The sequence below is a fragment of the Artemia sp. Qi Xiang Cuo genome, chromosome 16, assembly GCF_049724085.1.
Source record: "Artemia sp. Qi Xiang Cuo chromosome 16, ASM4972408v1, whole genome shotgun sequence".
Classification (NCBI taxonomy): Eukaryota; Metazoa; Arthropoda; class Branchiopoda; order Anostraca; family Artemiidae; genus Artemia; species Artemia sp. Qi Xiang Cuo.
In genome coordinates, this window is record NC_142809.1 from 44744579 (window position 1) to 44802364 (window position 57786).

Here is a 57786-nt window from a genome sequence, read left to right on the forward strand (position 1 = left end):
TCTTAATAAATATTCAAATTCAGCTTTTACTCTCTGAAATCTATCTACCTCTGGTATTTCTAATAGTAGATAGTCTGTTTCATCCCTCGGATCAGCCAGCAAAAGCTCTATCTCTATCTATATGGCGAGTCTCTCGACCCTAATTGTAATTAAATGAAAAAAACAAGTTTTTTTTTAACTGAAAGTGAGGAACGACGTTGAAACTTAAAACGAACAGAAATTATTCCGTATATGTTTTTTTCAAATATGGTATACGTTAATCCAATCGGATAAGTTATAAATATCCTTTCGAAAAAACAAAATTGATTCGTTGTTTAAAGAAAAAAGAGTTGTGAGAAAGTAAAACTTTAGCGTGAAGAGTGAGGTGTTGACGAGGGGACAGCCCCTTTCATATATGGAATAATTTCTGGTCGTGTTAATTTTAAAAGTCGTTCCGTAATTTAAGTTAAAAAAACTTGTTTTTTTACTTGATTTTTAAAATTTTTTTTATATATGTTTTAATTTTTGCTCACCGTACATGAATAATTAAAACACAATCTGAATATTAATTTTACTTTTATTTGGCTAAATTGCTTGCTCGAAACATATTCAATTTTATTTACGAACTTTTTTATTTGTAATAAATATACGTAACTTACGAATTGACTTACGTGGCGAACTTCTATATTCTTATATTTTTTAATACGTATATTAGAGGGTTCGCCCCCTAGTCAATGCCTTGCTCTTTAAGCTAAAGTTCAAATTTTGTTCCAATTCTTTAAAAATGACCCCTTAATCACAAATGCCGTTAATTAGTATATATAGCTCTTATGAAAGTACTAAAAAGTCTTCGACTCAAAGAGTGAGGTATTGACGAGGGGTTGAACCTAATCATATACGTGATGTTTTCTGTCTTTTTAAGTATTGATTTTTCTCCTTAATTTCAGTTGAAAAACATTTTTTTATACATAATTTGTGATCTTTTTTTAAATAATATTTGGAAATCCGGCACCCCCTTCACAGCACGTTCCCGTTCCCCCTTACCAAGGTGGTAATGGCCAGAGCCTCTAGCCTCACCTCTGACCCCCCCCCACTACCAGAAAAAATCCCCCCTGAAAACGTCTGTATACTTCCCAATAACCAATACTATATGTTAACATCGAGTAAAGTTTATAACTTTCAGCCCTCCCCCAAGGGACTTCGGGGGATTAAGGGACCCTAAAAGACCTAATTATCATATTGTCGACCATGCTGAACAAAATGGCCATCTCAAGATTTTGATCGAGTGACTTTTGGAAAAAATTACCGTGGGAAGGGGCCTAGTTGCCCTCCATTTTTTGGTCACTTAAAAAGGACACTAGAACTTTTAATTTCCATTCCAATGAGCGCTCCCACGCTTTTCTAGGACCACTAGGTCGATATTAACACCCCTATTAACGAAAAAAGAAACAACAAATAAACCCGCATCCGTGATATTTCTTCTGGCAAAAAAAAATGCAAAAGTCCACATTGTTGTAGATAGGGCCTTGAAACCTCTGAAGGAGTTTTATATAATACGCTGATTTTTTGTTTGTGATTTTCATTAAGGTTTTATAGATTTTTGGGGGTCTTTCCCCCTTTTTTTCAAAAATCAGCCAAAATTTATCAGGCGCTTAACATTTGATGGGTCCCACTTGACTTGATAAAACTTACATATTCGAAATAAGCATTAAAATATTATTCTTTTGATACATCTATTGGTATTGAAATTCTGTTTGTTCGTGGTAACGAACTGAAAGTAAGGAGTGACCCGGCTCAATGGTAACCGAAACTCGAGAAAACAGAATTTCAATACCAATAGATGTATCAAAAGAATAATATTTTAATGCTGATTTCAAATATGTAAGTTTTATCAAGTCTAGTGCTACCCATCAAAGGTTAAGCGCCTTATAAAGTTTGGCTGATTTTTGAAAAAAAGGGGGAAAGACCCCCTAAAAGCTATAAAACTTTAATGAAAATCACACCAACATACTCAGCGTATTAGATAACACTACTTCAGAGGTTTCAAGGCCCTATCTACAAAAATGTGGAGTTTTGCATTAAGAAAGATCACGGATGCGTGTTTTGGGTGTTTCGTTTTTCTTTCCTAGGGGTGATCATATCGACCTAGTGGTCCTAGAATAGCGTGCGAGGGCTCATTGGAATGAAAATTAAAAGTTCAAGTGTCATTTTTAAGTGACGAAAAAATGGAGGGCAACTAGACCCCTTCCCACGGTCATTTTTTCCAAAAGTCCCTCGATCAAAATCTTGAGATGGCCATTTTGTTCAGCATGGTCGACAATATGATAATTAGGTCTCTTAGGGTGACTTAATTCCCCGAAGTCCGTGGGGGAGGGCTGAAAGTTATAAACTGTACCCAATGTTAACATATAGTATTGGTTATTGGGAAGTATACAGACGTTTTCAGGGGGGATTTTTTCTGATAGTGGGGGGGGGGGGGTCAGGGGTTATGTTGGAGGATCTTTCCATGAAGAAAGTTTTCATGGGGGAAGGGAAATCGCTATGAAGGGGGTGCCGGATTTCCCAATATTATTTAAAAAAAGATCAGAAATTATATATAAAAAAAGTTTTTCAACTGAAAGTAAGGAGCAAAACGATCAGAAATTAAATAAAAAAAACAAGTTTTTTCAACTGAAAGTATAGAGCAACATTAAAACTTAAAACGAACAGAAATTATTACGTATATAAGGGGGTTCGCTTCTTAGTCAAAATAAAAAAAACAAGTTTTTTAAACTGAAAGTAAGGAGCGACATTAAAACTTAAAACGAACAGAAATTATTCCGTATATGAAAGGGACTGTCCCCTCCTCAACGCCTCGCTCTTTACGCTAAATTTTTTTATTGCTTTATTGATTATTAAATGCTTAACATTATATTTTATTACGTTCGCTGCAAGCGTAAATACTTTTTTTTTACCACTTTGCTGAACAATTAGTCAATTCTTCACTTTCACTTTCTAATCTGGGTGTCATTTGATTTTAAATTGGATGTTATAGTGCCCTTTTTAAGATTCAAAGTGATTTGAGAGAAACCTCCGCCCCCACGCCCATCATTTCCTATAACAAATATCCAAATAAAGTTTTATGACATCAGTTGTTTCGGCATTGTTGAAAGGTTCAGTAATTATGCGTATGAGTAGAAGCATTAGTATTATGATGCTTTTTATCTTTTTTATCTTATTTTATATATTAGTATCATCTTTTGATTAGTTCAACATACTCAACATCAAGCGTTGTAAGTTTTTAATTTCACACACGAAACTGTTCCTAAGATATTGCTGATATGCTCTTTTGACAACCTGCATACGGATGGCCGGCTGTCATCCGTCCAACAGAAGCATTCTCTGAAATTTTTACCTTCATAACTTCATAGGTTATGGATTTCGAGCTAGCCAGAAGACATAGTGTTTATTCATTTCAAATAAGAAATCCATTATTTCATTTATTCTTTATTTCAAAATTCTTCATTTCTTTCATTTCACACAAAAAAAAATCACACAAAAATTCTTTTAAATGTTTTCACTTTTATAACTTTAAGAAATCTACAATTGATTAAGATTTTAAGGAATAAATATCAGCATAATTATATTAAACTGACAATGCACATTTATTTGACTTTTTTTAGTAAAGTGAAAATTATATTCTTACTTTTAGAACAAATAGGGGTTTTGAACCCTACTCATATTAATTTCTGCTCGTTTTGAGTTTGACTCTGTTATTTATTAAATAAAAAAAAAACAAGTTTTTTTAAACTGACGTTAAAACTTAAAACGAACAGAAATTATTCTTTATATGAAAGGGGCTGTCCCCTCCTCAACCCCTCGCTCTTTACACTAAAGTTTTTTATTGTTTAAAAAAAAATAGAGTTGTGAGAAAGAGTCAAACTTTACCATAAAGAGCGAGACGTTGAGGAGGGGACAGTCCCTTTCATACACGGAATAATTTCTGTTCGTTTAAGTTTTAATGTCGCTCCTTACTTTCAGTTAAAAAACTTGTTTTTTATTTAATTTTTGAACGTTTTTGAATTAATGCAGCTTTGAATTTGGTTCACCGTAAATGAATAACAAAAACGAAATTTGCATATTAATTTTACTTTTATTTGGTTAAATGGCTTTCTCGAAAGTTGTTTAATTTTATTTACGAACGTTTTTATTAGTAATAAACATACGTAACGAACTTCTATATTCATATATTTTTAGTACGTATATTAGGGGGTTTGCCCCCTAGTCAATACCTTTCTCTTTACGCTAAAGTTCGGATTTTGTTCCAATTCTTTAAAAATGACCCTTAATCACAAAGGCCATTAATTAGAATAAATAACTCTTTTGAAAGTACTAAAAAATCTTTGGCTTAAAGAGCGAAGTAGTGACTAGGGGGCGAACCTAATCATATACGTAATAATTTCTGTTCGTTTTAAGTTTTGATGTTGCTCCTTACTTTCAGTGGAAAAACTTTTTTTTTAATTTAATTTCTGACCGTTTTTTTAAATAATGCTGGGAAATCCAGCAACCCATTCATAGCAATGTCCCTTCCCCCGTGAAAACTTCCTTCGTGGAAAGATCCTCCCACATAACCCCCTATCCACCCATCCCCCCCCCCCCCTACCAGAAAAAAATCCCTCCTGAAAACATATGCATACTTCCCAATAGCCAATACTATACGTAAACATTGGGTAAAGTTCATAAGTTTCAGCCCTCCCCCCGGGGACTTTGGGGGATTAAGTTATCCCAAACGACATAGTTATTATATTTTCGACCATGCTAAACAAAATAGCTATCTCAAAATTTTGATCAAGTGACTTTGGGAAAAATGAGCGTGGGAGGGGGTCTAGTTGCCCTCCCTTTTTTGGTCACTTAAAAAGGGCACTAGAACTTTTAATTTACGTTCGAATGAGCCCTCCCACGATATTCTAGGACCACTGGGTCGATACGATCACCCCTGGGGGGAAAAAAACAAACAAATAAACACACATCCGTGATGTTTCTTCTGGCAAAAAATACAAAATTCCTCATTTTGCAGATAGTAGCTTCAAACCTCTATAGTAGGGTTCTCTGATATGCTGAATCTGATGGTGTAATTTTCATTAAGGTTCTATCACTTTTGGTGGGTGTGTCCCCCTTATATATTTGAAATCATAATTAAAATCTGATTCTTTTGATGTATCTATTGGTTTTTAGAGTTTCGGTTACTATTAAGCCGGGTCGCTTCTTACTTACAGTTCGTTACTACGAACTGTTTTATTTTAATTACTGTTCGTTTTGGGTTTCATTTATTTATTGATACTGATTTGTGGTAGTTGTATGCTTGGTAGGTTATTTGATTCTATTTTAGTTCATTTTCTGTTTAATGGAGTTTTGTAGTTTTTTTTTAACTTATTTTCTGGATAGTTTTTTTTTAATTAATCTCCATTTAAAGGCAACATGATGTCTTGACATAGTGTTGGGAATCAGTAGGGATTGCTTGCAGTAATGCAACTTCCAAGCGTACTGTAAACTTTTAGGAATTACAGCCAATATTCAGAATTAATATAGTTGTCAAGGAAATGGGATTTGACTAGGAAATGGGTTTTTGACAGAATATTCAGAATTTATATAGTTATCGAGGAAGTTGGATTTGATTAGGAAGTGGACTTTTGATAAAGTAATATTCGGAATTTTATTTATGGGTTTCGACCCGGAAAGGTCCACTTCCAAAGTTTACAGATATGGGGTTTTTGATTTGTTGATTTGCAATTCAACGGACCTTGAAGTGATTATATATTGAATTTCTGAAGCGATCAGAGTTAGTTCCTCTCTTGTCTTGAGTTAGTTCCTGTCTTGTCTTGATGCAGTCAAGCTCTTGTATAGTATTTGCTTTGTATAATAAACACATAGTTTATAGTAAAAGAGACTCTTACATCCTCCACAAGAACCCATAACTGAATGATTCGGCTACGTTACCAAAACGCTTATCAAAGTAACCCTTTATCAGAAGAAAGAAAAGGTTTACAGTACCATTTAAGTCCCTTCTTGACCAGGGTCGCCACTTGCAGCATGAAAGTGCTATTTTTAGCACTATTTCATTATGTGTAGCACTGTAGCACGTGCTGAGGTTTGCTAAAAAAGTACTGTAAGTGTTTTTTTTAGCACTGCTAAAGTCCATTTTTTACTTTAGTACCGAAAATCGTTGTGTAGCGCGCAAATTTGGACAGTTTTAGCACTTTAGGTAATTAAACCTGTTAATGAAAACAAAAAGAGGGTGTAAACGAAGGAAATGGTATAAATAACAAGGAAAAAAGGAAACTAATGGGATTTTTTAGCTAATTTTGGGGACAAAATCTTCAAGGTATATATATATATATATATATATATATATATATATATATATATATATATATATATATATATATATATATATATATATATATATATATATATATATATATAAAATATATATATATATATATATACATTTATTTTTTATTTATTTATTTATTACCCGTCAAAAAAAAAAGGTACAAAAGACGGAGTATCACTAAAAAAGAAAAAACACACACAAAAACAAATTACAACACATTACACATAATCGAACAAATTACAAAGACGAGAAACAAAAACTCAATTATACACTGCATTGCAGGTACTCAACATATTTTACTTTTTAAACTCCCAAGTACCGAAGAAACATAAGCAATATGATTGATAACTTCAATTCAACTAACCTAACCTACAGCAACATCAAGGGTTTTGAGTTCCCCTTTGTGTTGAACACCTTGGGACTAACCTACAGCAAAATACTTGATAACTTCAATTCAAAATCAACGGACTCAATCAACTAGTCTAAATATGACAAGAGACAGTAAAAAGACTAAATATGACAAAGAGATGTGCAAATAAAATTAAATGGACAGCGATTTACTGCCTTATCAAACGGTACCAAGGGTGGGAAGAAACTTTCTCGTTGTACCGTTTAATTTGTTCAATTATAGCTGTCGTTGGGTCCGCAATTTTTAAAATTTTTAACAAGGTGCGAATTTCTTGTCCACGGCGGGAGCCGCAACAAGAACTTCGCATACTTAAAAAACGCGGATCTGAGCTTTCTTTTCTCTGGCTCGGGAAAAATTCTCCAAAACGGGCTTAGATACAGGAAATGGGGAAGGGATACTGCGCTATAAAGTCGAACCAGAATTAAACGGTTGAAACGGATTTTAGATGAGACCCATGGTAATTTTTTGAGGGGGGGGGGCTTTAGTTATTAGCACGATTGTGCACGGCCTCTTTTGAATCCATCACTGTAGCAACAAAAGAACATGCATAGCACCGATCTATTACACATGGTCACTAACGTGACTATTGCGTCCTCCCCCCTAGGAGCCAAGATATAGCCCTAAGTTCTATACAAAGCTACTGATATTCTTTCTCAAAATACATTTTTTTGCGCTATGAAGCCAAAGATGATGAGAAAGGCGCCAAAAAATCATGCCAGCCAACAAAGGAAGTAGCAGTTTTGTATAGAAATTAAATTTAAAAAAAAAATTTTCAACTGAAAGTAAGGAGCAGCATTAAAACTCAAAACGAAAGGAAATTATTGCGTGTATGATCGGGGTTGCTACTCTTTAAAACCTCGCTCTTCACGCTAGTTTTTTAGAACTTTAAAAAAAAACTTCTTATTGTTCTAATTAAACGAACAGTGTTTCGGGAGTCGTTGTTAAAGAATTGGGACATAATTAAAACTTTAGTGTAAAGAGTGAGGTGTTGAGGAGTAACCCTCCTCATATGCGTAATAATTTCTGTTCGTTTTAAGTTTTAACGTTGCTCCTTACATTCAGTTGAAAAAACTTGTTTTTTATTTAATTTCCTACCGTTTATAAGTAATGCCAGGAAATCTGGCAACATCTCCACGGATAAATCCCTCTTGCTCACAGATTTATTCTCTAGATACTTCAATCCTGGTGAAAATTTACCTCGGACAAGTACGCTTAACATCTCCACGCGTAAAATTGAGTCGGCAATAAGAAAGCAATAACTAAGAAGAATTTTTGTATAGGAATTCTGGCAAATTCCCTAGTTTAAAATTTCCCCTGAAAAATTTACCGCATGGAAACTACCCTCCCCATGGAGAATGCCACCAGCAGAACCCCCCCCCCCCTGAAAAATGTATGCAAACTTCCCAATAACAAATATTATACGTGAATAATGGGCAAATTTTGTAACGTAAAGACCTTTCCCCACGAGCTGTGGGGGGGCCAGATATCTCCAAAGGCATAGTTATTTGGCCTTTCAACAGTGGCTTCGTTTGGAATTTGCAAGGGGGGCAGTTGCCCCTCCAATAAATTGAAAAAAAGATATTATATAGCCCATGCCCCTTGACTCTCTGGATGTGGAACTTGTTTGCCCCCTCAATAATAATGCTGGAGCTACGCCCCTGCCTTTTAACTATGCTGAAGAAAATGGCCATTTTCAAAATTTTGTTTGGACCGTTTTGCGATAAAAGGGGCGTTTAAGGGGACCTAGTTCCCCTCCAATTTTTTTGGTTACCTAAAAAGGGCACTAGAACTTTTAATTTCCGTTTTAATGAGCCCTATCAAGATCTTCTAAGACTAATGAGTCGATACGATCACCCCCGGGTAAGACTAAACTTAATGAAACTTACATATTTAAAATAAGCATAAAAATTCAACTTCTGATATATCTGCTGGTATCAAAACTCTGTTTTTTAGAGTTTTGGTTACTATTGAGCCGGGTCGCTCCTTACTTAAAGTTCGTTACCACGAACTGTTTGACTAGGGCTATATCGAACCAGATTTGGGAGGGGATCTGGGATACGGTATTATCACGGTAGCAGTCATTACATATGGGAATAGTTTTGAATGCGAATCTATGGGTCCCATGTTTTTGCTAGTATAATGTCTAGTCCAGAAAGCAATAATTCCAGAAAGCAGATCAAAGCAATGGTAAATTGTAGGAGAGTCATTGAAAACCAGATAATAGCAACAGACTGCCAGTGAAAATATGGTCGTCATTCAGTTATCAAGTTTATAAACTAGTTAGGGTACGGAAACCTCTTGTTCACTTAATATTTGAAATTGAAGTTCCATTTAAGGGTTTCTGAATTATATTCAACTCAATTCTCTTGGCCCCATATAATTTTTATCCCGTTGGTTCAATATCATTAAGTCTTGTATGCAGAATCAATCAATAAGCAAACCATTCCTGTTTGGCTAATTTCTAAGTTATCTTATGCCCCCCCCATTATATGCAGATTTAGTCAAATCATGTTGGTGATTTAACTTTTTTAGTGAGAAGGATGTGTGCATGAATATTTCTCGGGGAAGGCTCTAAAATAAAATACAAAAAGTGCTAGACTGAAAATTATAATACTCAATCCGTATAATTATAAATCCTCATCCTCATCCACCCCGTACAAAAAATATTAGTGAACAGGTATTACACAAAGCGACGGATGATAGAAAATTTTGAAATAATGTTTGAACTTTGATAATTTTATAAATCTATATTGCATTCCATTAAACTTCGATTTAAAAAAAAAAACAAAAAACAACTGACAAATACAGCAGTGGAAAACTCTACCAAAACTTCGACAATTCACCCTCAATGAAACTCTTTCAATTATTGCGAATACTAGGCTAAGTAACAAAAAAAAAACCTGTTCCAATAGTTTTTTCAACGAAAATAAAACAGCCATAATATAACCTGAAACGACCCGAAATAAAATTATATAAAAAGTCAAAATTAATATTAACACTAATGGCTATTATACAATAAATGGAATAAACAATAAATATTAATTAAAATTAAATATTATAACAAAACTTGGAAAAAATACATTTTACGTAATGCTTTTCAGCGAAAAGTAAAGAAACATGATATATCATGAAATAACCCGAAATAAATTCGTATAAAAAGTCAAACTTAATATGAAAACAAATTCCTATGATCGAATAAATGAAATATAAAACAAATATCAATTAAATGAATAATTAAATCAAAAATAAATATAAGAGATGCTACTTTGGATGAATAGACAGAACCCATAAGGTCCAAGTGCCAGACTGAAAATATAATATTCAATCCGTATAATTAAAAGCCTCCCCATCCTCCCCGTGCAAAAAATATTAGTAAAAAGGTATTGCACAAAACTACGGATGATCGAAAATTTTGACAAAATGTTTAAATTTTTTAATTTTGAAAATGAATGTTGCATTTAAATATTTTTGGTAAAAAAAAAAATGACAATCCAGCAGTGGAAAACTCTACAAGCACTTTGACGATTAACCTTCAATGAAACTCTTTCAATAAATGCGACTAAAAAAACAGCACATTTTCCAATAAGCTATTCAACGAAAAGTAGAGAGTCTTAATATAACCTGAAATGACCCAAAATAAAGTCATATAAAAAGTCAAACTTAATATGAACATAAATTGATATGATCAAATAAATGAAATATAAAAGAAGGAACCCATAAGGTCCAAGTATTAAAGTGAAAAGTCAGGTCTTATCACACGTAAGACTTTGACCGCCTGTCTTCTTAACCCATCAAAAGCCAGAGCGTCCTTTGGGTATGTATTTACCATAACAAATCAACCAAGAATCATTAATCTGATAAGCCTTGAATTTTTATCAAAGATTTTTTTTTCTTTTCATCAAATTTGACTCAAAACCATATTAAATAAACTGATAAATGATTTATATGTTCGTCGCCCATTAAATTGTAATAAAAATAAATATTGAAATACAAGCAAAAACTACGGCTCAGGTTCAGAGTCAGACCAAATAATAGGAAAAACTCTTCAGCTGCTAATTCTTCTTGTCTCTTTTTTTTTGTGGTTTGTGTTATTTGGGTTCAAAATCTGCCTCTTACCGCTATTATAGCCCAACGTTTTCATAGCTGTTCCAATATATATTGGTTCTTTGGGCTCTAGATTCCTGAGAAGGCGCGAATCAACTATTTCTGGTAAAAGACTTTCCTTCCAGAAGCTTAAAAGGCTCGGGAATACTCGGGCCCAATGCTCTCTATTGCGTTCAACTGTAAAGATTTTCCTATCCTTCTCATTATTATAGACAAGCAGGCAACATTTTTCTTGATTTGAAATTTCAAGCTGTCCTTGGATTTGGCTATAAGACTTGTGAGTGGTTTTGAGCTTAATATCTAAGCCGATGCTCTGCAGAAAGAAGTCTTTGACAAGGCCTTTCGTACGAGCTGCATCAATTATAGTTTTGTTTTCTGGAATATTGTGGACAGTCTTAACCTCTATTGGTGTCCCATCTGGCAAAATTCCGTCTAATGAAGTACCAAGAAACTGGTGTGTCGAGTGAACCAAAATACCAATATCCTCACCTTTTGTAATTTCCGCGCCAATTTTTTCTTCATATGCTCTTAAAGCAACAGGTTCTAACCGACTACCTTTCAGCATAGCAGTTGAGCGGTAACCACAACCTCCACTTCTAATATCTTTCACAATCGGTGCAGTTTTAGTTGATTGTTTGCGTGTAGCTATTCTGTGAAAGTACGTGCTGGTTATTCTATTACTTCTTTCATATATCCAGTTTTCATTGGAAGATTGGCCTTTGGTTCTCTCGTAAAGTTCTTTCAAAGCGGTGTCACTACTCTTTAGATAGGACTCCTCAAATGTAACCATAGCTATTTTTAGCTCCTCTTCTTTCATATCAGGCCTATTGCAGCTCGGTCCATAGTCAGAGTTACCCAGAGAGAGTTGTTGATTGCATTTTCTTTTGGCCTGGAATCTACCTCCATTATTACTATAGTACCGTATCAGATTTCGCTTGGATTTAGCTCGGTGAAATGCGGTTTTACTACAGAATTTCTTCATTATATTTGATGGACTGTGATTAAATGTTTTTTCCATGTATAGGCATGCCACTTTGGACCAAGTGCGTAGGACAAGCTTGCACCACCCATTCAGGCATGATATAACCCTCGCTTTGACCTACTCAATTGCTTGCCTCCGCAAAAAGTGGCAGCTACAGACATGTAATTTTCGGCAAGGTTCGTTGTTATATCGGTAAGGAGGAAATCTGCTTTCTTGCGCACGTTCTCAACCCCATCTCTCACATCCTGGAGAACCTGTGCTGGCAAATTGTACCAACGATCCTATGTAAAGCTATTGGGTAGTTGACTTTTTGGGGGCAAGTATCATTGCACTTTTTATGATTTCCAAAGACATTATTGGGGCCCTTGTGGAGCAAACTTTTAAAATTATTGGCTTTACACTCCTCTTCTGCATTTCTTTTTATTACCCCATGAAGGTATTTTGTAAGTCTTTGTATAATCTCTCTTTTTAATTTTGCATGTGCACCTTTCTTCATTTTCGCTAGATTATATAGATACGAAGTGTAGTTTTTCGTAACATGGTTTGCACACTCTTCTTTTTCAATTAGAGGACCTTATGAGATGTTCTGTTTCAATTTGTATAAAACACTCGAGGCTCCATATCCAATAAAACGACGGTACTGCAGTCCATGCATTTCATCGCTCACTCTAAAACCTTCAATGAAAATATTCGTCTCCATACTCTTTGACGGGCCATCATAATTCATAAAACACAAATGTTGTAGAGTAGTTTTTACCTCTTTTTTTCGCCCAAAAAAAAACATAGCAATATTTATTTTTTATGCCCACGTACAGTAATTTTTTTGTGTAAGCGTCAATGGTTACAGCCACACAACCCTTAGCTGTATAATCATGTCCCTTACTCCGTTTGTTCCACCCACCATCACAAACCACTTTGGTCCAGTATGTATCATCGACATATCGATCTTCGTGAATTGCACGCTGTAGGGTTTGTATTCCATTCTCCAGTGAAACATCTGTCAAAGTATCCATCCATACTTTCCCTACAGAAAATTGATTTTTCAAAAATAAATTTCGTGACATGCCTTACACACCCAGTACACTAAGAAACTCACAAAATGTTGCGTGGCATCCCCTTGAGCCCAAGACACCCCATGAAGTCCTAAAATTGAGGTCTCCATGCACGTTTGTTTAATATTCAATTAATTCTTTTGGATTTATTTTGGAAAAAGATGTCGAATAGTCTTTGATCCTTATCACGGGTGGGTCCGGCTCATTTTTCACTAGTTTCTTCCACTTGCAAGCAGCGAATTCTGTCACTAGTGTGGTTTTCAAGCCAACATTTATATACACGAACGATGCAGATATCGGGGCTTTCTTCTCTACATTGAAGTTTGTGTATTAAAAATTCTGCGAGCTCTTGAACGAAAAATGGAAGGTTCACTATGCAGCTGAGATTCGGAATGTTCCCTAAATCAACACCCTCCAGAATTTTCTTCTGTTTCTCAATGAGAGCTGGTCCTGCATCTGATACTGAATCCCTCGTATCATCTGTAGACTCATTAGCAATAGAAGTTTCCCTTGGAAGGAAGGACCTGAAATACGAAAAGTAAGTTAGTAATCGAAGAAGGCAGTGAGAGAACAAGCAATTTTAAAAGAAATTAATTATGCTATGTTTTTCCGAAAACCATATTTAAAGGAGTACCACTCTAGCTAAACTTTTTGGCCCGCAAAATGTATTTAGAATAGTGTAATTATCAATAATCATTTATGTGTAAAAGAGAGAAAGGGGGCTGAAAACTTAACTGAGTTCTTGAGTGAATCTAGTTGGCTCCTCTTGTTTCAAATCAGGGTTGTCAAATGCGTTCTTGTCAAATTTTATTTGATTATATCAGGGATAACACCATGCGTTATTTGTTATTTTTCTGACTGGGATCAGGCACTCTGAAGATAAATTCCGATTAAAAAATTAAAAAAAAGTCTCTTACATAACACAGTAGTAAAGTAGAGCACATTTGCAACTACTTCCAAAACAAAACCTATCAGAGGCAAAAATAAGAAAAATAACTAGAAGATAACCATTTTCCTCTTGAAAAGAAATGAAGGTATTCATTTTGTTTATCTAGGCCAGCTGAATTGTAAATATAGTTTACTCTTGTCCAGAGGCAGACTGTACCGCTGGTCCTCCTGTCACCTGGTAGGTGAGTCCTCAATAAAAATGGCACTTGACCCTTAGGATAAAAACCAAAAAAAGACTGAGGAAAAAGTTGAAAAATAAATAATATTGAACTTAACGAGTATTATATATATAGAATAAGCATAAAAACTTACTTTTTTGTGGGTCTATTGGTATGAAAATTCTGCTTTTAAGAGCTTGGATTACTATTCGGTGGAATTGCGGTGTTTTTAAGGTCCCATTTCCCACCCCCCCACTCCACGGTTACTGTTTGCCCTCTTCAACCGTTTCAAGTATGATTATGTTTAGGAGAATGATTGTGTCGTTTTGTAATTTATATACATTGCTACCCATACATTACACGTTGCATTCCACCCATATAAGCCTAATTTAACCTTGGATCAGGTTTTGGTTAGTTCCTTCCATTACAGGCTGCTCATCGCAAAATGAGTACTCCTTACTCCTATCTTCTCCCCTAAGATTTTTTTTTTATTTAATTATTGGGTAGCCTCATTAGCTTAATCCAATACATTGGCGGTTATAGGTCGGGGCAGGGAGGGGGCAGCGCTTGTATTTTATATTTGTATACTCCTGTGGCATACCTTGCTCCCCTCCCAGATTATGAGGTCTAAGGCCGCTAATGATCAAATACTATACAAAATTCTTAATCTAACCAAAAAAGAATCCTCCCTTTCCAGTTGAAAAATGCTTCCATGGATAATTTCACCATGAAGAATTTTTTTCACGGATGTTCCCCCCTCCAATGGAAAAATATTCCAGACAGTTCCAACCCAGGTAAAAATTTCTCCGGAAAATGTCCCCAGAATCCCTCAACATGTAAAATTGAGTTGGCAAGGAAAAAGCAAGACAAATAACACCATTTTTAGTACTGGTCTATTATATAAAGCACACTCGAGAAGTGAAGTTTGGTGAATGCTAATGAAATGAAACCTAATTATGATGAAAATATAATAGTTTAGAAACAAATTTGGGCTATATATTTGGACACTAGGGGGATGGGGTGGGGTAAAGCATATCATATATTAAATGCATCACTTAAACTAACCTATTTTGACCTATCCAAACCTATTTAACCCAATGAAAAAAAAAATGATGAAAATAGAATGCTTTATTTGCAAAACCGTGAAAATTACAACTTGGAAATATGCTCCCAGAGCATATTTAATTTATAAAATAAATTACGTATTTTATACAACGTAATTTATACAATAAATTACGTATAATTTATGTACTTACCGCACATGTTTTAGATTAAGCCATCCTTTGTTGATCTTTTTTCTCCTAGTCATTCTCATGCGATTCTCTCAGCAGTCAAACTCGAATTAAAAATGTTTTTGACCCGTGTTAGCCTTGGGTATGTTTCCATCCAGGGGGTGTATAGTGGGGTTATGTAGAACAGGAGAAATAAAGTAAAATTTTAATTTGTTTCATAAATAGATATAAAATTAACGACTCGGAATAAAAAGCTGAAAAGCTTGGAATGTACCAAATAAAAAAAGAGCTACAACTTGAAGTCCATTTCGACTTCGTCGATTTTATACATGCCCTACAAGAGTCTAAAGTGTGAAAACGTAAAAACAATCCTGGAGGAATAAAATTAAAAAAATTGAAATTTCAAATTGGCTAATCAATTTCAAAAGATTTTTTTTAATTTATTGCAATTTCAATTTTTTCCAAATGTACCCTTTTTAAGCTCAAGACCTTTTTTCAAAAAAAGCTACAAAGTTTCACTTTAGATTTTTTTTCTATTTACTAGGAATTAAATCAGAAAAAACAAAACGGCCAAATTTTAGATCCTTCTTCAAAGATCCCTTGTGGAAAAATTTGTTTTGCTGACATGCCGGGTCAGAGAGCTAGATCTCTTTTCATAGCATAGGAAAATTAACATTACAATGGATTTAGGGAGTTTAACCTTAACTCATCTAGAGCAGTATCAGTCATCTTTGTGTTTGGTGTGATTACTCACTTTAATTCTGTTCGTTTTGGGTTTCATTGATTCACTGATAGAAATTTCTATTCGGTTCAAGTATGAGTAATTATGTGGCTTTATTTTTGCTTTTTTTAGGTTTTCATTTACTTTTCTTTGAAATTTCTTTTTTCGAACATGCCTTTTAAACTAATTTTGTCCATTTGTAATTGGCATAGTTTTACTATTAATTAAATCAGGAATGCTTGTAGTTGTTTTTAATTTTTCTTTAAGATCTAAAATTTCAGAGTGCAATATACATTTTGAGAAAAATTTAAATAAAACGACAGTACAATGTATCTATGGAATTTGCTTGAAGCTCTACACCTTTTCAAAGAAAGTTAGTACCCCCTCACATGGTATACAGTGTGGTTTGACGTGCACATTGCAAAAAGCGAGCAAAACTTTACCTATAAAGTGGTCAAACACGTTTTGAAACTATAGTCGAGATTGTATAAACACAATCAGACTGGCTTTTGCTATTGGTTGAAAGTACACATGGAATTACACAAGAATATACAGTGTGGTTTGACGTGCACATTGCAAAAAGTGAGCAAACCTAAAAAGTGGTCAAACACGTTTTGAGAGTATAGTCGAGATTGTATAACACAATCAGACTAGTTTTTGAGGCAACACCCATTTTTTAGGCCAATCAGAGAGAGCGGAGGTTACTCTATATACGATAACTTGATTGGTAATTGGATTCGAATAAAATGAGTGATTTTCATTGCAATTCATATTAGTAAGAGAATTGATATCAGAGAGAATAGTTTATTTGAGAGGATATTAGTAGAGAAAATGAGTGGAGCATGTACAATATTGGAGATTAATGGTAGAGCCGGCAGCAGCAAAGACATACGAGTAGCAAATGTGGCTGTGGAAATAACAGGAGGATGTAGACTATGCCTTGAATGGGACGATATGTATGCTAGATATGTGATATCATTAAGCAAATTTAAAATGGAGGAGCAATTATGTTTTGCTGCGAAACTGAATATTGTGCATATAAATAGACTTCAGGCAGCATTACATGCGCTAGTGAAATATATTGATGAGAAAAAAATGAATCAGTGATTATTATTGTTGTAATTATGCTCAATAAAATTGTTTCTAAATCAAAGGTATTTTTCTTTCTATAGTAGACTAGCATATATTTTTAGAGTAGAAAAAAAAAAAAATTCTGGTTAGTCTGAAGTTGGTTGTGAGAGTGTCAGGACTCTAGAAAATGGATAGATTTGAGAAAGAGCAAATCATGGGGAATCTAGTTCTTATGGGAAAACGATTGATTCTAGCGGCTGACTTTCTAGATCTGTCAATTCTAAGGAAGATATTTTCTCAGGGAATGCTTGCCGATATAATGAAAACTGATTCTCCATCATTAGACTATTGCATGAAGCTTTTACGTTGTGGTCCAAATGCATTTACAGAATTTATTGATATATTAATCACAACACGGCAAAATGATATTGTGGATATGCTTTTAAACACTAGTTTAGAAATTTAGGACTTTTTTTTTCTCATGAGAAAGATGGGGTTCCAGGATGATTTACTCCTATATCTCTCTATCCCACTCAATTTGTTGTTGCTAGCTCAGTTTCATTGTGGCAGTGAGAGTGTCAACACATAAAAAAATGTTCCATGCATATCAGCTATGCATGTACACACTGGGCAGCTGGTCATTATGTGAGAATTGCACAATGATTGATGAGTATGATAAAAAGTGTAGATTATGCAACCCGTATAAATTGCATAGAGGATATGCTGTACAAATTAAAGGTTATAATTCCTGTCTTGAAGAGGTGTGTGACTCTCATCCTAGAGGATACTTATGCTCCAATTGCCACTATGATAAATGTAATCAATGGGAGAATACATATCCTGGCATGATTGGAAAGAATCCTAAGCGTGATTTTAGTTTATTGCTAAGAGATTGGTATCGTCGTGGTTTTAGATTGTTCTGGGAGGAGGAGCCGGGTCAGCGATTCAACTGTTGGAACAACAAAAGAATTTGGTTTCTACGTCATCGTTGTGAAGACAATGACTACTACGATTATAAGCCCACTGATTTTTATTTGGCTTTGACGGAATGTGATTCGCCACTTGAGGACACTGTTTGTGACATTGCTTCAAATAAGCAAATTGAAACATGTGAATTCTACAGAATGAATAAGAATAGTATCATTGACTATACAAAGAGATATAATAAGAGTGAAGTTACACTAAACTGTAGAAAATGTGACCCTGACATTGCAGCACATCAGGATCAATATACTGTGGATTCAGATAATCTACCTGCATTAGTTGTTCTCGACAAATACCTGAACATAATAAAAGATGAAATCTAAAGAGTAGAAAAGTCGTTTTTATCATGTACATAGATTATTTTTATTAATAAACAATTTCACATACAATTTTAGAACATTTTATTCGTATGGCACTAAAATCAATATTAAACACGCTTGTAAGTATATTTTCCACTAGAAAGTCGTTCAATCGAGGAGTGGAGCATTTACACTATTGGACGCTGCTGGTAGAGACGGCAGCAGCAAAGATATACGAGTACCAAACGTGTTTGTGGAAATAACAGGAGGGTTTAAACTATGCCTTGAATGGGATGATATGTATGCTAGATATGTGATATCATTAAGCAAATTTAAAATGGAGGAGCAATTATGTTTTGCTGCGAAACTGAATATTGCGCATATAAAAAGACTTTGGGCAGCATTAGACACGCTAGTGAAATATATAGATGAGAAAAAATTGAATCAGTGATTGATAATGTTGTAAATATGGTCAAAAAAATTATTTCTAAATCTAAGGTATTTTTCTTTCTATAGTGGACTAGCATATATTTTTTTAGAGTAGAAAAAAAAAATCTGGTTAGTCTGAAGTTGGTTGTGTGAGTGTTAGCACTCTAAAAAATGGATATATTTGAGAAAGAGCGAATCATGGGGAATCTAGTGCTTATGGAAAAACGTTTGATTCTAGATGATGATTTTCTAGAGCTGTCTATTCCAAGGAAGATACTTTCTCAGGGAATGCTTGTCGATATAATAAAAACTTATTCTCCATCATTAGACTATTGCATGAAGCTTTTACGTTGTGGTCCAAATGTATTTACACAATTTATTGATATATTAATCACAACACAGAAAAATGATATTGGGGATATACTTTTAAACACTAGTTTAGAAATTTTGGATTTTTTTTTCTCATGAGAAAGATGGAGTTCAAGGATGATTTACTCCTCTCTCTTTCTCTCTCTATCCCACTCAATTTGTTGTTGCTGCTAGCTCAGTTTCATTGTGGCAGTGAGAGTGTCAACACATAAAAAAATGTTCCATACATATCAGCTATGTATGTACACACTGGGCAGCTGGTCATCATGTGAGAATTGTACAATGATTGATGAGTATGATGAAAAGTGTAGATTATGCAACCCGTGTAAATTCCATAGAGGATATACTGTACAAATTAAAGGTTGTCATTCCTGTCTTGAAGAGATGTGTGAATCTTACCTTAAAGGATACCTATGCTCTAATTGCCACTATGATAAATGTAATCAGTGGGAAAATACATGTCCTGGCATGATTGGAAAGAATCCCAAACGTGATTTTAGTTTATTGCTAGGAAATTGGTATTGCCGTGGTTTTAGTTTGTTTTGGGAGGAGGAGCTGGGTCAGCGATTCAACTGTTGGAACAACAAAAGAATTTGGTTTCTACGTCATCGTTGTGAAGACAATGGCTACTACGATTATAAGCCCACTGATTATGTGATTCGCAACTTGAGGACACGGTTTGTGACATTGCTTCAAATAAACAAATTGAAACATCTGACTTCTATAAAATGAATGAGAATAGTATCATTGACTATACAAAGAGATATGACAAGAGTGAAGATACACTCTACTGTAGAAAATGCGACCCTGATATTGCAGCACATCAGGGTCAGCATACTGTGAATTCAGATAATCTACCTGCATTAGTTGTTCTTGACAAATACCTATACCTAGTAGAAGATAAAATCTAAGGAGTAGAAAAGTCGTTTTTATCATGTATATACATTATTTTTATTAATAAGAAATTTCACATACATTTTTAGAACATTTTATTCGTAGGGCACAAAAATCAATATTAAACACGCTTGTTAGTATATTTACCACTAGAAAGTCGTTCAATTAAGGCAATTTAATATAGACGTTGAGAAACTGCCCGTAGGTGTTATCATGACATTTGAACATGAAAAGGCTTGTAGTTTAAACTCAAAAATCTTATTCGTTAAATCTTTTACTCTTCATTGAGTTTGGATGGAAGTAGCTCCACTGATCGAAAAGAACCTGTTAATGAACTCATCGTAGAATTTATACAATAAGCCAAGAGGATCAAAAAATTCAATATTCTTTGCTGTTTGAAAATTTGCATAGCCAGTAGCCTGTCTTCAAAGACGATGGACTGCTATTAACAATGATTAGGGCATTGTTAAAACATGGAATTTCTTCAATGAAGTCCGAGGGTATGCAATAGGACTTGTACTGGGACATGTATGGATCCATACTAAATACGTTGATTATTTGGTTTGTGTTCATGGTCCTAAGTCTAGTAGAACACTGCTGTCGGGTGTGATTTCCCAATAGGTTTCAAATTGACTCAATGATATTAGCGTGATACTCTCAGTCAAAGCATCGGCAAATGTGCACTCTAAACGTACATTCCCAGTTCGTACTATGCTCATATCCTGGGTCCCCGACAGGTCCAAAACAATTACACCATGATTTTTTGAAAACATTGAATCGGTTATTCCATTTCCAAATAGTTGGGGGTCATGATCTAGGGATTGCAGGGTCAACTCGTACAGAGTTCTATAGGATTTTTTTGTCAAATGATAGAGTGTAAAGTGGAATACCATTCACTTTGCACACAAGGCTAGATAGACCGAAAAAATTGAAATCATGGGGGGATTCAGTCCAGGTTCCAACAGCACTGCCACTCTTCACAAGGGCCAAAGCCAATTTTGATGGGATTTCTCCATTGATAAATGATGAATCGGTATAGCTACGAGAGGCGGTGGCAATGTGACGTTAATTGGTGATCGTATGGGGGACAAGAAGTTTAATGTTGTTGCCATTGGCTCTTAGCTTTTCAACTGCCAATGCACCATAGCTCATAACCTGTTGTTTTTGAACGTTGAAAATTACCAATGTCATATTGACATTTGTATCGGGTGCTGTAGTAAGCGTTTTTCTCAAAATGAAGTTTGATGGGGCTAGTTGCAACTTTATGTCAATCTTGACATTGGGGGGTAACCATTAGAATATATTGAATATCTCATTATTTAATTTTCCAACCAGATGATACTCCTGGGTCACTGCAGTAGTCAACTCACCGTCAGTATCAACAACTGATCGATATTCATAGCCCAATGACTGTCCTCTCAACTCCTTATATGCCTTTGGCGTCATCATCATAAATTGTATGTAGCTTGCATAGTTGGATAAGTTATTGCTAGTGCTCACCAATGTTCCATTAATGAATATATTTATTTGTATGAACAGATTGTATAGAATATAGTTTTCGTAGGAGAGACCATCAGCAGCAGTTGGAGTTGTATTATCTGACTTTTTCCTCACTGCAACATTTAAATCAATAAATGTTGATGAAAAATCAATGAAAAAGTCTTCATTGGAAAATATTTGAAAGTGTATATTTTCCGAGCGGGGTTGCTGGGGATGAAATTGTTCATAGTAGCCATGCTTGACACTGACATCAACATTTTCAGCATTGAACAGATTCAATGAGGAAGTGATTGATGGATGTGATTCCTTAGGAGGGAGATAAGTCACCTTAAGAGAAAAAATCCTTCTTTGATCTAACAATCTTTTTGTTTTTCTTCTCCTTATTGGTCTTCCTTGCTCTATTCCTCAAGATTCTTATTTATGTTTATCGCTTCACGCTTGGCTGAACTCGGATGAGTAAATTATGCAAAGGTATCCTTTTCAATCCCTTCCCATTTTGCCAGGAATATAACTGGTCAACAACGGTTCTTGCTGAAGATCTAATGTTTTCCTTAACACTTTCGTCGTAATTCTTACTCGACCCCAGTCCTGTAGTGTCGAGGCAGCAAAATTTGATGCAGCAGGTACAAGATATTTTCTGGCAAGGGGTAGTGCAGAACGAAATAGCATAGCAAACCAGCTACCAAGACCATAGCCAGACATTGTAGTACGCCCCTTGTAGTAGTCCAATCCATTACCCATTTGACGTGGACTCAGAGCACCAACATAGCAATCGATATCGGGGTAGACAGATGGAATTCTTCTATTATTCATTTTAGGTGGTGTTGGTGCCGTCGACAATGGGTTGGAAAAGACATTTAATCATTGCTAAGTCTTTTCTTATTGCTAGAGAATCAACTAATTCACTTCTTAGTGTTAACTGACAGAGTTCCAAATATAAAGTGTTTACAGGAACATACTGAAGATGCTTTATATTATAGTGATGAACAAGTTCATGGGTTGTTTTTCGTTCAAGAACACGTAGGAGAGGGACATTTGAATTACCAACTCTCGATGTTTCCACAAAAGATGCATAGAGAAATATGCATGAGTCCGAGGCGAAACCAGGTGGATAGTAAGCAAAAATAACTTGATCCATCCCGTAAACAGTGCCAGCGTTTTTCCCATTGATCAAATTCTGTTTAAAGCCAAGAACGTCTCTCAGATTATCACTGAGAATAATCATTTCAGTGTCAACAGGTGAGGTAATGTAAATACTATCGTGTTCCATTGAATAATTAAAATGTAATGTACAATTCCTTCAATATGAGATTTTTCTATTGATTGTACGACACAAATCTGTCATATTATCATATTCAATATATTTCAATTTGACATGTGGATATTCGCTAGATTTAAGTGCTTCAACCCATTCATACTCGACAAAGAGTGACCAATCGAATGGTATAAATTTTATGTCATACACACGATTCTTTCTCAGGATGTCATAGGTATTTGTGAGAATACAGGCAACAAGAGACTTCATACTTTCCGTCATCGAATTTGATGGCGGGGGAGAGTTTCGTCCAAAAATCTCTTGTTTTATTCAAGTCATTGTAGAGAGGATCGGAAAAGTTGGACAAAAATGTTACATAGAAATCACTGGGCATTGTCAATATCTTCAACACTGATCCAAGAATCAAAATCAGAGTTGTATCTTTGCCACCAAACAAGTAATTGTTTCTTACCCCTGTGAGTACGAGTCCTTAATATCTTTTCAATTTGATAGATTTCACTATTATTTTTAACTTTTTGTAGTTCATAGTCATAAAAGCCGCCGAGAATCTCTTCATCTTTGGTATCGCGCAAATGATAATTTAAGGGTTTAGTGTCTAGGATTTTTGCCACTTTAAAAAGTTCTGTGGACCACAAGTAATTCCCCTTTTCAAATATATTAGTTGTTCTATTAATTCGAACAGTATCACCAACATTAAATTTTTTCTTATTGACAGTCGTTTCATTGGAATATTGTTTAAGAAAGATATCAGTTTTATTATGATCAGTATGATAAACTTCCGTTGGGAATGAATTGGACAATGATTGTCGAGGTCGTTGGTTATAAATCAACATGGTTTTATCTAAATCAAGAATAAAAGCAGATGTATTTTTCAATGTACAATATATTGAAATTAAAAGTCGAATAGTTCTTATCAATCGTTCGGCCAATGCAGCCTTTATATGACTATGACAAAGCAGTGTATTATATTTCTCTAGTACTTTTGTAACATGGGGATTAAAAAATTCGCTACCGCAATCCGTTTGAATTTTTTTATATGAATCCTGTTCGAAAATACTTTCAATGGCCTGAGCAACTTCAACACCTCTCTTCGAGCGCAATGGAATTGCATATGCATAGCGACTAAAAACATTGATTGCAAGTAGAATGTACTTGTACGGTGTATTTTGACGTCTTTGAATCTCATCTAGAGTTAGGAGATCTGCTTGCATTATCTGCAATGGGTAAAAGGCAACTTGATTCATTTTGTAGATATTCTTGTACACTTTTAGCGTGAACACCAATGACTTTGGAAAGAATGGTGGGGGAACTTAAACTTCCCACTTCACCAATATTTTCATAAACACGTTTCAGAACTTCAACCATTTTGAATGTGAACGTGTAGTTCAACGTCCGCTACCCTTTTGTATACTGGTGGTTGGTGGTGCTGGTGATGGTGACTTTGACTTGATACGTCTTCGCTTTTGTCTAGCTATCAGTGGTGTGCTGCTCCCCACTATTGTCAAGTTTCCACTGTGCTAATATTTTCCAAAATTGATTTAAAATCTTCTTCTTCTTCATATTCATACTTTAATAGTGTTGGTGCATGTTCATTTGATTTTTTTAGAAGTTGTCTATTGGTAATAAAACTTTTGGGGAAGTTTAATTTATTTAGAAAGTTGTATAGATGAGCGTCAAATGAAAATATTCCTTAACGATTTGTAAACATATCATAGATTAAATCAAGTAGATTATAGCTGTTGCCCTGAATTGAAATCCCCTTCCCACTGCTATCAACTTGAATATGATCTTGACCACTTTCCATGAGATATGTTATGAGTCGTTTGATTTGTTCATGATATTAGTGGGGGATTATATTTCCAATTTTCGACACAAATGAATACAATTCCATCTTTAATTCAATTCCTTCTTTAATTGTGTTCCAGCAGCAGCAGAATCCTGAGGAGATGATTCTTTTTTGTGATCAATACCACTGGCTTTCGCACAATAGGGCTTATGTTTGTCCACTCGGCGAAGTGCATCTTGAAGTAAAAGCAGTTTTTATCATCCTCAATATTCTCGTTGTCAATGAATTTACTCAGATTGTCCTCAAAGTGTTCCACGGGTGAAAGAGTGAGTCCTATTGGTGTCTATTTACAGGGTTTGGCCATTCTCTAGAGAAAACTGTTTACAAGTCCTGCAATTATCGCTAGTAAAAGTGTGAAAAAGCTACTGCCCACCTGAAGAAGACGTTTCCTTTTAAAATTCTTTCCTATCTTTTTAGAGGCCAATATACGTAAAATGGAACGATGTTGTTTTGCCTGTTGCTTAGCTACCTCTGGCAGTTGAATATTGCCCTCGGTCAAATTTAAACAAAGTTCATATATTAGATTAATGAAATCATTGTCAACACCATGTTTGAGTATGGCTTTTCTAAGTTGGGGGTTTTGAAGTTTTTAGAAAGAGAAATAATTATCAATGTTCATTTGGGTTCTTTCGGGTCATGATGTCAATTAGTAGGTCTTTCTACTGTTCATGGGGAGACATACTGTAATTTCATTGTAAAAAATATCTGTGACTACGCGCAAATCCTCAGGTGTATTTTGATTAAGATCCAATAGGATGTAGCCGTAGGGTTTATTAGGTGCCTGATTGTACGCTGAAAGTAGAAATTTAGGGACGCCTGGATATATTTGTTTATTGAGGGTTATGAGCGAGCTAGAATCGCGAATAACTTTGTAGATGTTATAGTAGGTGCAGTTCAATGCAAGTGTTCACATACATTTGCTCTGATGAAAGAGATTGTGTAGAACCAGAGTAATGGAAATCTGTTCATGATGAGAGCTAACGGTGAATAAATGCAGCATATCCTGGGACCATTGTTCAATAGATTCCGACAGATCGTCAATAATCAGCCAAGAGTTTGGTTCAATAATGGTGAATACATCAAGTCCCTGTATGAATTGTATCTGCACCAATCCCGTTATGCCAATTGCTTTTATTTTATGGTACAAATACTGCCAAATACTATAACAATAGTAGATTGTTTCATCTTTTCCACAAACATTTTATCGCAATTTTTAATTATTTTAGTTAAGAGTGTCGTTTTGCCTGACATTGATGGTCCACACAGAAACGATCTGAATGTCGTTTTAAATTAATACATGTTCCCTTCAACAGTTCACCTAGACAACTAACTGTAGACTATAGTTGTCTAATGACTAAATAATTTCCCTAATAGTCCGTTCAAGAATAATCAGAACAAAATCAATAAAAAATCATATTTCTTGTTTTATTATTAACAGCACTTTACAAATAATACATTATAGAAAAATCCACTTAAGGTTTTTTTTTTAATTCATTTATAATAAAAAAACATTTATTTTAAAAATGCACTAGAAAAAGCACTTTAATAAATATACTTTATTTATAAAATTACAACATTTAATGAAAAAATACACTTAGAATAATATCACTTTTGTACACCATTTTTTATTTGAATGTAACATGTATATTTACAAAAAAAAATCTGCTCTAAGTAAAAAAAAAAGATAACTTTGCTAGTGGCAGTGCCCCCCCCTGTCCGCTGGCCGGCCGGCCGCCCCCCCGGCCACCAGCCCCCTCCCCCTGGCCACGAGGCCCCCAGGCCAAGAGGCTCCCCCCGAAGGTTTTGGGAAATTTATTGGACTTTATTCAAACCGAGACTTTCCCTATAGCTAACACATTCGGTTTGGTCGGAGGTTAAATAGTGCCCCAGGGGGAGGGTAGTCACACCGTCTTGACAAACATAGACCTTGTCGGAAATGGTACTCATGGCAATTTTTTCTACATTTACAGTAAAGTTCCTGAAGTTTAGCGAACGAGTTGCCAGCAATTTTGCTCGTGGAATTTCATTTTCAACAATAAAATTCCTATAGATTTCCATGTCGAAATTCTTATCCACATAGCGCGTGGGTACTCCTTTGCAACATTTTTGATTTCCTCGTCGTGTGTCTGTATAAATTACACCTTCGGACCTACAAACATACCACTGGAAATCAAGTCGCTTCCCGTTTCTGATTTAAAAAATAAAAGCTGATTTGGCGCCCCACGTTTCACAAGCTCTGGGTAAATCCCACTCCAATTTGTGTAGTCCATCCGCGAGCTTATGATTTCACCGTGCGGCAAATCATCAAGTAGGTTTGGGGTTTTTACTTTTAGCAGTAGAGAATCTGTGTCCCCGTAGCAGACCTCTACTTGCCCCTTCTCCGGCGACTGTATCCTAGCCACATTGTAGTAGAATTCCAACATGAGCTTTTTAGAGATCTCCAAGATCGCACTGCCTGCAGCAATATTTGTATTAAATACAATGCTTCTTTTTTTCTTATTCAATAGTACCATATCCGGGCCAATGATGGTAAAGGAAGTGTAATTTGGATGGGCAATAATTCGAGCACATTGTTTGGGATCGGTCACGACGTCACAATGACTCCTATTGCGAACACTCTCGCACATTTTACCAAAAGCCGAATTTAAAATGAGCTTATAAATTCCTTTTTCGGCTTTTTTCTGTGCTTCAAAACGTTTCTTGACAAAAGTGTCAACAAATGTTTTCAGATAGGGTTTTGGCTTAAATGGAGGGCTCTATGAACCTTTTTGACGTTAAAACCGTTGTTGCAATTTCATTTTAAAGCCACATGATGTACAACAATATTTTTCTTCGGCAGAAGGTCAGCAATAAGTTTTTGTTTTGAAGGTGACCAATGCAATCCGTCCACCTCGACCAAACGTCTAATGCGGGGGCTCAAAAAATTCCTAGTCACAGGTCTATTGATGCATGGAAAAACAAAATCCTTTACCGAATCGTGAAGCTCAACTGGTATCTCCCCGTCAATTTCAAAAAACCATCCAACCGGCCCATTCTCCTCAACACTGTCAATGTTTTGGAAATTGGAGGCTTGAGGGTCATTGAGCCATTTATAGTCATCTCAGGGTAGTGCATAATGGGACATGGCCGAGGGGAGAGAGAATTCATATCAAGGAAAACTGCATCTGATTTTGTCCCCGTCTTCTCTCCAGTTGGATCAGTTTCCAAGATAGGATCCCCATGAAAAAGGTATCCACCCCTCATTGACCTCTCGATGAGCAGGTGCTGATCGATGTCGGTGATCAGCCCGATATTTTCCCCACAAATTTTTAGGACAAAGTCTATCATCAAACGTAGAGATAATAAAAATATCCCTTAGCAAAGTTAAGGACCCTACATTTTGTTTTCTTGTTTTGACACATAATGTCTAAAATAGTTAAGATATCACTTAAAGAATATAGTTTAAAGTAGTCACGACAATTTTTACATCCTACCTCGATCCACACTGGTTTAGCAAAACTGTATTCATGAGGGGTGTACCTACGATCGTGTAGACTGTCGCAAAACGATTTGATCGAGGGAATAGTTTCCTCGGTGAATCTCGACATGGAGCAGTAATAATCATAAGGATATATACCCTTGACCGTCAACAAATAATATAAATCATTTGGAAATTGTTGCTTGAGAAGGGGGAAAGCGTTGCAGCCGTCATCGTTTTTCTGCACTTGAATTAATTCGCTCAATGATTTAGGGAAAAAACTGTAGAAATCTGAAAAGCGAATTTTATTCGTGTACTCAATGTCTTCTTCAACATATCTGCACATAAATTCCAAAACAAGCAACTTTTCCAACGATTTATGAATGATTTTGAAGGAAAAGCTGTCTATCACCCATGCATCATCCACAACTTCATTTATTTGAAGATGTGCCATTGCTGGTAGCACATACTTACGATCGTAGTTAGAATTATGTAGAAAAACCGGAAGAAAGAGTTGCTGTTTAATTTTTAAATTGAATGAATTTTGATCCCACCCATAAAAGCTACTTTTCCCCGTTGAATTTTGGTCAATAAGATGAACGTAACCTTTGTCCGCGCCTTTAAAGGCGAGAACATTCCTAAAATCCCAAAAAATTGTCCCCTTTTCTAGTGCCAGTTGCTCCTTATCTGATAATGACATTGGATGGTTGGTGTGACGCAATCATGAAATTGCACCGTTCGCTCTTTTTATTAAAGACACCAATAACTTCTCCATGCTACCCTCCTCATCTATAGTAGAAAAAACTCTTCTAATTGCATTTTATTATTGGAATCGCGACGGCCATGCACATAGGAACACGCAACTAGTTTGTGTTCTTTGACTATGTTTGGCCTTGATGGGTCCGATACCTCCAACAGTCTTGATTCACAATCTAAAGATACTTTATAAATCTGTAGCAGGGAATTTTGGAAGTTTTTAAATTGTAAAGTATCTTTGCCTTCTGCCGGCATTTCTGCTCTTTGATTGCCATGAATTTTACAATATCTCATGTGATCTGTGAATGTTCTTTCAGATATAAATGAGGAAAGGCACATGGGGCAATAGTGACATTCCACTTTATTCGTGCCTTGAAATAAGAGTCGACTTATTGCCGTAACGGGGAAAAAATGACCATAGGATTTTACATCTTTGGGAGGCTCATAGACCACCCAAACCCAATTCTTAACATTATCTACCAACGGTGTCCTAACTGAATATAAAAACCCTTTTTTATTTGGTTTCTTTCCCCCATTTACAAATTTTGTGTCATACTGGAGAACAACCACCCCCAACCCGAGATTTTCGTTTGCTTTGTCAAATATGGTTATTTCTTTTAAGGACACCGGACATTTTTCCTCTAAACAGTTAAAATTTACTTTAGGGAAATTGTCTCCACCGTTACGTGCAAGTCTGTCGAGATTTTTTATTGTTGAATCTTTTTTAATGTTTTATGGGCTGCTGCTAAAAATGCATATTTAAAGCATTGCAGCCCCGTGTCAAATCCGAAACCCTGAACCCCCCTGTAGCCGACACATCTGGGTGGCATTTTATTCGTCGACTACTACCCACCCCTCTTAAAATAAAGTTTTTTTTTAAAATCTATTGAGATTCATATCCACGTATTCAATGTAAAAAATGGTGGACCCGCGCCCCTCTCGTTAAATGTCCAAAGTCCAAAGTTGATATTAATTTATTAACCGAATTGAAAAAGTTACCCTCAAATTCATTTAGACCAGGGTAAAAAGCTTGATTGCCAATTGAAAAATGAAAATAAAAAATATCCCCAGATATCCCCTTTTGTAAATAAACTTTTTGATTTACTGATGCCTTAATCCCCCCCCCCCTGACACCCCCGATTCTGAGTCTGAATCTCAATAAGTGCTCGAATTCGATCGATTAGGTATGAAGAACATTTACAGGGTCTGTTAAAATGACACCCCCGTCAACCAGGTTTTCCTTGGGGGGATTAAAATCTACCCTATGTGTATGCAAGTGACCTAGAGCTGATTCCAGCAAATAAAATTCACGTAGTTCCGGGGACGCGACGCAATTTTCATGTCCTGCACCTACTTGCACAGGACACAATTCACTAATAGTAAAGTCATCGTCAAAAATGTCCCCGGAAACATTAGATCCAAGAATTTCCATAAGGCTATCCATTTCTTCTGTTGAAAATTGAAAGTCCGGCGGCATACTAAATGACGTACTTTCAATAACGTTATTCGATTGTTCCGATTGTTCCGGTGAAAGGAGGTAATTGCCCGTAATATTTTGAAGTCCTGTGCTAGGAAAGGCATTTGTTTTCGTAGCCTTCTCCTGAAACTAAAATGAATGGATTGAGTTTTTCTCTTTGAGGAAAGTTTTATCACAATTATAGCACACTATTTATTTTTTTCTTAGAACGATTTGTATTCATATTATTTATCAAACAAATGTTGTTTTTTTCTTAATTGGCATCGTATTTATCAAACAAATGCATAATAAATTACAAATTTTGCTTATAGCATTATTTATAAAACAAGTACATAATAAATGACAAATTTTGTTAATAGCACACACACACAAGCACAAACGCACACGCACACACGCATACAAATTTTTGCTTATAGTATTATTTATAAAACAAGTGCATAATAAATTACAAATTTTGTTAATAGCACAGACGACACGTTCACACACACCCACACGCACACGTTCACACACACAAACGCACACACACACACATGTACACGCTCACACACACGCACACATGCGCACACACACGTTCACGCACACACACGCACACATAACGTACACGCTCAAACATACACATGTGCACACACAAGCACACACACATACGCACACGCACACACACACACGCACACACACACACACGTTCACACACACACACGCACACACACACACAAACACACGTACACGCTCACACACACATGCAAACACACGCTCACACACATCGCAACGTTTGACTAATAGCAATAAAATACGGTAAAAAAAAATCAAATCAATAATTGTCTTAATTCCTCATTAAAAATAAACTTACTCTTTTTTCCTACAAATCTAGCCATCAATAAGAAATAGCGATCAGACTAGAAGCAGATTCCTTTTCCTACAAATCTACCCGTTTACAAATCTACTATTTGTAATAGCAATAAAGTAAAGTACATTAGGTAAAAATTCTTACAGTTTCAAATTCAGACTGCACTTGTGTGCCGGATGGTCCTGGCAAAGCATGAAGGGGGGCAACCTCACGATCTTGAGTAGACGGGGCTGAGGCCTTATGAGAAGCCATACACTCTATTTTCAATTTTCTGCCAGGCTGCATATAAGTTTGCGTAGAGCTGGCACTGGCGTGAGAGGCTCCGGGCATTAAAAGTTGAGTGGTCAATGGGTGGTCCAGAGCATGTGTAATGAAACCGGCATATCTTATGATGGAAGGCCTTGCAGCTTGAATCGATGTGGCATCGTTCCCTCTTGCTCTCTTTTCTGGGGGAGGGTAATTGTCGGAATCCTCCTTAAAAAAGAAGAAATAATTTAGTATGGAAAAACGATTCCCCTTTTTACAGAAGAAAAATTAGTACCCCCCGCCCCATAACGAGACTTCTGTCTATACAGTTTTTATCGAAAAAAAACCTCCCTCCTCTTTTCAGCACAGCACAAAGCGAAAATTTGCAAGAAATATACTAGGCTTAGAAATCAAACGTTTTATTGCACAACTTGTGAAAAAATAAATCTTGACAAACAGTAGTCCGTAGTCTTAGGATAGAAATCAGTGTTTCTATTTTTTACCATTTAGAGAAAATTTTAAATGTCCCAGTCTATAGGCTTTAAATAAGATACAAAAAAATTGTTAACACACAGCTTACAGGCCATAAAATTTGCAATCATAGGTAAAAATGCTATTCAATTTACGCATAATAAAGCTATGTATCTTTTTTCTTAAACCCCCTCCCCCCATACTTTTCATACGAAGAAGCAGTTTGTTTTCACCTTACAACGAAGGTATTAGAACTGATACATTGCCCCTTCCCCACCTCCCCCATATAAACACTGAGTACTCAAAATGGATAACAAATACTAACACCCCAAGCCCCCCTCTTTGCATTTCAAAGGATTTACTCTCGCTAATTTGACCAAAAATATCTCTTTTTCAAACTGTCTAGAATTACGCAAAAGAATCTCGAATTACTCAGTGCAGTGGAAATAAATTAAGAAAATTTAGTAAATTGAACTCACTTTATAAATCGATATAGCCATAGCTTCAAAGTCAATAATATCAAATGTGTTATATATGATGTGTTAGAACCCTATGAACCTTTAATGGTAACGCATGCCAGTTATATACAAAATATCAAGGACGAATGAAAATCACTCCTTTTATTGTAATCCAATCACTAATCAAGTTATCGTATATAGAATAACCTCCGCTGTCTCTGATTGGCCCTAAAAAATGGATGTTGCCTCAAAAACCAGTCTTGTTGTGTTATACAATCTCGACTATACTCTCAAAACGTGTTTGACCACTTTATAGGTTTGCTCGCTATTTAAAATGTACACGTGACACTGTACTGCATATTCTTGTGAAATTCCATGTATATTTCATTTCAATAGCAATAACCAGTCTGGTTGTGTTATACAATCTCGACTATAGTTTCAAAACGTGTTTGACTACCTAAAATGTTTGCTCGCTTTTTGCAATGTGCAAGTCAAACTGTAGTGTATATTCTTGTGTAATTCCATGTATCCGTGAAATATATAGCAATAACCAGTCTGCTTGTCTTATACAATCTCAACCATAGTTCCAAAACAGGTTTTTCACTTTATAGGTAAAGGTTTGCTCGCTTTTTCCAATGTGCACGTCACACTGTAGTGTATACCATATGAGGGGTTACTCACTCTCTTTGAAAAGGTGTAGAGCTTTAAGCAAATTCCATAGATTCATTCTACTAACGACGTCGTTCTTTTCGTCGTTCTAAGTAAAGAACGACGTTGGCACAATGTATTATTTTTTTATTTTTTTCTTGGTCTTAGACCAGGGCACTTCTTATCGAAGGAGTTGTCGTAGAAACTTCGAAAAGGGCTCATTCGATTGAAAATTGGAGTTGCTAGTGCCCTTTTTAATAGTCGAAATTGATTGGAGGGCAACTAGCCCCCTCCCACACCCATCATTCCCCAAAACATATCCAATGAAAATTTTGAGATAGCCATTTGGTTCAGTGTAGTTGATTTCCAGATAGAAAATATGTTTTTGAGGAGGTCACTCCCCCACAACCCTCAGGGCAAGGGTTTTAAGTTATGCCCTGGGGCATATAAGAACGATGTGGGCACAATGTATTATTTATTATTTTTTCCTGTAGACCAGGGCACTTCGTATCGAAGAAGTTGTCGAAGGAACTTCGAAAAGGGCTCATTCAATTGGAAATTGGAATGGCTTGTGCCCTTTTTAATAGTCCGACTTGTTTCAGAATTCCCATCACGTCGAACAAAAAAAACAACAAAAAAAACAACTACAAAAAAAAAAACAACTACAACCAAAAAAACAATTTTAAACAGATCTTGGGAACAATGTGAAAGTAAAGTGCTACTCTGTCCAAAAGTTACCATAAGTCTAAAAGCGGAGTTTTAATAATAATAGATACATAAACATATTGGCTTTGTATGCTAATTCCAAATACATAAATTTCCCCAGATTCAATGTTATCCGTTAAAAGCTAAAAGCCTGAGAATATTTCTATATTACGCCCTTTAGAAGAAGAAAAAATATTTAGTCACCTAGAAATTTCAACTACCAACTTGTTTCAGAATTCCTATCAAGTCAAAAAAAAAAAAACTACAAGAAAATAAAAACAAATTTTAAACAGTTCTTGGGAACAAAGTGAAAGTAAAGTGCAACTCGGCCCGAAAGTTACCATAACTCTCCAAGCGGAATTTTAATAAAAACAAATACATTAAAATTATTAGATTGTTATACCAATTCAAAATACGTAATTTTCTTCAGGTTCAATATTATCCATCAAAAACTAAGAGCCTGAGAATATTCTTATATTACTCCTTTTAGAAGAAAAAAAAATCTTTGGTCACCAAGATACTTCAACTGCAAACTGGTTTCAGAATTCCTATCAAGTCGAATTCTACATGTCTCAAACTGTTTCATCCCAAATAATCCCTTAAAATTTCAATTTTCTTATGCTTTAAGTATGTTTTATGTCACTCTAAGACATGTAGAAAAAGGTGAAATATAATTACGATGTTAAAAAATAAACCTCAAATAAGTATAAAAAATGGGGGGATGGGCCCAACAATTGGAGAAAAGGGACCCCTTGGAGGTTGGGGAGACGGGTCTCTTGGAGGTTGAGGTCTTTGGTGGCTATGGTCATTGATGATTGCGGTCCTTGATGCTTCAATGCTATAATCATCTCACTAGTTGATTTCTATGGATTGTTCTGAATTTTTTTATTAAAATTCCTTTCTTGGCATCTGCATCTCTATTAGTATCAACTTTTTAGTATACTATAATGTCAGAGCATACCTTATATAGACAACACTGTTCAAATGGTACTTGTGTATTTTACAGAACACAGTCGAGAACCACCAAAATAAAAAATAATATGTATCTCTCAATAAAGTTAACATTCCCTAAGATGCCTTACCTTTTTCGTTTCTAATTTCAAATCCCCTAAAATGTCGATTAATCTCTGACGATTCCTGTGTTCTGGCAACTGTGCACAGATACATTTTAAATTCCTATGAAGCCTTCCAAATTTAAAAACATGTCTCATGGAGAAATTGTGTCAAACAAATATCTTGTCCCGTCAGTATTTCTAACTCCCTGATAAGAATCTTCACGATGTGAAATTTCCTTATCTGATGCTGTCACAAGTCCCGGTCGTTGATTCTGTATAGTTAGTATTGTAGCCCTCTGATTGGTCTAGAAAGAGGCATGTGATCTTGTATAGTTAGTATTGTAGCCCTCTGATTGGCTGTCATCTGGTATAGTTAGAAATGGTTACCCCAAATCTTGTACAGTTCGAAATAGTTACCCTCTCTCTACTAACGATTTGCAGATATGAAGACCCCCAACCCAAAAATTAGAACAAGACCTAAAACTTCCCATACGAATTACTTCTAGCAACAAGTGCTCTGCATCAGACTGGACTTGCCCATGGGCACCGGCAAGGGGGGGGGACAAGCCCCCCCCCTTGGAAATTTGGGACTATATAGAAATTATAAGGAAACAAAGGAAAAAAATCAGAATAGGGAAAAACCATGGAAAAAACGTTTGTTATCCCATTGTTGGCTGCTTGCCAAAAGATTTTGACCCATAATAAGGAAAATATAAGTTCTAATTTGTGATTGAGTGACACCTAACAAGTTTTCCACAAAATTTTTTTCTATATGATTTGGTTGGAGCAAAAAAAAAAAGAAAAAAAAAGACAAACAAATTCTTCATATTAATGAATGGCAAGTAAATAACAATCCTTGTCAATAACGAAAGTTTAAGAGCCTAACTATTGATATCATTCAGTCAATGAATCAGCTTTTTATGGTGATCTTAAATATGTCTTTTTTTATTAGTAATTAGTGCAGTTATTAGAACACAAGAAAGTGCGTAAAATTATAGAAAACACAAGGAAAACAACTTAATAAGGGGCAAAAAGAATATGCCGTCAACTTTTGCTTGCATTGCAAGAGTACCCGTGAGTTGATATATGAAGCCACTATAATCAGAAATGTTTCAGCTGGACGGAATGCTGAGAATTTCTGTATTTTCCCCCTGAACGGATACGTTTTATGTGTTTTATTATGATTCTTTTTTTCTAGGATTGATTGTATTTATCTATTTTTCCACTTTGAAAATATTTAATTTTTTACAGTTATGAAGTATAAAGGTGTCAAATATACTGGCTTTTGGCATTCAAAATTAAATTAAAAATATTGAATAAAAAATTTTTGTTTGACTTTCTTAATCTTAGTTTTGATGTTTTACTTTGAACAAACTACTTTGATAATGCGTTACTTTTTATAAACACTGAGTCTAAAGGCATTAAATATTTTGGTGTTTGATAACCAAGTTCAAAACTGTCGATATTGTTAAAAAAATATCCGTCCAACGCTTCGGCATTGCTCAACAGAACTTAATGCTGGGAGTTTGCAGCTTGGTTTTTGTAAGTAGGTTATTTCTTTCTGTATTTTTTGTAACTACTTACTTTTTTTCATTTTTAAATACTTTTACTTAATTTGACATACTTCTTCCATTGCTTTTAGAAAATTGTGTCTATACTCTTCATTAAATAAAGAAAATAAAACACATTTTTTCAACTGAAAGTAAGGGGCAATATTAAAACTTAAAGCGAAAAGAAATTATTAACTATATGAGGGTGGTTGCCCCCCTCTTCGACACCTTGCTCTTCAAGCTACAGTTTTTTGGCAATTTAAAAAAATTGCTTATTGTTCTAATTTAACGACCCTTTCTAAAGGGTTTGGGCATCTTTTTTAAAGAATTGGGACAAAATTTAAACTTTAGCGCAAAGAGCGTAATTTATGTTTGTTTTAAGTTTTAATGTTGCTCCTTGCTTTCAGTTGAAAAAGCTTGTTTTATTTTTAATTTCTGATCGTTTTTTAAATAGCTCCAGGATACATGGCTCCACCTCCACGGAAAAATACCCCTCCACATAGAAATATCCTCTGGACAATTCAATCCTGGCGATGATTTACTCCGGATAATTACCCTTAACATCTCCACACGTAAAATTAAATCAGCAAAGAGAAAGCAAGACATATAAAGAATTTTCGTATATGAATTCTTGCAAATTCACCCAGTGTAAAATTTCTTCTTAAAATTTCACCCCCTGGAAACTATTGAAAATTCTCCCAGCAGAAAATTCGTCCTCCCCTCCCCACCCGAAAAATGTTTGCATACTTCCCAATAACAAATAAAACAAAGGGCGATTTTTTATAACTTAAAACCTTTCCCCAGGAGCTGTAGGGGGTCATTTTATCTCCAAAGACATAGTTATCAGCCCTTTCAACTATGCTGAAGAGAAAAGCTATCTCAAAATTTTGATCGGACGATTTTGGGAAAAAAGTGACGTGGGAGGTGGCTTAGTTGGCCTTCAATTTTTTTGGTCACTTAAAAAGGGGCATTAAGAACTTTTCATTTCCACGAAAATGAGCCATATCCCAACGTTCTAGGCCTATTGGGTCGATACGATCACCCCTGGGGGAAAAAACAGCAAATAAACACGCATCCGTGATTTATTTTCTGCTAAAAATTGAAAAATTCCACACTTTTGCAGATATGAGCTTCAAACATCTACAGTAGGGTTCTTTGATACGCTCAATCTGATGGCATTATTTTCATTAAATTATATGACTTCAAGGGGGGTTTTCCGCCTTTATCCCAAAATCCGACAAATTTTCTCAGGCTCGTAGCTTCTGATGGGTAAGACTAAACTTAATGAAACTAATATATTTGGAATCAGCATTACAAGCCAATTCTTTTGATATTTCTATTGGTATAACAATTCCGTTTTTTAGAGTTTTTGTTAATATTGAGCCAGGTCGCACAGTTTCATGAAATGTAATTTAAGAAATAGAAAAGGTTTTTCAACTAAAGTAAGGAGCAAGTTTAAAACTTAAACAAATATAAATCACTCTGTATATAAGGGAGGCCGCCCCCTTTTCCACACCCTGCTCATTAAAAAAAAAGTTTTTTAGTGCTTTGAAAAATATTTTTTTCGCAATTGTAAATTTTCTTAAAAAATTTGGAAAAAAGCCAAACTTCACAGTGAAGCGTAAGGAGCTAAAGAGGAGACAGCCCCCTTCATAGAAAGAGTAATCTGTTCAAATACGTTTCAAATCTGTTCCTTACTCTCATTTGAAAGCTCTTTTTTTATTTAGTTTTTGAGAGCTTTCTAAATCATTCTCAAACCTAACCTGGATCTTTTTTAAGGCAATTGCCTCTCAGATCAATATTTAGTTGCTTCCAAAATATGCGGTTCAATAATTGCACGTTGATTAGTACCTTCCTATGTTTAAATTTGCAATTTCAATTTTGGATAAAATTTGAATACACTTAAAAAATTGGCGATGAACAATAACTTCGGTGAAAAGTCCTTGTTAATATTATTACTAAAGAATTTTGGTTGGACGAAAAGGAGGATTATTATTTGGATGGATAGAAATTCTGTGAGACTTTTGACCTTCTACATAACTGAAGCCATCACATCCTCTACAATAGGATTTTCTTATTGATAAATACATTACATATATATTTTTTTTTAAATACATTGAAGTACTTCATATAAATGAAAAAAAAAATATTACCATTGAAAATTGCTGAAAACTAAGTTCCTAGCAGTATCTGCCACCCCAACGAAATTTCATGGCGGAGCTGAGGATGACCTGCCTTGCCTTTTTCACCTCTGTGCTGGTAGATATGGGGGTGCAACATATTAGCTGTATAGAGAAACATTTTAATTAATTTTTACTCCCCCTTCCTCTCTTAACATTTATCTGAAGCCTCATGAAATGTAAGCAGTTTGTCCATTAAAATGTACTTTCGCAGGAATCTACCCTACCCCTACCTAAACAATGACTCAAACCCCCCTCATTATAGCTGATAAGCAATAACAGATCACCAAACATAGCATAATTTCATTACAAATAAAGCAAATCAACTTGGTTGAATTCAGTACTGCCACCGTGTGGCATTACTTCTTTTGCAACTAGGAAGCCTAAAATATAGTTATTGATATTTTTAAATCAATTAGCTTCTCATTATTTTATATTGATTGAAAATTCGTCCTCTTCGGGGTAAAGGCGTATTTTGATGCCGTAAACCATCTAAACTGTTACCCAACCACCACTGCTGTTTTGGCGTCTGCCCTCCCTGGAAAATTTTCTGCCGGTGCCCTTGGACTTTCACCCCTCGTCTCTAGAGGTCCAACTAAATCCCTAAAATCCTAAATCCCTCTCTAGAGTTTTGATGGATACAGATGGCAATAATATAGTTCTTTTCTCAAAAAGGTCAGCTCAAATTTGGGCACCCAAAACCCTAGTTGGAGCTGTTGACACTGTTTGACTGAATTTTAAACACTTTTCCAAGATATGTGATTGGGCGGAGAGCTTAGAAAGGCACAAATATTAGCATAGCTTTCACTTCTCAGCAAATTTAGTCGTTGATCCGACACTCACTTCTGGTAGGTATGCTGATGACAAGAATTTCAGGATCCATTCTCTCCTCCCCCAGGGTTTGAGTCGATACTGGCTCCACAAAGTTACAACTAAGAGCTCAAACATTACTTCTGAATAAGTTTGTTAGAAATTCAAAGAACCCTTCTGGTAGACATCCTAAAACATTTAATTTTAGGAATCCCTCTCACGTTGGTCAGCTTCGTCCTGGACAGACAAAAGTCACAAGAAGAACACTACTTATTACCTCTAATCAAGGTTTGTTGAAGTTCAACAACCTCTTTTATTAGATGTCCTGAAGACAAGAATATGGGACCTCCACATAGATAAGTCAAATCAGTTCTTGACCAGCAAAAAACACAACATGGAAATCAGCTCTGAATTTGCACCGAGCTATGTCGAAATTCGACAGCAATTCCGAAGGCCAGTAACTCTTATTTTCCACAAAATTTGATTGATATCTTACATTCTAGTTGAAATCGTTATAAATAGAACTTAGGGACTGACTCCACCCCCATAGACAGTGAATCGGCCATAGACTCTCAAAGTTGTCTGCGCTCTTCGTGTAGATACCCTAACGAGAAGTTAGGAACCCATTACAGCCAAAGAGGTTTGATTGGATTCGAACCCCAAAAGACAAAATAAGAAAACCAATTTACATCTTTCACCGCCTTTTGTTCAAATTCAACAAGCTGCTATGTAAATTTACTACAGGATTTTGGGGTATGGTCCATACCCCAAAGATGTAGGATCAGGTTGAATCCCAAGAACGCGTAAATAGGACATCAGTGTTTAATTCCCAATAAGTTAGATTGAAATCTTATAGTCTTTCTAGGTACACATCTTGATAACAAAATTTAGGGAATACCTTCTCCCCACTTTGCTTGAATTGGGTACGAATTCGCAAACGCGCAACTAGAGTACTTACTCTTGCTTCCCGAACAAATCATGCAATATCATGAGCACTATCATGGAATATCTTCTGGAGCAATATCATGATGATGAGATTCTAGGTGCCCCTTCTCTTTACCCCCGAAAAAAAGATCAGATTCAGATCTCCAAAAATCATAGCTAAGACACTACCTCTAACTTCTTACAAAGTTGGTTGATGTCCAGCAGCCTTTTACTCTAAATATCCTGATGACATAAATTTATGGACCCCCCCCCCTATTCCTATAGAGGACAGACTGTATGCAGATATCTTATTTATTCCCACTAAAATGTACTCTAATTTCCAACTAAGTTTTACTGAGATCCGACAACCTTTTATTGACAAAAAAATAACTTAGGTACTGCCACCGCAACAGAGGTCTGAGGTGTACAGCCCTCAAATCCCTAGAAATAAAAGTAAACTTAGGAATTAAATCTAAATTCGCACCAAGCTTGGTTCAGATCCGATTTGCTTGATAAGCCTTTGGGCAGCTACCTTGATGAAAACTCCTTCCTTACAAAGATGGCTGATATAGACCACCACTCCCGGAGCTATAACCAAAATGTAATATATGAATGCCCACAAAGCTTGATCTTGATTTGACAAATTAGGAAATTAGAGTACATCTTAGTGGGAATAAATAAGATATCTGCATACAGTTCGTCCTCTATAGGAATAGGGGGGGGGGGTCCATAAATTTATGTCATCAGGATATTTAGAGTAAAAGGTTGCTGGACATCAACCAACTTTGTAAGAAGTTAGAGGTAGTGTCTTAGCTATGATTTCTGGGGATCTGAATCTGATCTTTTTTTCGCTGGTAAAGACAGGGGGCACCTAGAATCTCATCATCATCATCATGGCACAGTTGGGACGCTTAACCTTTCTTTCAATCCGGTTCGGTTCAGACCTGTTTTCCGTCTTCATCTAGGATCCCAGCCTCACCTGTGAACAGCTTGTGATTTACGATTGGTTTGCTAGCCTCGAAATGGTTAGACAAAGACTAGTCTGTCCTGAAGGGCCACGAAACGGAGATCAGCACTGACGGTAGGAACTGTGAAGTTCAGTGCCGTATTCTTTACTTTTTTTTACCTTACTCAAACTTGGACATGAGAATGAACCCTTCTAAATCCATGATAATACCAATTTGTTTCCTTAAATCCTCACCCTGTTTTTCTTAGTCCTACCCCTCCTGAAATTCCCTTGTCCCCCTTTAAATTACTTATCGTCTTAATTTCTTCTAATTTAAATTGGGATTTTCATGTTAAAAATATAATTCGTACAGCTAATGGATCTATGTCCCTCCTTAAGCTTCTAAATAAATTTGGTACCCCCCTTCCCAATTCTTTAAGGATTTATACTTCCTTTGTCCACCCTTATCTCGAATATGCATGTCCGATTTGACACCCTGATCTTTCGGAGGAAGAGTCAGATAAAATAGTCAGATAACTCGTTCCAAAAAGAGCAACACGAATAATTTTAAAAGAAGGTAAGGTTCCATGCTCTCATCTTCTTAAAAAAAAGAGGCTAGGTTCGAAATGCTTAAGGGCAGGAGGGGTATGCTGTGCCTCCGTTTTTCAAAAAAGGCAATAACAAACCCTCACACAGAAAAAAATTTCCCCAAAAGATACTCTCCATCCAGATTGCACCCACCACCGGTTGTTTCTAAACCGATTCCTATCTTGTCCCCCATTCGCTGCTTTGCCTCCAAATATGAAAAAAAATTTGTCACCTACATTACAGAAAAAGTCGACAAAACATCCCATTTTTTCTTTGTTCAGGTGTTGCCCCTGTATTGTATATGTTCGCTTGTTTCTTTTTCCTTTATACGCCTTTAATGTAATTTTAATATTTTTTGTATATGTTTTTTTTTATCGAGAGTTTTATTTATCTTTATGTTCTAACATGTTACAGCCTGTATGTATATATACATTTTTTTTTTTACAAATTTGATTAACTATTATTTTAGATACTGACTAATGTATTGATTCTTCATTCTGATCATTTAATCTTTGTATTCACTTGCCAGTTTTAAAGCTTATCGTTAATTTTCGGCTGATTGTGTCTTTGCGTATTGACCGCCAAAATCAAATTCAGCCCATTGGGGTTTGTGATAGTAATATCTTGAAATAACTATCTTATTTTATCTTATCAGACCTGAAGATCCCTTCTGATAGATATGCTGATTACAAGAACAAAGGGACAACGCTCAAATCCCCCCTCCCCAAAGGCCAATTCACATTCGAATCTCCAAGATACAAAGCTAAAGCTCTAGATCTTACATCCTACCATGTTTGGTTAAGACCAACAACCCCTTTTGCATATATAATGGTAACAAGATTGTAAAAAGAAAACCTCCCCCACCTAAGAGCGGACCACAGCAAGATTTGTTCCGTATGGTTCGAAGCTAAAGCTTTCTATGCACACAAAATGTCAAAAAGCAAAAACTCAGAATGCGGGATTTTGAGATCCAAATTTTCCAAATTGTTTTCTGAAGACCTAGAAGAGGTATAGAATTTCGATGTTAGGGATTCAAAATTATGCTTCCATTTTCTATAAAAGTCTTATGTTGTTTGATTCTTAAAGACGTTGCTTTCTGAGCTAGGACAGTTTTTTTTCGGTTCTTATTTGGTGGGCTTGAAAATAAGAAATTAATTTTCATTCCCGCAAAATTAAAAGAAGTTTTTCAAAAGCTTCTTTTCCTTTTTGGTTCACGGTTAACCATAACTAAGTCATTAAGGCTAGGAATAAGTGAAAACGAAAAGGTGACGTTGGGTAACGAAAAGATTGGTCAGGTAGGCAGCTTCATTTACCTTAGTTGTATTATTAGTAAAGATGGTGGGAGCAGTGAAGATGTTAATAGTAAAATAGCCAAGGCTCAGGGTGTATTTTCACAGTTAAAACAAAGTTTGAAAGAATAGGAAGATAAGTCTGCAAACCCAGATTAGAATATTAAAAGCTACATTGATGACAGTGATCAAATATGGCCCTGAAGCATGGGCGCTCCGAAAAGCGGATGAATATTTGCTAGATGTTTTCCAGAGAAATTGCTTACGGATTGTTCTGTGTACCCGACTGACTGACCGTATTTCAAACAATAGGCTGCACGAAAACTGTGGTTCGATACCGCTCCCTAGGGCTATAATGAAGGAAAGGTCGAGGTGGCTAGGGCACGTTATGCGGATGACAGATTGTCGAAGATTGTCCTTTTCGGCCAACCCTTTAGGGCTAAATGGAAAGCAGTCGTCCTCACCTGGGGTGGGAGGATGTCATAAAGAAATATTTAAGGGAAATGGGAACTTCCTGGGAGGGTGTAAAGAGGCTTTGAATAGATTGGGATGGATAAGGATCGTGCTTAGCTGTGTCGGCCTCAGGCGGCTTGGTCCTACGGTGAGTTGTTAGTAGTAGTAGTAGTAGTTCACAATAATGAACGGTTTTCAAATTCTCGTATCTTTTTGTTATCAAGTTACAGCTGATCCTTTATAGCCTGATTGTTATAGCAGAGCTAATCCTTTATTACAGATACTATCAATTTTTGGGTAACTAGAAGGCCCAACAATCTTGCTTTATGCCATATGATCTACTAAACAACACTTAGCATGTCCGCAAACATTTTTGGAAATGACACCCCCTGGATTTCTCAAGGTACAACATACACGGTAACATTCTTATAGATTACAGATTTTCTCTCGAAATTTAGTTTGGAATATTAATTTTTAAATAAAGGAATAGTCCTAATGTTTAATCTACAATGGGGTGGGGATTGCATTTCCCCATTTTGTAATTACTGCATTAAATTTGGCCAGTTCAAAGTTAGAATTTTACTGTCTAGAAACACATCGAACACATTCCTTTCGCAAATGAGAAGTTTACTTTGTGTAGTGATCGGGCTTATCAGATCGATTAAAAAAAGTTTCTATTGTCTCTTCAAATTTGAAAATAGTTTACTTTTCTTACTTTTTTTTTTTACAATGTATTAGCCAGTTTTTCGTCACAATTTCATTAAAAAAAATTGTAATTTAGGCGATAAACAAGAAAAAAGAAAGGTCAGTACAATAATTTACTCTTGGAAATTATAAGCTTAAAGATAGCAGCCAGACAAGTGCAGAAGGTCAGGATTGGAAAAAAAAATGTCAAAACTCAAGTGCCCTTGTCCCAAGCTTGTTTCCAAGGACGATTTTTTTATTCTACTCCGAAGAAAATATGTTTTTTCCAATTCGCAATGATTGGAGGCTATATTTTTGTACGCTATTAACTCTTAAAAAGAAAAAATGACTTTGATCACTGGTAATATTAACTGAAAACTAAAAGAAATAAAGACAAATATAAACAGGAAAAAAGAAACGTGTTATTTTATATTCGAATGAGATGTTAAAAAAAAACTAAATGAAATCTATAAAAGATGAAAATGAGGATATTCCAAATATAATAAATTAAAAGCAGTAAATTTGAATTTATTTGCTATTTTTCAGGTATCATTAGAAAGGCTGTATTATTTAGGCATAAAGGGTAGTGTTTTAAATTGGTTTGAATCGTATTTAAGTGAAAGGAAGCTACGAGTGACTTTGAGTAACAAATCTTCTCAGCCGTTTCCCATAAAGTGTGGTGTTCCACAGGGCTCAGTTCTTGGTCCTCTCCTGTACCTGGTATTTGTAGACACAATGAGATTCTACATTCCCGCAGCTTCAGTTACTTCTTTTGCTGACGACACGGCTTTAGTGATTGTCGGCAAAGTCGCTGCAAGAGCTCTTGTTCAAGGCTAATAAGGCGCTGGATGGCCTACATGAATTTGATTGTGCTAGCCTACTTAGCGTCAATGCATCAAAAACTAATTTTATGATGTTTACGAGGACTGGTTCTGCTCCCACTCTCCCTGGTGTCATTATTTACAATGGCCTACCGCTATCACAAGTTGAAGAGATCCGATATCTGGGATTCATCCTGGATCGAAACTTGAGTTGGAGAAAACACTGCGACATTATAGCATGCAAGCTGGCGCGAGGCCTTGGAGTTCTGAACCGTTTTCAAAATTTTTTACCTTTAAAAATTCTGCTTTTATTGTATTTTTCCATGATAGCGCCTTATATAAATTATGGTTGTTTGATTTGGGCGAGTAATTTTAGTTGCAATTTTAGAAGAGTTCAAGTTCTGCAGAATAAGGCTATAAGGTTGATTGGAAGGTATGATCGTGGTGTTGATAGCACTGAATCACTGTTTAGAAAGTTTAAAATTTTAAAGGTTGGTGAAATAAGGGATTATCAAATTGGAGTTTTTGTATTTCAGTGTCTGAATGGTTTTGCACCTGATTTTTTTATGAATATTTTTAAGCCTAATTCGTTTTATCACGATTATTCGACTAGGAGTGCGGATAGTCTTGCATCTGAGCCACGGAACACAACCAGAGCGAGTCAAGTGACCAGACACATGGGCCCGACAGTTTGGAATTCGTTCCCAGATTCTGTTCGTCAAGCTGAAAGTGTGCCGCAAATTAAAACCCGTATTAAAAATAATTTCTTTTCATGAATTTTGTTTTGTTAATGGTTCGAGAGAAGGCTTCTTTTTTTTTTTTTTTTTTTTTTTGTAGATATTTTATTTTTATTTTATATTTTGTGCCATTATATATTTATCATTATTTTCTGTTATTATTATTGTTTTCCCCTTTTTTCATTTTAATTGGTTTGATGATTTGGCATGCATGATATCCAACAGGTCGCTTTTTCAATAAAATTCTTTCTTTTGTTCGAAATGTTGTGAAAATTATTTTTTTTTTTGTTTATAAAAATTTATGAACCTGAAAAAAAAAAGCAAACAGACGGCTTTTAATCAAATAAGAAGTAAAACTAAAGAACGGAATTGTAAGTAAAAGTAGAGATGGGGGTACCAGCGCAATCCCTCACCCCTGCTGCCACCTACAACTTTTTTTAACATCATATATTGGCATAGAACCACGTGGTTTATGGTTTTTGTCAGTGAGAATTTGAAAAACAGGAACTATGTCACATTTATGGATGTCAACAGCAATTCATGTCAGTTTTATGGTTTTCTCAGTGAGAATTAAAAAACAGGAATTTTGTCACATTTATGGATGTCAACAGCAATTCATGTCTGTTTTATGGTTTTCTCAGTGAGAATGAAAAAACAGGAATTTTCTCACATGGAAAAACATGAACTTTGTCACATTTATGGTTGTTTTCATGGACGGTTTTGTATGTTGTTCGATTTATTTGATGTTTTTCTCGGATGTCAACATCAAATTATGGATGTTTTATGGTTTTTGTCAGTGAGAATTTGAAAAACTGGTTGACTGGACCCCGTTGTTTATGTTTTTCTCACTGATAATGTGAAAAACAGGAATATTCTCACTTGGAAAAAAAGGAACTTTATAACTTGGAAAAACAAAAACCAATTGGTCCTGTCATGAGTAGCACCTGTGAACTTGATTTACATAATCGCTAGGGGAAATTATTGATTCACGAAGGGGAGAATTAAGAAACATTAAGGCTTCTTTAATCTTAGGTCTGAGGGATAAACGTTCTTTAGGTCAGAGAGAAAAATTAATATTCTATTTTTAAATAGGGCTTCATTGATCTTTAGTGTCAGGAATTATAAATGACATCACTTGTTATCTTGGAATTATGCGGGAGTCTAAAGAGATAGAAATTTTATTTTTAAATACGGCTTCACGGAGCTTTAAGTCGGAGAGATAAATTGATATTCTAACCAAACCCTAATAGTTTAGCTAGGAAAATTTATGAGATGAAGAGATTAACGTAGGAAAGGGTTTCATAGAAATTTGAAATGCATTAGCGCAGAGATGCCAAACAAAAGGAACACGCTGAAATTAAGTTTAGGGATTATTTGGGCGAAACCGTTTTATCCATTTTATGGAATTATTTCGGCGAAACAGTTAGAGACATTTTGAAAGAAGATTTTAGGAAACGTTTTAGAAGAGAATTTGAGGGTGAAACTCTGTGGTCGTTATAATACACAAGTTCCATTTGAACAGTGTTGTGAGGTCCTCTACCCCAACCCCAAAGGGTTCCGATCCCCCACCCCAACCCCGAAGGAAGCCCCCGGTACTCAAAGGTCCCCCAAGCTCCCATAGAGCCCCAACCCCCCAAACGCTCTCCTCAGACCCTCAAAGGCCCTCCTCTGGTCCTCAAAGGGCCCCCCGGCCCACCAAAGGGCACCCCGGACCCCAAAGGCCCTCCCCCCGGTCCTCAAAGTCCCCCGGGCGCCCAAAGAGCCACCGGCGCCCCCAAAGGCCCACCCAGACCTCCAAAGGCCATCCCCGGGCCTCCCAAAGGCCCATCGAGCTCCCAAAGGACCAACGGGGTCCCAAAGGCCCTCCACCGGTCCCCAAATGTCCCCCAGGCCCCCAACAGGGCCCCCCGACCCCCCAAGGCCCAACCGGTGCTCCCAACGCCCTCACTGTGCCCCCAAGGCCCTCCCCCGGCCCCAACGGTCCCCCCGGGGCAGCGAAGTGCTGCAGGGATATGCCGCGGAACAGGAAAGCACCAAAGGATGCGCTACAGGGATGCACCATGGGCTAGGAGTGTACCGCAAGATGCGCCGCAGGGATGCACCACGCGTCGAGACAGCGCCACGGAATGTACCGCAGGGAGGCACCGCGGGTCAGGAAAGCGCCGCAGGATGCGCCGCAGGGATGCGCTGCAAAAAAAAGTAAACTAAAAACTAAAAATTTCGATAACAGAAGGATACCATCCCCCAAGGGTCCCCCAAACACCCTCCCGGGCCCCCCCAAAGAGTCCCCACTCCATTTTTTTTAATACTTTTTATTGCTTTATTATATCTTTTCAGAAAAAGTTCCAGAACCTATTTTCCAAATCCACTTTTCATAACAAATTAAGATCAAGTCAATTTCTTAATATCCCTCCTCATCCCATATTCTAGCTAGAAGAACATATCTTTTTCACACTACACTCTACTGTACACCTTTTTGGATACCTCAACACCAAGAAATAATTTTAAAAAGTCATTTCAGAGCAAGTTACTTTCTTAATGTCACTCCTAAGCCCATTTTGCCACTTGAAGCACTTATATTTTTCTATCTCAACAATACTTTACAGCCTTTTGGTTACCTCAACACAAATAAATAAATTTCAAAGACAAGTTCAGAGCCCGTGTCTGTCTTAATTTCCCTCCTAAACCCATTTTCCAACTTGAAGGACTTATTTCTTTCACTGACAACTATAATCTACTGCTTTTTGGATACCTCCACATCATGAAATACTTTTAAAAGACAATTTCAGAGAAAGTTACTTTCTTAATGTTCCAACTAAACTCATTTTCCAACTTGAAGCTCTTATCATTTTCACAACACACTATACTTTACATCTTTTTGTATGCCTGAACACCTAGAAAAACATTTCAAAGACCATGTCAGAGCAAGATACTTTCTTAATGTCACTCCTAAACTAATTTTCCAACTTGAAGTACTTATCTTTTTCACCGAAACTATACAATGCAGCTTTTGGGATTCCTCATAAACAAGAAAATCTTTTCAAGAATCATTTCAGAGAAAGTTGATTTCTTAATGTCACTCCTACGCCCAGCTTCCATCTTCAAGGACTTATCTTTTTCATCAAAACGATACCTTAATTCTATTTGGTTAACGAAAAACCAAGAAATACTTTTCAAAGACCATTTCAGAGCAAGTTACCTTCTTAATTTCCCTCAAAAACCAATTTTCCAACTTGAATTAATTATCTTTTTCCACAAAAACTATACATTACAGCTTTGTGGATGCCTCAACACCAAAAAATACTTTTCAAATACAATTTCAGAGCAAGATACTTTCTTAATATCACTCATAAACCCATTTTCCCACTTAAAGTACATATCTTTTTCACTCACAACAAAAATTCAAATCTTTTTGTATACCTCAAAACAAATAAACACTTTTCAAATACCATTTCAGATCCAGTTAATTTCTTAATATAACTCCTAAAAAAAAAATAAAGCTTGAAGTTGTAATTTTTTTCACCCGAAACTATACTTTACAGCATTTTGGATACCTCAAAACCAAGAAATACTTTTCAAAATTCATTTCAGAGCAAGTTACTTTCTTAATGTCAATCCTAAACCCATTTTCCAACTTTAAGTAATTATTTTTTTCACCTAAACTATACTATGCAGCTTTTTGGATACCTCATCAATAAGAAATTCTTTTCAAAGACCATTTCAGAGAAAGTTACTTTCTTAATGTCACTCCTAAACCCATTTTGCAACTTGAAGTACTTATCTTTTTCATCACAACTATACTTTACAGCTTTTTGGTTACCTCAACACCAAGAAATACTTTTCAAAAGTCATTTCAGAGCAAGTTACTTTATTAATGTCCATCCTAAGCCCATTTTCTAACTTGAAGTACTTATCTTTTTCACCCAAAACTAAACATTACAACTTTTTGGATGCCTCAACAACAAGAAATATTTTTCAAAAGTCATTTCAGAGCAAGTTACTTTCTTAATGTCCCTCATAAACCCATTTTGCAACTTGAAGTACTTATCTTTTTCTATCACAACAATACTTTGCAGCTTTTTGGGTACATCAAAACCAAGAAATGCATTTCAAAGACCATTTCAGAGCAAGTTACTTTCTTAATGTCCCTCATAAACCCATTTTCCAACTTGAAGTACTTATCTTTTTCACTCACAACTATACTTTACAGCTTTTGGGATACCTCAACATCAAGAAATTCTTTTCAAAGACCATTTCAGAGCAAGTTACTTTCTTAATGTCACTCCTAAACCCATTTTCCAACTTGAAGAACTTATCTTTTTCACTCACAACTATACTTACAGCTTTTGGGATACCTCAACTACAAGAAATACTTTTCAAAGACCATTTCAGAGCAAGTTACTTTCTTAATGTCCCTCCTAAACCCATTTTGCAACTTGAAGTACTTATCTTTTTCACCCACTTTCTCAATGAAAAAGAAATTAGTTTTTAATCAATTCTATTTTTTCCAAATAATATAAAAATTTGCCACTTCTGTCCAGATTTTTATCAAGGGGATGAAAAATTTAAAATGATGTTCAAAATTTTCTCAAAAAAGTTAAGAAAAGTTGTTGATATCTTCTGAATTTTACCAAAGAACATACTACAATTCTAATTTATCCAGAGAAAACAAAAATCTTCCATTTCATTTCCTTATTTCACAAAGACATAAAGAAACATAAAGTTCAATTCTAATTTTTCGGTGGAAGATAGAAAAAGTAATACCAAACTTTTAAATATTTTCATGGAAGTTGAAAAGTTCTTGTCCAACTTTAAATTTTCTCAAAGAAGTGAAGAAAAGTTCAAGTTCTCTTCTGAACTTTACCAAAGAACACACTTCAATGCTAATTTCTCAAGATGAAATAAAAATATTACACTTAAGTTCTTAATTTCACAAAGTCATAAAGAAATTTAAAGTTCAATTCTAATTTTTTCGGTTCAAGATTGAAAAAGTAATACCATGCTTGTGAATATTTTCACGGAAGATAATAAATTCTAGTTCAATATACAGTTTCATCAACGAAGTGAAGAAAAGTTCAAGTTCTCTACTAAATTTTACTAAGGAATACAATATAATTCTAATTTAACCAGAGAAAATAAAAATATTCCACTTACGTTCTTTATTTCTCAATGACATAAAGATATTTAAAGTTCAATTCTAAATTTTTTGGCAGAAGATGGAAAAAGTTATACCACACTTTAGAATATTTTCATGAAAGACAAATAGTTCTAGTTCAATTTACAATTTATTCAACGAAGTGAAGAACTTTTCAAGTTCTATTCTGAATTTTACTGAAGAACACAATTTAATTTTAATTTCACCAAAGAAAATAAAAATCTTCCACTTAAGTTCTTTATTTCACAATGACATACAGAAATTTAAAGTTCATTTCTAAATTTTTCGGTGGAAGATAGAAAAAGTAATACCATACTTGTGAATATTTTCATGGAAGATGAAAAGTTCTAGTTCAATTTAAAATTTTCTCAAAGAAGTGAAGACAAGTTTTTGATCTCTTCTGAATTTTACCAAAGAACACGCTCCAATTCTAATTTCTCCAGAGAAAACAAAAATCTTCCAATTCAGTTCTTTATTTCACAAGGACATAAAGAAATTTAAAGTTCAATTCTAATTTTTCGGTGGAAGATAGAAAAAGTAATACCAAACTTATAAATATTTTCATGGAAGATGAAAAGTTCTTGTCCAATTTAAAATTTTCTCAACGAAGTGAAGAAAAGTTCAAGTTATCTTCTGAACTTTACCAAAGATAACTATTCAATTCTAATTTCTCCAGAGGAAACAAAACTATTTCACTAAAGTTCTTAATTTCACAAAAACATAAATAAAATTAAAGTTAAATTCTAAATTTTGGTGATAGATGGAAAAAGTAATACCATACTTGTGAATATTTTCAAGGAAGACAAAAAGTTCTAGTTCAATTTACAATTTCCTCGAAGTAGTGAATAAAAGTTCAAGTTCTCTACTGAATTTTACTATAGAACACAATTCAATTCTAATTTCACCAGAGAAAATAAAAATATTCCACTTCAGTTAATTATTTCACGAAAACATACAGAATTTTAAAGTTCATTTCTAAATTTTTCTGAGGAAGATAGAAAAAGCAATATCATACTGGTGAATATTCTCATGGAAGATAAAAAGTTTTAGTTCAATTTACAATTTTCTCAATGAAGTGAAGAAAAGTTCAAGTTCTCTTCTGACTTTTACTAAAGAAAACAATTCAATTCTAATTTCACCATAGAAAATAAAAATCTTCCACTTAATTTCTTTATTTCACAATGACATACAGAAATTTAAAGTTCATTTCTAAGTTTTTAATTGGAAGATAGAAAAAGTAATACCATACTTGTGAATATTTTTATTGAAGATGAAAAGTTCTAGTTCAATTTAAAATTTTCTCTAGTAAGTGAAGAAAAGTTCAAGTTCTCTTCTTAACTTTACCAATGAACACAATTAAATTCTAATTTCTACAGAGAAAACAAAAATTTTTCACTTAAGTTCTTAAATTCACAAAGACATAAAGAAATTCAAAGTTAAATTCAACTTTTTGGTGGAAGATGGAAAAAGTAATCCCATACGTGTGAATATTTTTCCTGAAGATAAAAAGCTCTAGCTCAATTAACAATTTCTTCAACAAAGTGGAGAAAAGGTCAATTTCTCTTCTGAACTTTAACAAAGAGCCCAATTCAATTCTAATTTCACCAGAGAAAACGAAGATCTTCCTCTTAAGATCTTTATTTCAAAATGACATAAATAAATTGAGAGTTCCATTCTAAATTTATCGGCAGAAGATAGAAAAAGTAATACTACATTTGTGAATATTTCCAAGGAATATAACAAGTTCTAGTTCAACTTACATTTTCCTTAACGAAGTGAAGAAAAGTTCAAGTTCTCATCCGAATTTTACTAAAGAACACAATTTAATTCTAATTTCACCAGAGAAAATAAAAATCTTCCACTTCACCTCTTTATTTCAAAAGGACATAAAGACATTTGAAGCTTATTTCTAAATTTATCCGTGAAAGATAGAAAAATTAATACCATACTTGTGAATATTTTCATGGAAGATGAAAAGTTCTAGGTCAATTAAAATTTTCTCGACAGAGTGAAGAAAAGTTCTCTTCTGAACTTTACCAAAGATGGCACTTCAATTCTAATTTCTCCATATAAAATAAAAATATTCCACTCCAGTTTTAAGTTCCCCAAAGAAATAAAGAAATTTAAAGTTCTATTCTAAAGTTTTAAATGAAAGAGATAAAAAGTAATGATATAATTGTGATTATTTTCCATTAAGATCAAAAGTTTCACTTTATTTATAATTTTTCTTAAATTTGGTTCTGATTTTGCTCAAAGAAATAAAAAATTTAAAGTTCTGTTTAAAATTTTCCATGGAAGATATAAAAAGTTATACATTGATTGTGAATATTCAACATAAAGATAAGGAACTCCACTTTAATTCAGAGTTTTCTCGAAGAAGTGTAAAATGTTCATGTTCTCTTCTGATTTTTCTTAAAGAAGAGAAAAAAGTTAGCTCAATTCTGAATTTTACCCATGAAAATGAAAAAACCTTCCACTTCAGTTCAAAATTTCTCAAAGACATAAAAATTTAAATTTCAGTTCTAAACTTTTCTGTAGAAGATAGGAAAAGTTATACTATGATTGTGATTATTTTCCAGTGAAGATAAAAAGTTCCACTTTAATTCTAATTTTCTTAAATTCAGTTCATATTTTTTGCAAAGAGATTAAAAATTTAATTTTTTTATGTTAGTTTAGTTTAACTTGTCATGTGCGATCCCGATAAGTTAACCTAACCTTTTCCGGCGAGTATTGATGCGTTAGGCTAGATTAAGTTAGGTTAAGTTAGGTTAGGTTAGCCCATGGACACTTCACTTAGGTTAGCTTAGGTTAGGTGAGAGACAGGCAAAAAGTTAGGTGTATGATTAGGTTAGGTTAGGTTAGGATTAAATTAGGTTAGGCAAGGTTAGCCGACGAACGCGCGCGAACGTATGCTACCCCAGCCTAACCTAACTTAACCTAACCTAACTTAATCTAACCTAACCTAACCTAATCATACACCTAACTTTGTGCCTGTCACACACCTAACCTAAGCTAACCTAAGTGAAGCGTACGTGGGCTAACCTAACCTAACTTAACCTAACCTAACTTAATCTAGCCTAACCTAACCAGACTCGCCTGAAAATGTTAGGTTAAATTATCCTGTGTGCTCAGGATAATTTAAACTAAACTAACTTAAAAAATTTAAATTTTTAATCTCTGCAAAAAATAGGAACGGAATTTAATAAAATTATAATTAAAGTGGAACTTTTTATCTTCACTGGAAAATAATCACAATCATAGTGTAACTTTTCCTATCTTCTACAGAAAAGTTTAGAACTGAAATTTAAATTTGTATGTCCTTGAGAAATTTTGAACTGAAGTGGAAGGTTTTTTCATTTTCATGGGTAAAATTCAGAACTGAGCTAACTTTTTTCTCTTCTTTAAGAAAAATCAGAAGTGAACTTGAACGTATTACGGTTCTTCGAGAAAACTCTGAATTAAAGTGGAGTTCCTTATCTTCATGTTGAATATTCACAATCACTGTATAACTTTTTATATCTTCCATGGAAAATTTGAAACAGAAATATAAATTTTTTATTTCTTTGAGAAAAATCAGAACCAAATTTAAGAAAAATTATAAATAAAATAAAACTTTTGATCTTCATGGAAAATAATCACAATTATATCATTACTTTTTTTTTCTTTCATTTAAAACTTTAGAATACAACTTTAAATTTCTTTATTTCTTTGGGGAACTTAAAACTGGAGTGGAATATTTTCATTTTCTATTCAGAAATTAGAATTGAAGTGCAATCTTTGGTAAAGTTCAGAAGAGAACTTGAACTTTTCTTCACTATGTCGAGAAAGTTTTAATTGACCTAGAACTTTTCATCTTCCATGAAAATATTCACAAGTATGGTATTAATTTTTCTATCTTTCACGGATAAATTTAGAAATAAACTTTAAATGTCTTTATGTCCTTTTGAAATAAAGAGGTGAAGTAGAAGATTTTTATTTTCTCTGGTGAAATTAGAATTAAATTGTGTTCTTTAGTAAAATTCGGAAGAGAACTTGACCTTTTCTTCACTTCGTTAAGGAAAATGTAAATTGAACTAGAACTTGTTATCTTCCATGGAAATATTCACAAATATAGTATTACTTTTTCTATCTTCTACCGATAAATTTTGACTGGAACTTTCAATTTATTTATGTCATTTTGAAATACATAACTGAAGAGGAAGATCTTTGTTTTCTCTGTAGAAATTAGAATTGAATTGGATTCTTTAGTAAAATTCAGAAGAAAAATTGAACTTTTCTTCACTTTGTTGAGGAAATTGTAAATTGAACTAGAACTTTTATCTTCCGAGAAAATATTCACACGTATGGGATTACTTTTTCTATATTCCACCAAAATTTTGAATTGAACTTTAAATTTCTTTATGTCTTTGTGAATTTAAGAACTTAAGTGAAAGATTTTTGTTTTCTCTGTAGAAATTAGAATTGTATTGTGTTCATTGGTAAAGTTAAGAAGAGAACTTGAACTTTTCTTCACTTCATAGAGAAAATTTTAAATTGAACTAGTAATATTAATCTTCCATGAAAATATTCATAAGAATGGTATTACTTTTTCTATCGTCCATCGAAAAATTTCGAAATTAACTATAAATTTATTTATGTCATCGTGAAATAAAGAAATTAAGAGGAAGATTTTTATTTTCTCTTTAGAAATTAGAATTGTATTGTGTTCTTTAGTAAAATTCAGAAGAGAACTTGAACTTTTCTTCACTTCGTTGAGGAAATTGTAAATTGTACAAGAACTTTTAATATTCCAGGAAAATATTCACAAGTATGGTATTACTTTTTCCATCTTCCACCGAAAAATTTTGAATTGAACTTTAAATTACTTTATGTCATTGTGAAATAAAGAACTTAAGTGGAAGATTTTTATTTTCTTTGGTGAAATTAGAATTGAATTGTGTTCTTTAGTAAAATTCAGAAGAGAACTTGAACTTTTCTTCACTTCTTTGAGGAAATTTTAAATTGAACTAGAACTTTTTATCTTCCATGAAAATATTCATAAATACAGTATTACTTTTTCTATCTTCCGCCAAAATATTTAGAAATGAACTTTAAATTTCTTTATGTTATCGTGAAATAAAGAACGTAAGTTAAATATTTTTATTTTCTATGGAGAAATTTGAAATGAATTGTGTTCTGTAATAAAATTAATAAGATAAATTGAAATTTTTTTCGCTTCGTTGATAAAATTTTAAATTGAACTAGAACTTTTTATCTTCCTTGAAAATATTCACAAGTATGGTATCACTTTTTTAATCTTAAACCAAAAAATTTAGAATTGAACTTTAAATTTCTTTATGTCTTTGTGAAATTAATAACTTAAGTGAAAGATTTTTGTTTCCTCTGGAAAAATTAGAATTGAATTGTTTTCTTTGGTAAATTTCAGAATAGAACTTGAACTTTTCTTCACTTCTTTGAGAAAATTTAAAGTTTGACAAGAACTTTTCATCTTCCATGAAAATATTTACAAGTTTTGTATTACTTTTTCTATCTTCCACCGAAAAATTAGAATTGAACTTTAAGTTTCTTTGTGTCTTTGTGAAATAAGGAACTGAAATGGAAGATTTTTTTTTTCTCTGGAGAAATTAGAATTGGAGAGTGTTCTTTGGTAAAATTCAGAAGAGATCAAAAACTTTTCTTCACTTCTTTGAGAAAATTTTAAATTGAACTAGAACTTTTCATCTTCCATGAAAATATTCACAAATATGGTATTACTTTTTCTATCTTCCACCGAAAAATTTAGAATTGAACTTTACATTTCTGTATTTCATTGTGAAATAAAGAACTTAAGTGGAAGATTTTTATTTTCTGTGGTGAAATTAGAATTGAATTGTGTTCTTCAGTAAAATTCAGAAGAGAACTTGAACATTTCTTCACTTCGTTGAAGAAATTGTAAATTGAACTATAACTTCTTATCTTTCATGAAAATATTCTAAAGTGTGGTATAACGTTTTCCATCTGCTTCCAAAAAATTTAGAATTGAACTTTAAATTTCTTTATTTCATTGAGAAATAAAGAACGTATGTGGACTATTTTTATTTTCTCTGGTTAAATTAGAAGTGTATTGTATTCTGTAGTAAAATTTAGTAGATAACTTGAACTTTTCTTCACTTCGTTGATGAAATTGTATATTGAACTAGAACTTTTTATCTTCCGGGAAAATATTCACAAGTATGGTATTACTTTTTCCATCTTCCACGAAAAAATTTAGAATTGAACTTTAATTTCTTTATGTCTTTGTGAAATTAAGAACTTAATTGAAAGATTTTTGTTTTCTCTGGAAAAATTAGACTTGAAGTTTGTTCTTTGGTAAAGTTCAGAAGATAACTTGAACTTTTCTTCACTTCTTTGAGAAAATTTAAAATTGGACAAGAACTTTTCATCTTCCATGAAAATATTTACAAGTTTGTTATTACTTTTTCTATATTCCACCGAAAAATTAGAATTAAACTTTATGTTTCTTTTTGTCTGTGTGAAATAAGGAACTGAATTGGAAGATTTTTGTTTTCTCTGGAGAAATTAGAATTGGAGCGTGTTCTTTGGTAAAATTCAGAAGAGATCAAAAACTTTTCTTCACTTTGTTGAGAAAATTTGGAACATTATTTTAAATTTTTTCTTCCCTTGAGAAAAATCTGAACCGAAGTGGAAAATTTTTATATTATTTGGAAAAAATAGAATTGATTAAAAACTAATTTCTTTTTCATTGAGAAAGTGGGTGAAAAAGATAAGTACTTCAAGTTGCACAATGGACGTAGGAGGGACATCAAGAAAGTAACTTGCTCTGAAATGGTCTTTGAATAGTATTTCTTGGTGTTGAGGTATCCAAAAAGCTGTAAAGTATAGTTGTGAGTGAAAAAGATAAGTGCT

At 34.6% G+C, this 57786-nt stretch overlaps 1 protein-coding gene across 1 annotated transcript; it reads right to left on the minus strand.

Annotated features, from left to right (window-relative positions):
* Window positions 1–13101: 13101 nt before the first annotated feature.
* On the minus strand, window positions 13102–15403 carry LOC148942950 (uncharacterized). Its single transcript, XM_089102409.1, has 2 exons — window positions 15262–15403; window positions 13102–13423 (listed from the first exon to the last, which is right to left on the minus strand). The coding sequence occupies exons 1-2, from the start codon at window positions 15318–15320 to the stop codon at window positions 13102–13104; spliced, it is 381 nt and encodes a 126-aa protein (XP_088958535.1). The 5' UTR covers window positions 15321–15403.
* Window positions 15404–57786: the final 42383 nt, after the last annotated feature.

Excerpts from the sequence above, each read along its gene's own strand:
- LOC148942950 (XM_089102409.1), bottom strand. The coding sequence starts at position 15,320 with ATGAGAATGACTAGGAGAAAAAAGATCAACAAAGGATGGCTTAATCTA. Across the intron at positions 13,424-15,261 it reads CTTAATCTAAAACATGTGCG|GTCCTTCCTTCCAAGGGAAA; the intron begins GTAAGTACATAA and ends TTCGTATTTCAG.